General features: G+C 42.2%; 3 pseudogenes; all 3 read left to right on the top strand.

Moving 5' to 3' along the window:
• The first annotated feature begins 22415 nt into the window (after positions 1-22415).
• LOC125082263 (G2/mitotic-specific cyclin-B1-like) lies at positions 22416-24857 on the top strand (annotated as a pseudogene).
• A 16487-nt stretch (positions 24858-41344) lies between these two features.
• LOC125081733 (protein NipSnap homolog 3A-like) lies at positions 41345-57585 on the top strand (annotated as a pseudogene).
• A 3459-nt stretch (positions 57586-61044) lies between these two features.
• On the top strand, positions 61045-61485 carry LOC125081732 (60S ribosomal protein L30-like; annotated as a pseudogene).
• The last annotated feature ends 10604 nt before the right edge of the window (positions 61486-72089 follow it).

The raw sequence follows: 72089 nt of genomic DNA, 5'->3' as shown, positions 1-72089 counted from the left end.
AGGCAACAGTGTTCTGTGTTGTCATATACAAAATTTATTTCTTCTCTCAGTTTCCCCATCACCTAGACCTATTGTATCTTGGGCTTATAGGTTGCTTATATTTCTTAGTGAATATGAGATTGACCACTTTGGGGATGATAGAGACATAGTATCACTGCTGTGTCATGTGGTTGTGGAGCACATGTAGCTCTGTGTATGAATTATCCATTGCTGTGTAACAAATTACTCCAAAATTTCGCAGAGTCCAAGAATGAGCACTTATTATCTCCCAGGTACTGCAAGTGAGGAATCCAGGAGTAGCTCTGCTCAGTGGTCCTGGCTCAGGATCTCAAATGAGGTTGCAGTTAAGCTGTTGGACACAGCTACAGTTATCTGAAGGCTTAACTGGGCTGAAGGAGCCACTTCCAAGTTCACTCACATGGTTTTGGGCAGGTCTTGGTTCTTTGCAGGCTGTTGACTAGAGACTTTAGTTCCTTATCATGTGGGCCTCTCATAGGTTCCTTCAGTGTCTTTATGATATGACAGATGGCTTTCTTCAGATTGAGTTGTGTGTGTATGAGAGAGAGAGTCCCCAGGACTGAAGCTATGGCCTTTTCAACACTTCATCTTGAAAGTGGCATACCATTATTCCTGCTGATTACCCAATCCCAGTACAATGTGAGAGGCAGGCACAGTTTGGGGCCATTTTGGAGGCTGCCTATAACAGCCAACTTGGGTAAAGTTTTGGGTAAAACAGCTAACTTCTATGAGCTGCATCTTCCCCTCTATTAAATGGGAAGAAAAGTACTGCTCAGAAGTGCTGATTTCATGGGGTTTTACTGAGGATCTAGTGAAGTGATGGATGAAAAAGGCTTTTGTGAACTGTATTGATGAAGAATTTGATGTCACCAATGTGGAGGTGAGGCCTGAAAGTAAAAGAGGATGTAAAATTCCTTTCCAATGAAGGTAGACACATGAGCGATCTTGGACCCTAACATTCTTCCCTTTCCAACACTCTAAGCTCCCTCCAGGGCTTGACACTTTGAGACCATGTAGAGTTTGTGTTTAACATATTCTAAAAAAATTTTTTTTGGCATAATACATTTTATGTTTCTAAGGAAAATGATGAGAAACAATCCTCACTGCCATGTTTGAAAAGTTTGAGGACATCAACTTTTTCTCACCATATAATCTATTAATGAGTCAATTGTCCATGAATTAAAGACATATGGCTTCAATTCTACTGAAAGGACTCATAGCTTAGAAAAATGTATTTTGGGTTGCACTGAGTGTAAGAACATTGAATAATGTGACCTAATAAAAATGCCCTGTGTCCTGAGCTCACATACCCCTATTCAGGTCAGCATTAGGGCTATCCACAGGCAAAATGTTCTTCCCCACAAGCTGGCTGGCATCATTTCTCATTTGCCTGTGAGGTGCCCATCTCCTGAGATGATCAGAGGTGAGTTTAGGAAGATTGTTATATTTTTTAAAGATTTTATTTATTTATTTGACAGAGAGAGAGAGAGAAATAACGAGAGAGGGAATATAAGCAGGGGGAGAGGGAGAAGCAGGCTTCCTGCTGAGCAGGGAGCCCTAAACAGGGCTTGAACCAAGGACCCTGGGATCATGACCTCAGCTGAAGGCAGACACTTAATGACTGAGCCACCCAGGTGCCCCGGAAGATAGGAATGTGTAAGATGGATTCAAAAGTAGATGGGGTGGATAATGGTAAATGAGCTAATTTCACCAAAATAACCACTTTGTTTAAGCAACTAGAATAGCTGAAGAAAAATCCCCAAATCATTTCCTTTCAAGTGAGCTAAAAAGACAGTTATAGACAATGAGCTAAGATCTTGACAGAGATGGGAAACTAGAAGAAGGGGATTGTCATTCAAGACCACATTGTTCTCCAGAGCATTTGCTGAACTTGAAGAGGTAGGTTCTGTGGTTGATTTTCCTGTTGGCTCTCAAGTTCTTTTCAGGAGGCTGCTCTGTTATCTCAGAGGGCACAAAGCCTGAAAACTACATATCCTGACTTCCTTTCCAGCGGGTCTCCAACAGTTAGTCTCTGGCAATGGGAAATGTCAGTGGAAAGCTGCACAGAGAAGAAAGGAATAAGAACACAAAAATTAACTCAGACTGATGAAGGAGAAATCTGCCCTGCCATTCATCATGCTGACATTCCAGCCACAGACAAAGCCAATGACCAAGTTAATGAGGACGGATATTACTCCAAGGATAAGCTGTAGTTGTAAAGTGTCATCATGACTTTTTTCTTTAAGTGACTACTGCTTCCTTCCTTTACCAGTGAAAAATATTTGTCTCTAAATTCATTCGTTGTTTGAAATTATATCAGTTAAGAATGAACTGTCTCACTTTTGCCTGAAGGACCTTAGATGCTTTGATATAAAGAAGCCTCCCCGATTTTCAGTCCTTTTGCAGAGTTTCAGATAAGTGGTTTCTCATCACGACATTCCACATCTATCCTGGCTTTTTAGTTTCTAAGGAAAAAGGACCCTGAATCTACTTTGCAGTCTAGACCAGCTGTTGACTGTAGCTCTGCTCCTGGTGGTCCTGTGCTGAAGGACTAGGAGAGAAAGAAGACGTTTTCCCACCCTGACAACTTCGGTGGCGGTTTCTGCAGCATGACAGGGGTTAACCCCTGAGCTTCTGATGAGAAGCAGTGGGTTAGTTTCAGCTAAAGTGGCAAGAGCATTTCATGTGGGTTAATGGGCGCCAAACCGGGGCGTGAAACAACTTCCTGATCTCTGGGCAATTTGCCCTTTTCCTTTCATTCCTTCAGTCCTTATATTTTTACAACCAGTTCCCTGGTTATGAACTAAATTTCTCTCTGCTGGAAATAAATGGAGTGGTTCCTTTTTGCTTATTGGTCACTAGCTAATGGAATAGCTGTACTTTGGCAGCCTTCTGGGGCAAGAGAGAAAAACAGTAGAAATCTAAGATTTCTGTCCAAGATTTCACCTTGGGAGGGAGGGCTAATGGGAAAACAAACAAAACAAAACAGCTATCACAGGCACCAGGGCTGAACTTCTAGTCCCTGGGAACACCCAAAGCCTCAGGTCTTGAAATTGGATTAAGATGGTCCTGGACTACTTACCTGCCCTAGGCTTCTTAAATTAATCAGTTTTGGAAAGTTCCCAGTTTTATATTCTCAAATACTGCTTTTGCTTCTCTTTGAGGAATAGCAGTTAATGGTGTGTTACATATTCTCACTTCACGTTTTCTGTCTCTTACCTACTCCTCTGCATTTTCTATCCTTTTGTTTGTTCATGCTTAATCTTGATAGATTCTTTTAACCTGATTCTCAGTTCACTAATTCCTCAGCCATCTAATTTGGGATAAAGCCATCCATTGAGTTCTTAGTTTTTGTTATTGCTTTGTTTTTCAAGTCTAGAATTTTTAGACTGTTTCCCACACCCCCTCCAAATCTATTTTTGTTTTTTTTTGTCTCAATTTCCTTGGTGATTTTTTTTTTTTAAATTGGGCTTTACCTGCATGTAAAATTTGTGTGCTCTTAATAACATGCTCAAAATATGTAAATCAGAAATTGATAGCACTACAAAGAGAAATATACAAATCTGCAATCATAATGGATATGATAAATTATCTCTCAGTAATTGACAGAAACAGAAGACCCAGCATATTAATAAGAGAGATGATTTGAACAGCGCAACTAACAAAAATACTTCATGACCATATATAGAACACTGCACCCAACAACAACAGAATGTATATTATTTTTAAAACCCATATGGAATATTTACAGAAATTGACCACAAACCTATAGCTCTATATATTCTTTAGAGAAGATTTACATCAAAGACATCCGTTCTTTCTAATGGGCCTAGAGATTCAATGCAATATCTATCTAATTACCAGCCAGGTATTTTCTAGAACTTGACAAGCTTATTCTAAAATTTGTACTAAAATCAAAAGACAGAATAGTCAACACACACTTGGAGGGAAAAAACTTGAGAAAACTTGGCCTACTTATAATTGATACTTGGGAATTTATGATAATTAAGATAGTGTGGTAGTGGCAAAAGGATTGAGAAATAGACAAATGAAACAGAAGAGATGACCCAGATATTTAATGGCATATGTATGGACCCTTGATTTTTGATGGAGTTGACCATAGGTGACCAAAGGAAAAGAAAAATTTTTTCAATAAATAATGCACAGACACAAATGAAATAGGACCCTTTTTTCCCCACAGTATATATAGAAAACAATTCCAGGTACATATATGGTCCCTTAAGTGTGAGTGGCAAAGCATTAAAGCTTTTAGAAAATAATATAGGTGAATATCTTGAAGACCTCAGGGTCTGGAAAAAAAACTCAAAAAACTTTAACCATTAAATAAAGGTTTGGTATATTTGACTAAATTAAAATTAAGATGTGTTGCTCACCCAAAAAACAAATAATGAGAGACAAAAAACAAACCAGAGAGTGAGATTTTCAGAACACATTAAACAAAAGACTTGATTCTAGAATACATTTTAAAGCTCCTTCCAATTAATAATAAAATGTATGTTATTTGATAGAAAAATAGGAAAAAACTTAATGCTTTATTTTTGAACTTCTATCACTAGACTGTAATCTCAGTGAAGACAAGACTTTTTAATCTGTTTTGTCTGATATATCCTAATGCCTAGTACAGTACCTGGCACATAGTTATTGCCTGATAAATATTTGTTGACTGTTCTTATTTGACTCTCAGCAACCCCATAAGTGAGGGATTAACATTACTTCTAGGTTACAAAGAGAAAATAGAGGCTCAGGGAGTTCATAAATGACTAGCCCAGGTTCAGTAGACATAATATAGTCCAGACTCAAATCCATACCTCCATTTATTTATTTCCACTGTGTTACCTGTACCACTTTACAATTCTGCTAATGGCCAGTCATGGGTAGCCAGGTAAAGGTATTTCCAAGGGAAATAATGCAGGACCCAGGTAATTTATACTTCTCGTAGAGGGTTGCACCAAGCCCCTGTAAGTGGTTCAAAAACCTGGGGATGGCCATGATTACTTTCATGGATACTAATACATTTTGTCCATTGAACTTAACAGTTTTCACATGAGATGTTTCCCAGTGGGCAGGACTGGGTTGTCTCTACTCCACAGGTTAGAGGAAGAGGCTTTCTTCTTGGGCTTGGCCAATTTACTCCTTCTTGTTGAGATTAGCAGAATGAAAACCATAGCTTTCTTTAACTGCTAACATTTAAAACATCTCTTATTGTCATTATTTGGCACTGTCAGTACTCATTATCAGAGGCTTCTGGGCTTGATGCATAATAAATGCAGATGAGGTTATTGTGATTATAAGACCTTAAATTCATTTATAGATTTTTAGATTTAAACAATATGATTTGGATAAAATTTCATGAAGATGCCAACAATTTATTTTGGCTTCCACGTACACTGCTCTGTGCTTTGCAAAATCAGATACAAGAGCAAAATGCAGAATGTTGACTTATAAAGCACATTACCTAGCCCAGGGCTTGTCCAGTGCTCCTGAACAGAAGATGGAGAAAGACTACTATGAATTGTCAATTTAATAAAACAATCATTGAATGAAGCTCAGAGCACAGTTTTATTTTTTCAGGATTTTTTCAGTGCCTAAGGGAAATCAGTACCCAGAAGTTTTGAGAGTCATACAAGAAAGATGTTCCTTTTGCTTTCACAGATATTTAAAAAAGATGTGACTGCAGGAAAGGAAACCGTCAACAAAACCAAAAGACAACCAACAGAATGGGAGAAGATATTTGCAAATGACATATCAGATAATGGGCTAGTATCCAAAATCTATAAAGAACTTATCAAACTCAACAACCAAGGAACAAATAATCCAATTAAGAAATGGACAGAAGACATGAACAGGCATTTCTGCAATGAAGACATCCAAATGGCCAACAGACACATGAGAAGGTGTTCAACGTCACTCAGCATCAGGGAAATACAAATCAAAACCACAATAAGATACCACCTTACACCAGTCAGAATGGCTGAAATTAACAAGTCAGGAAATGACAGGTGTTGGCGAGGATTTGGAGAAAGGGGACCCCTCCTACACTATTGGTGGGAATGCAAGTTGGTACAGCCATTCTGGCAAACAATATAGAGGTTCCTCAAAAAGTTGAAAGTAGAGCTACCCTAGGGCCCAGCAATCGCACTACTGGATATTTACCCCAAAGATACAAATATAGTAATGTGAAGGAGCAACTGTACCCCAAAGTTTATAGCAGCAATGTCCACAATAGCCAAACTATGGAAAGAGAGAGCCCAGATGTCCATCGACAGATTAATGGATAAAGAAGATGTTATATATATATATATGTATATATACATATATATATATATTATATGGCCATCAAAAAATGAAATCTTGCCATTTGTTTGACGTGGATGGAACTAGAGGGTATTACGCTAAGTGAAACAAGTCAATCAGAGAGGGACAATTCTCATATAATCTCACTGATATAAGAAATTTGAGAAACAAAAGTGACCTTTTTGGAAAAAAGTTCTTTACAGATGTAACTAAGTTAACGATCTTGAGGTGAGACCATTCTAGATTATCCAAGTATGCTCTAAATCTAATGCCCAGTGTCCTTCCAAGAGACCTACAGGGGAAAGGTGCAGAGAGGAGATGGCCGTGTGAAGACAGAGGCAGGAATTCAAGTGGTACAACCACAGGCCCCAAAACCTGCAGCTACCAGAAGCTGAAGACCCAAAGAATAGAATCTTTCCTAGAGCCTCGGACACTTTGATTTCAGAGTTCTGGCTTCTAGACCTGTGAGAGAATGAATTTATATTGTTTTAAGCCACTCAGTTTATGAGAGTTGGTTACAACAATGTTAGGAAAGTGATACACCAGGGCACAGGGCTTGGACTGAGGCCAGGTTATAGGCCAGCTAGGGACCAGGTAAAAACAGTAATCAGCACTGAAAGAAGCCCAGTTATAGGGCTGAGAGCTTCAAAAGGGGACCAAGTATAAAGGAGAGACTGATCAATGAATACTGCTTAGCCAGGAGCTCGTCTAACTGTAAGACTAGTTCCAAACATTCCACTGATGGGAATATGGTTAGAACATGTTAGAACAACAAGCTAAGTTATTTTTGATGAAAATAAATGTTTCCCAAACGATGGCTCACTACCCACTGGTTGTGAAATCAATTAAGGGAGAGACCATTGTTTGTTCAGATTTTTTTAAAGAATGGAATAAAGAACATCAGATTGTGTCCCATGTGGTCAGGGTAAGGATTTCTATCAGTGAGGTTCTGTCAGGAAACAGATGAGACTCAAATTGAATAATTTGAGGACTGTTTAATAAAACTGACTATTGGCAAGGGCAAAAGCAGTCAAAGATGGTATAGCATCTGGGCCTGAAAATAGCAGGGAGATTTTATTGTTCTTAGGCCTGAAGACCTAAACAGAAAGCGAGCTTCCAGAATACTATAAGGAGAAGGATGTCTGACAGGAGCTGTGACCTTCAGAAGAGGCAGGCCGACATCCCACAGTGAGCTGGCAGGTAGGAGCCAGTATGCGAAAATGCCCACCCCCACTCTCCTCCTGCCATCTGCATTGCTTGCTAGTGCTTCCCATTGGCCAAACCCACTTGTGGCTGGAGGGCAACAGAGCCTACAGATAGGATCCACGGGCAGCAGCTGGAGAAGGGTAGAGGGCAGATCTAGAAAAGCAAACAGAACGAGTTAAGAATAGTACTGTTTCTGGATGCTCTTGTGAGTACTGAGTTGCAATAGAAAGTATTTTTCTATTCTCAAAAAGTTGAGAAAAACTGCGATAATGGTTGGCACCATTTTGGATCTGCAAGTTGAATGTTTCCAGACATGGTAGCCAGGTGAGTGGGGGTGAGCAGGCTGGACTCCATGGAGAGTTCTCCCTGTAACTTCACGTAAAATTAGTCCTTCCTTAACATGGATGGCCTGTGGCCCCTACAGCACATTGTGACCTGTGATTATATTTTATTTAGCACTTTATTTTATGCTATCACTTGAAATTCTTTGTTTCAGATACATAAATCAGATCTCTCCATGGTATTCTAAACTCCTTGAGGGAAGAGGCCAGGGTCATGGTCTTCTCATGTAACCTCCACAGTGCTTAGGAGGTAGTAAGGCCAGTCACCCCAGATATTTAATTACTGATCATCTGTAAGAGACCAAACGGCCTCCTGGTTTTTCAGTGAAATCTAGTCCTCCAAACCTCATTTCACTCTGAGGAAACTAATGAGTTGAACTTAAGAATCTGATTCCTTGTAAGAAAAGTTTCATTTTAATGGGCAGGAAGACTAGAAGCTGAAGCCAAAACTCATTTCAAATTGCTAGATTCACTGTATCCTCACAGAGTCTATTTTGAATTTTCCCCCTAGACTTTGGTTTTCTTATCTAAACTCCAAACCCAGAAGCCAGCCAGGCTCTGCCTTTTAAATTACATGTCTGAAAATCTCAGTTCCCGATAGAGCTGAGATATGTCAAAGAACCTGAAAAATGGCTGTTCTACCTGCCCCAGTCCTGGTTGTTGCCAGTCAACTACCTGGGTCATTTTGAGCAGGGGAGGTGGTCCGAACCTTGACCACTTCATCAAAGCTACATGGAGTTATTGAGGTGCTACAAAGAAGTGGCCAAAGTGGTTGAGATTCAGGCGTACAGATACAAGGCTTGTCCCATCTTTCATGGTTGTTTGAAGAAGCCTCATTTACTTCTAACTTCAGATTCCTCTCCAGTCCTTCATGACTCTCTCTCTTTGACCTCACTGTCACTAAAAGATGGCAGCCCACCAGTCACTGGAGCATCAGTTGTGTTGGCCTAAAGCACAGTGAGTGAGAAATCAAACTTGGCCTAAGGAAAGGGGCTGCTTGTCATTACTAGTCATTACAAGCACACAGACTGGGTTTCTGAGGAAGCATCATGGAGTTTAGTCATCCTACACAGGGAGGGTGTGGAATGGGGCTGAAGGGAAATGTTTTCTACCCCCTTCCTTTTAAGGAAAATAGATAGCAAAGGACTTTGAAAAACATGCAATTTGTGTACAACATTCAAAAGTTTGTATACTATGTCGGAGTCCTAGCAACTGGTACCTATGAGTGTGGCAGTTTCTGGAAGGACAGTCTTTGTGGCTTTAATCAAGTTAAGATGACATCCTATTGGATCGGGGTGGTCCTTGACCAATATGATATGACTGAGGTCATTGTAAAAGAGGCGAAGAGACATGCACAGAGGAGATGACGTGAAGAGGAACAAGGAGGACGCCCTAGGACAACTGAGACAGATCAGAGTGATAAGGTCACAGGACAAGGAACACTGAGGAGTGACAGCTGTCCCCCAAATCTGGGAGAGGCACGGAACAGATTCTCCCTCAGAGTCCTCAGATGGAATGAACTCTGTTGACACCTTGACTTCTGACTTCTAGTCCCTAGAACTGTGAGAGATTACATTTCTATGGTCTTAAGCCATCAGTTTACAGGACTTTGTCACAGTGGCCCTTAGCAAATGAATACTTTCCCTTCTTTTAGAGCTCGGGAACTAAGGTGGTTTCAGCCACAGCCTGCTTCTACCTGACTTCGGTGATCTCTACTCTTAACGTTTCAACTTACTTTTTAAAATAATTTATTATATAGCATAATGTATGTGGCACCTGTTACATATTTAGCACTTTATTACAGTACCCTAGTTTTCCCTTCTGAGGACTGATGGGGATGGACCTGACACCCCTGAAGACCTCTTTTTCTACACTCTGATCATGACACCTCACTTAACAAAACCTCTGGGAATGAAACTTGTTAAAAATGAAGTCAGATAGGCAGAGAGCTGGAGTGACCTGTTTAAAACTCTGCAACTGAATTTCATTAACCACAAATGTCCTGGTGGTGCTGAGTGAGATTGGTGGGGGCTCCGGAGCAGAGGAAGACGGGCTGGCAACGGCGAGGGTCTGGTCCTCCGCGCAACTGGGAGACTGAACCCTGACAGTAGCCAGGGCAGAAGGAGGCACGACCTGTGTGTCCTCCACGGGGCCAACATGTGTGAATGTCACATGTCTCTGAGGAGCAAGTGACAGGTTGCCTTAGGGGCTCAAGGTATGGGCTCAGCCCAGCTCTTCCCTCTGAAAAGCTGCCCTTGGCCCCTGGGGGGTCCTTGTCCCATCACACTAATACAGTTGGTTGGCTTTTGTGAAGTTTTCCTCTCCCTCTCTCTCTTTCTTTTTTTCCTTTTGCTTTTTCCCCTTTTTCAGCAGCTTCTCACGGGAACAGTTTGGCAGGCAGCTCTGGGTCCTGCTGCAGTGCGGGTCTAACAAGCTTGTCGTGCTGATTGATTAAACATGACAGGCAGGCGTGAAAATCCCTCGCTCTGATTGTCCTGAGGGTCGGGCTTGCTAACGAATGGGGTCTGATTACCACGCAGCCTCTGGGGGACCTCCTGTTGCCCAAGTCTTGGGGCTCTTCCTCCTGGAGTACATCTTGGAAAGCAGTACAGGCTTCTCAGAAAGATCTGGGGCCAGGGGGCCAGGAAGAGGTGTTTTGTTTTGTTTTGTTTTGTTTTTTTAATGTATTTTAATCTTTTTATTTTATTTATTTAGCCTAGTCCTCGCTCTCAAACCTGTTCTGCACAGTTTGGGGGCAGAAGGTGCTTCTACCCAAACCCGGTGCTGCTCCCCAAGCTACCTGCTGGTAAGGGGAAGAGTCAGCTTCATAAATCCGAGAGTTAGACTTGGGCGTTCCAAACTGGAACCAGACTGGGAATGACTGAGAGTCCCCTGGGGAGCCTTATGTGTTACTGCTCCCTCCCATTCATATTCAGAGCCTGCTGCTTAAAGCTCTGGAAGCCCATGAGGGTGTTCTGTAGTTCTATCCATACCTGGTTCCTAGCTGGTGACCAGGCAGGAAAGTGACAGAGGCAGGAAGTGACACCCCGAGGCTATAACAGGTAAATGGAACTTGGTCCTTCATTTGTAAAGTAAGGGAGTCAACCACGACCTCCTGGCTTTAAAAAGTGTGGTGTTTCTATTATTTTTTAATTTTTTATTTATTTTTTAATAAATAATATTTAAAATATTTAAAATATTAAATAATATATATATTATTATTATATTATTTTATATTATATTTTATATATTATATAATATATATTATTAATATATATTAAATAATAAAATATTAAAATATTTAAAATAATAATATTTAAAAAAATATTTTATTTATTTATTTGACAGAAAGATCACAAGTAGGCAGGGAGGCAGGTAGGAAGCAGGCTCCCCGCTGAGCAGAGAGCCCAATGCAGGGCTGGATCCCAGGACCCTGAGATCATGACCCGAGCCAAGGCAGAGGCTTTAACCCACTGAGCCACCCAGGCACCCCTGGTGTTTCTATTTTAATTATCTTCATCCACATGTCCTCTCCTATGGGCCCAGGGGCTGCCCATCCCTTGGAATGTGTTTCTTCCCCAACAAGAAGGACATGAGAAATTGAGCAGGAAACTTGCCTCCTAGCAGATTTACCACAGAACCTGAGGAGACATGAACACCTAAAGCAACGTTCCACACTCCCCTTCGGGATTCGCAGCCTTCTTCCCTGTGTACAGGTGGCTGCATTCTCATCAGCTCACACTGGTTGTCCTGGGTTTTGGACCACGGCCCTGCTCTGGCCTCTAGAGGGTCATTGCATATCCTGCACTTGTGCCAGATTCTGGGGGTTTGTGACCGCCTGGGGAGCGCTACCCCCGCCCACATGTACCACCCACTCCGTAGACTCTTCAGTACCTGCGTGGCGGTTCCTGCCCTTCCACACAAGCTCTGCAGTCCCTGCCACGACCACCGCGCTCTTGGGGTTCTCCTCAAGGGGCTCTGCCTGCCCCGAACACGTTCCTGGGTCTGCTGTCACATTTATGCTCCCTGAATAAATGTAATAAACCCCTTTCCCCAGATCAAGGGTACATTTTCTGGGCCTGGGACTGATGGCCATCGAGATTAGTTGGCTGTGGGGAGAGTTTGTCAAACTGACAGAGACTGGACAGTCCGGTCCACTAGTCATGGCTGGGGTGGGTGAAGGAGGAGTCTGTTTCAGAGCGATACTGCAGAGAACAGCAGCCTGACTTCCAGAGACGTAAGGAGTCTGTATCAAGGAGACTAAGGGGCAGGCAGGAAGGGACACTCTGGCTGGACTTGCACAAGCAGGACTCCAGTTCCAGTAAGAGCACTAGAGAGAAAGCAGGGCTGGAACGTGTGCACAGGGGTTTGAGATTCGAACTTCCTTCCAAGGAGCCTTGTTCAACGAGGCTTAATTATAGATCAGATTATAGTAGGTCGGTTATAAAAACCTGGCTAGAAAATCAGAACTGCCTTTGTAGCTGCGATAGAGGAAATTGTGTTCCCCTGACAAATACGTGTTGAAGATTAACCCCTGGTAGCTGAGAATGTGACCTTATTTGGAAATAGCGTCTTTTTAGATGTAATCTACAAATTAAGGTACAGTCCCACTTGAAGAAGGTGGGCATTAAATCCAATATGACTGATGTCCTTACACAAAGAGAGAAATTTGGACACAGACTCAGGGAAGAAGTAGTGATTGGATTCATGTGCCTAGGGAATGCCAAGGATTGTCAGAAACCACCAGAAATTAGGAGAGAGTCATGGAACAAAATGTCTCTTACAGTCTTCAGAGAAAATCAACATACTTTAATTTCAGACTTCCCGCCTTTAGGGCTATTAGAGGATAAATTTATGTTGTTTCAAGCTACCCAGTTTGTGGTAATTTATTATGACATCTCTAGGAAATAAACATAGTAACTGAGTCCTGGTTCTTCTTTTATTTCTCTGCATTGGTTTCAAAGGATTGGTTTCAAAGATTGATGAAGGGTTGACTCAAAAGGTGTGATCATCTTCAAATGTTAGGGCAGTGTTTCTCAACTGATAATATGTGGTTGGGTGTTATGAAGCTGGATGCAATTTGTGTGTTGGTACATATCCTAATTACCAAGACTTTCTCAACAAATACTTACATGTGCATGAATTGCCAAGATGGGATGAGTTTGTGAATGGGCTGGAGCAACTGGACATACTCTTTCTCTATGCCCCTTCCCTGTTCTTTAAGGCCTGGAATAGCAAATCCCCAACTTCCCTCCCCAACTCCCTCACCTCTCCTCAATACACAGATTGAGAAACATTATGTCACTGGGATATATTAGGGATGAAGAGATAAGATCACTGTGTAGTTCATCTGGTACCCTGAGTTGCTAGGGAAATGCTAGATGATGTAGGAAACAAACTGTAAGTTGTTAGTGTCTCACATAATAGAAGTGCTTTCCTCACTAATGTCATAGTTTAATTTAAATGTTCCTGGACAGAAGGCTGATCTTTTTCACACACTGATTCAGGGACTCAGGCTATTTCCATATTATGGCTTCATCCTCCACAGCTTTGGAGTTCTCTGCTCTCGTCTGTTGGAGAAAGGGTATTTGTGAGAGTCTCATGTATTTCTCAAAAATGATGGTCTATAAATGAAAAATATCACTTCCTTCATATTTTGTTGGATAGACAGCCGCATGGCCCCCCCTGAAAGCAAGTGGGGTTGTACCTGGCTATATGTCTATTTTCTTATTCCTACAGATGGTCACAAATTTTTGGTGGTCAGCGATCTTCTTCTGTTATGGTCCCTCACATTGTTCTCAGAAATTTCACATCATAAATCTCAGAAATTCCCTTCTACTTTTTGCCAGTAAAATTGGCAGTTAGCCATAGGAAGAAAGAGGCACAAGTTTTTGAATAAGGTCTGTGAGTTCTGATTCCAACTTTTAATAGTTGGTAAATCTTGGGCAATTGACCTAAATTCTCTGAACCTTAATTTCTAGACTGGTAAAATAGGGATAATAATATATTTTTATAAGTTTAATGATTGGAGATGACATATATAAAGGACTTGGTATACAGGAAGTGTTGTTTAAATGGTGGCTTTTATTTTAATTGTGAAACACACTTTTTCTAAGTACAAGATTATTTTTCCTGTAACCTAAATTAGTTTCCACTTAGTCATGGAAGGTTAGAGTTCAAAAACCTTGTGAGATCATCATATTTGATTTCTGGGGACTTTCAATGGCTTATTCAAGGCCACAGAGGTAATTAGTGGCAGAGATAAGATGAAACTTTAATTCTTTTCACTTGTCCAGGGTGCTTTCCAAGACATCCTATTAAATTCGCTGAAAATTGAGCATACCAGAACTGTAGTTTCCAAGTGGGAGTTTTTGAATGACCCATTTGTCTGATTTGGTTGGGTAGGAGTTGGACTAACTGTCATTTTCCTGAGTTTCCTGTTATTTTTAGTATTATCATGCAAGAATTGTCTTCAAATAATGAATTTTGTTATTTCCAGAGAGGTTACCTCAATCTAGTCTTTAAATTGTGACTTCTAGTTCATTTTCTCCTGAAAAAAAAAAAAAAAAAGGATATAAAAGATAGATTCTAAAATGCCATATTTTAACCCTATTTTTTTCTTCTTACTCCTCCCTTTCCAAACCATTGGACCACTTTTCTTTTAGTGGTTTTCTGGTGATTAAGAACATACCATCCCTGTAGATTTCTGGGGGGTAGGGGGGAGGATGGGAGTGTTTCTAATTCAGTAAATATGTTATAATGTTCTACAGTGAAAGTACCAACTGACTCAGCAACACTGTTTTCAGAGAACTGAATTTCTGATGAACATAATTCATAAAGATATAGACTTCCAGCTCTGACCGTATGGTTGCGGGTTGAATATTAATAGGGAGAATGAATAGTCATTGCTGGACATTGTAACATAAGACCCCAATCCAGCACCATTCTGTCTTTGTTCTCTAAGGAGTGGTCCCTTCTGAGGACTGATGGGGATGGACCTGACACCCCTGAAGACCTCTTTTCCTACACTCTGATCATGACACCTCACTTAACAAAACCTCTGGGAATGAAGCTTGTTAAAAATGAAGTCAGATAGGCAGAGAGGACTTGTAAGTCCTCTAGTAAGAAGGACCTGCTAATCAGGAATGTGATCTTATTGCCTTGCATGTTTTGAGAAGTTCTTCTGCTATGCCTCTACAACGCAAGACAACTAGGTAGGGGTCCTTTCCCACCTCACCAGACTTCACCAGATCAAAATCTCTAGGCTGTGGAAAGACACAAAGGACTCTTAACAGTAGAGGTCTAGAGGGCTGGAATGTCAGAGATTCCAACTGTCTCCAGCAGGATTAACTCTTCTATACCACACTTCCAAAGGCTAGTTCAGGCTTAGGCCTTTGGGTGGTGGATATGCCATGACTATTCCCTCTCCTATCTTTGTTTCCTCTCCGTTTTCGTGCACTCTCTACTTTTAAATTTATTAATCTGGGTCTCTACCCTCAGCTTCATGAAAGGCCTTTTTCCTCCCATTTTACCCCCAGAAGCAAAAGTGGGATCCTTGTTCCCTCAATTTCTTATAAATTAAAATGATTTATTCTCTGGCCAGATATTAATAGTGTCTCCTTGGTTGAGCTGTAATAGTTTGGGAAGAGTGAGTTCTGGTCCCAGTAATTACTTCTCATTTCCTCATTGTTCACCTACAAAGGAAACACATTGGAAACACATTGGATCAAGGTGAGTGTTCTGAAAGACAACACAGTTTAATATCACACAAGGAAAGAAGAGTCCTAGAGCAAACCTGGAGTTAAGCTCACTTGCTTTGAAATATTAAAGTCTTGTGTTATTGTATTATGGAGACTTTGACCGCCTCCCAGGCCCAGGTGGCTTTCCAAGGGCCTCCCCCCATGGTATACTGCAAACGTCTGGCATGTTCTTGTTGCTCTCCAGGAAGCGAGGCACTTTTCTAACTCTTCTCTTCTTTTCAAATACACTAATGTCCTCAAACATAGGGCTCAGTGTCCAGGCTGTTTCCACCTCATTCTCCTGCAAAAGAATAAAAAGAATAAAAAGAAGTAAGATAAATAACATAATTTTATCATTACATTGGGAAGAGGTGCTATTATGACTCTTACTATTGCAAGGGACAGAAAGTCAACTGAGACTAACTGAGAAGAAACAAAGGGTTAATTCATGTAAATGTTAAGTTCAAGAGGAATATGTTTAGCTCTAGGTATGGCTGGATCCAGACGTATCAACAAATAGTCTCTCCCTCTTCCCATAATTTGGCTCTTTCCACCTCACTTCATGTGTTAGCATCGTGTGACATCATGTAACACCTTCATGTGTTAGCATCATGACTGCCAGTAGTCCCAGGGCTCCACTGTTGTTACAGTTTCTAAACTCTCTGGGACAGTGGCTCCAGAAATGACCCCGTCTTAGAGTACTTTTAATTCCAGAATGACTCACTGAGAAGTGGGATAATTTCACTGATGAGCCAAACCTGGGTCTGATGTCCAAGGTTGGGTGGTGGCAGCTGTGGGTTTAGACCCACCCCAACAAGAAAGATGGAGCAGAATCGCCTTAGAAGGGGAGAGAGGCTGTTTCTCCCAGCAAGGAGGAATGGTTTGTAGGTAACAAACCTCACACTTCCCCTCTAGGATGTATGACATTCTAGTGGGAAATAATTACACAATACAAAACAGTGAGTAATGAAACACCAAAATGCCAAATCCATTAGGACAGAGGAAGGAGCCTCCTAAAAAGAGGGAAATCAGAGAGTGTTTCACACAGAGGGGTTTTTTGACCTGGATTTCAGTGAAAACCTTCAAAGAGATAGTGGTTAATAAAGGAAATAGAGACACAGGTAGAAAAACAGAATGGGGAAGTCTGAGACAGCAAGAATTTCTATCAAGACAATAGCACAGCTCATCTAAAACAAAGAATGGTTTAAAACTTGCAACCCCTTACCTTCAGAGTTTATTTTTCAGCAAATTTACCTATGATGCTTTACTTCTTAGTGTTCCTTTGAACTTTGGCTTCCCCTAGGACTGAATCAAAGCGTTGTTTGCATCTAGGAAATCTGAGAACCACCCAACAGTGAAGGTTTTGGTGCCTGGAGATGAAGGCAGAGATCAGGGCTAGCCCTTTCTATGAGCAAAGCAGGGCCCCTTTCTCCCCAGACCTCTTCTTTACCTGATGGTGGTGCCTGAAATTGCAACAAGGAGATCATGAAATGGCTCAGTGACCATTCCTGGAGAGCAAGGCTTGTGACAAATTCTTTCTATGATGCTTCAAATGAGATCAGAACATCGGGAGGTCAGATTGATAAGTTGAGTAAAGGACTGGTATTAAATTAATGCTAGAAATGAAAGGTGGGGGTCTTGGGAAGTGGGAAAGGGAGTTCAGAAAAAGGAGGAAGGCTTAGTCAGGGACAAACTACTGACTTCACAGACCAGTGAGCTGGTGCTGGTGGTGTAGGGAGGAGTGTTGGTCACCTGATAAAGCCACATCCTTCCACTTGGTAAAATGGTAGAAAGTATCCCTCTAGGAACTCTTATTCTGGAAAGTGGTATAAATATTTATTTGGAAATACATCACATCTTCCATGCTGTGAGCGAGTGAGCAAGTGTGGGGGTGGGTGTTTGATGTGCGTTGTGTTATCTCAAGAATGGTATGACCTTTTGCTCTCAGTTCTGTCATGCTCGGGGAAGAGCGTCACAGCCTCAGGGTATGCTCTCACTCTTGTCCCCAGCATGTGGCTCAGCAAGTGAATGGAATAAGCAGACTGCTCCGTGTGAAAGGGCAGCCGTCAATCTCTGGCTTGCTTTCGGTAGATCATGAGAAAGGCTTTGCTCTTGGGGAGGCTGCAGCTTACTCTGGGTTGTACTCCCATGTTTATTTTGGGGGTCATGGAGACTCAGAACCAGCAAGGCACTTGCATGACAATTTATTTTTAAAGGAGTTATAAATATGTAATTCCTTCAGCAAGAAATCAAAGCTCTTTGGGTATATTTTATAATCAGTTACTAGCATCCCCCTTTCTGGAATAAGCTGGATTACATTTTAATGCAATTTGCATTGATGATTTCATTTTCATTTAATTATCAGCATTTTCTTTGCTGGCATGTAAGACATGCTCCCAACAGTTGTCTGTTTGAAAGCTGTGCTATGGGGTCTGTTACTGGTACCCAAGAGCACGTGCTTTCCATGGAGGCTGACTCAGAGTTCATACCCCATTCTCACTTCCTCAGACATTCATTTCCAGTTCCCCTTGTTATTAGTCTTCCTTTCTAATGTCATAAACAGAAACTCTGGTAGAGCAGAAGGGGTAAAAGGCAGAAGGGTGGAAATAGGTATATTTTGAATAGTTTCCTGTGGTGGAGAGTATGGATTTGAGAAACAGATATGGGTGGTGGGTTTGATTCCAAAGGCAATCACTTCCTGCTCAAATTGGCATATTACTTAAGTTTTTTGAGTCAGAGTCTCCTTATTTGTAAAATGAAAATAGTACTTTCTTTCTCATAGAGCTGTTAGAAAACTGAAAAGTCACTACGTAAAGCACCAGGCAGATAGTAGTCACTTAATAATTGTCAGTTCCCTTCTTTACTTAAAGCAAAGGCAGAAATCTTCCAGTTTATGAAAGAGATAAAGCATTTCTTTTATTTTGGGGAATAGCATATCAGTCAGGATAGGCTAGATTATGCTTCAGTAACAAACAATCTCAAAATCTCAGTCCCTTACCAAAAAAAAGCTTACTTTTTGTTTATGTGCAGTTTCCTTGAAGGGGACTTGGATCTCTATTCTTCTTTGCTGTGGGATCCAGGAGGATGGAGCGGCCTCTCTCTGGGACATACTAATCATGGCAGTAGAGGGGGAAAGCTAATGAACTATGAGCTACCTCTTTGACTCAGAGAGACACATAACACTTTGCCCACATTTTATCAGCCAAATCTAGTCAAATGGCAAAGCGTGATATTGATGCTGGTACAGAGAAGTAGAATTCTCTATCCATGTGTGGTTGGTGGAGCTGACTCGTTGAAAACATGAGCAAAAACCAAGGTCTGAACTAGGATATTGTATGAGAATCAGCCATACACGTGACAGAGCCCTGGTGAATCAAAACCTTGTAGGAAGCCCCTGAATACACATTTTTGCTACTTTCCACAGGTAGTGCTGCTGTGCACTATCTGGTTAATAGCCATTGCACTAGGAGATTAAGTTTGACCGAAAAGTCAAGAAAATTAGTAAGGTAATGAACTTTGGAGGAATGGGTTAACTTTGCCCTTTTTTGGCTAAGTCTTGTAAGTTTCTCCTTCTTCACTCTTTTTCCTGTTACCCTTTTAATGAATTGTTCCATGGCCTCCTTATTTATAATTGAGGAAGCAGGTAAATTCAATGCTTTATATTTCTCCCAGGGAAATAAAGAACTAGGTTGCTTTTTATTTGTTTGTGGCCCTCCATTGATTTTTTCAATGGGTCAGTGGTTCACAGTGGAAAACAACATCACCTCCTTTGACTTAAATCTTTCAGCGATGTATGAAGATGGATATTGAGGAAGAATCAGTCCTTGATTAGCAATTTGCTTTGGATACTATCTACAATCTGCTGTACGGTAGCCTTCAGTTAAATTTTTATTGTTTCTGTCAGTCAATCAGGAATATTGGGTTTACCTTCCCAGAAGACTCATTTTTTCTTTGGTGCAAAATAGGGCGATGAAAGAAAACCACCGGGGATGGGTGTGTAAGGGAGGAAGGCACCGGAAAGCCAAAGGGCAAGGGGTCATGTCTAGATTGAGCACTCTCACTCCAGATTGCCTTTCGGATGGTGATGTGTCATCAGCCTTTATTAATGATATCCTCTAGTTCCAGTTGTTCCTTGAATCATAAAGAGGAGCCTGAGTCAGCACCTCCCTACATACCCCTGGGAAAGAGACCCCAACCCATAAGCCAGGCCTTGCAGGTGTTTGGCGAGGGCGTCTTACTAAGGGGGAGGAGCTGGCAACCTCTGTATTCTTGGTGAAAACACACCAAAGTGAAAACACAATGAAGCACAAGACCACGAACTCTCGGTGGGATTATTGGAGTCAGTGTGGCTTCCTCCCAATCTGGTACTTACTCTGGGGTTTGGGTTGTCCTTCCCATTTCAGAAAATGAGAAGCTAAATTCCATAAAGTTCATGCAAGTGTTCAAATACCTTTAGAAGTCAGGGCACACCACGTTGCAGGACATGGGGTAGCATTATTTTGTTCTTTGTTCTTGTTATTCACAATGGTCCCTCTTTGTGTGTTCAAATGCCTAGGGAGTCCCTGACAGGGCTGACCTGTGTCTTGGCAGAAGCTGCCTGAGCTGAGTTGTCAGAGCAGCAAAGAAGTCCCTCCCTCCCCATGCATGCCACCCAGTGAACGGCCCACAGCTGGAATTCACTGGCTCAAATATGGTTTGGCCTAAGGTTCCAGATTTTGTTGAAGCGCCTCTAGGGGGAGTCAAATCTCATTTTATGTGGTGTGTGTGCTTTTTGTGAAAATAGAATGTAGTGCTGTGCAAATTGTAATAACGCTCTGCAAATGTTTGCTGATTTTTCACCTGGGAGTGTGACCTAAGTGGCTAGATCCTCTTCTATAATACAGATTCATCACTGGGAAATAGCTGCTCAAGGTCTACCCTCTTACATACTCTCTTTTATCTAAGTGTGGTCATGTGACAGAGTCCTGGCCATTAAAATGTAATTGGAAATCGCACTGGGTCCCCGTGCCAGGGGAGGACTCCAGGTACATGGAGACTAGCAAATATCATCACAAAACCAGCCACCAGGTAAAGAAGCCCAGACATTTCTGACCATTGCATCTTCGGGTCAGAATTGCAAGGAGCACGTGGTGTATTAGCTGCTGGGAAAGACTCTGTGACTATGGGGACTGATGCCCACTACTGAACCTGATCTTGCCCTAATCTTTTCTATGTGATTAAAGCACCCCATCTAGTGCTTGCCTGGAGGTAAGTGGATGGCAGCAGGAAAAACAGAAACTGGCTCTATAGCTGATGCCATATGCATCAAAGGAGTTGAAGCTTTTGAAAGAAGGAGGCAAATAATCTGCAAGCCGCAGTGCTGAGCAAGGAGGCATCTCCCTGATGCTCAAGTCGGTGGGACACAAGACAGAGGAGGGAGGATAGCCACAGCTTGAGGGGGGTGGCGGAGAAGGAAGACTTAGATCAGGGCAATAATGAAAAGGAAATTAAGATCTGAGAAGGGATGTCCATGCAGGGTCCATCTGGTTTCCTATATTTTTGTCAAGAGAGTAATTTGAATTTGGGGAGTTCTATCCTGGGTGATTTCCATATTAGGAGGTACATCCTCCCCCTCCAAAACACAGAAGGACATTTGGAGGTTAGGGGAGCTGGTGGGCCCCTAAGGAGCACAGACCTACTCGATCTGATTTATGCTTCTCTGGTTAGGTTTCTGTAGAAAAGTTTTGATATTTGCAAAGAAAATTGGAGTGTGCACAATAATTTTCTCCATTAAAAACTGAAAAAAAATATATAGGTTTCATCTACTTCTGTAGGCTGGTTTGGGAATCCAGATATACAATGAAAACAAGGGTGTGTGTGTGTGTGTGTGTGTGTGTGTGTGTTTAGTACACGGTGGGTAGCCAGGGGGTTGGAGTTGCTCTTAAAGGAGGCCAGAGTTTGCTTCTAGGCGCCAATATTTGGTAGCAGTGTAATTTTGTACAAAAAACTAACCTCTTTGAGCTTGTTGTTCTTATCTATAAAATAACATTGATAATCCAACGTACTTTATAAGGTTGTGACGATTCAGTGAAATAATCCATACACAGCATATGACATGGTGTCTGGCATATGGTGAACATATTATTGTTGCTATTTTGCTATTACTTTGAAAGGAATTCTGCATTACACATTATGCCAAATAGACCTTGGGCCATAGCTTTTGCGTTAGCAAGTATGTTTGCATTTAAGAAAAACAGACCGGCAGTGTCTTTGTAGTCAGGGGACTGCTGCACCTAATGGGGCCTATCAATTAGAGGGTAGCCCAGGACTCTGAGAAGCCTCAGCAACCCTATTTATAAATGGACAGTGAGGCACGGAGTCATAAAATGTTTTATGGGAAAACCCATGAAAACTTCAAGTCTTCTATAATACTGATTAAGAATAATTTAAATCATTCATATTTTAGTGGGAAACATCAGTGGCTATGAGTTAATCAATTTCAAATTGATTTTATTTGTGTAAAATCGGCATTTTAGAAGGTGAATTGATTGCTCACAGTTACGTTTTCCAATGTGGAATTATTGCAATATTAGTAGTAAATGCACTCTGATTGAATCTCTACCATTAATCAAATATTCCCAAATTGAACTCCTCATAATGTCTTATAAGATTAAATAAAAAGACCCAGAGGATACTGGCTGCTTTTCAAGGCCTCAACCAAGGATGAGGAAATGGTGATTCTAGAGGACATTTGCTACTTTTTTTTTTTTTTTTTTTGGCTGCCTGGAGTCTGAAACCCCATTTATGTTGGAGTAATCCCCCACCTGATGAGTGGGGGAGGAGGTAGAATCCTTTCACTAGAGAAGGTGCAGGGCAACAAGCTGAAAGGCCACATGTGTCCCTAGTCTCCCCTGGAGCTAGAGTGGGTGTGTGGCTGAGGTTCAGTCAATCAGACACCCCACCCCAGACTTTGAATTGTTGCTAGTGAAGCACAGAAGGAGGCAGTGGAGAATCCATTCTGGCCGCAGAGATCAAAATGGTGGGAGCAGCTCCAGGTGTAAGGCTGGTAGAGAGGCAGGGCAAGGAGGCTTCAGGGTTCTTTAGCTGTAGCAAAGTCAGTTGCTCTAAGTAGGATGACCATACATCTCATGTTGCCTAGGACAGCCCCAGTTTATGCCTGGGAACCTCCTCATGCTCCCACCAGCAAATATACTAGCCTACTCACAGTTTACCCATTTACTTAACCCTCTTTCCATTTATAGTGGACTGTCTATGTGCTTAGTCCAGACCCTTCACATGTGCACTGGATCCCACCCCCTTACCCCAACTCGAAGCTATTGCTTCTTTGATTACGCCCACTTGCTCCAGTAGCATCAAACATTTTCCCTCTGGTGGATCACTCCTGCCCTTTTTGGCTTGTGCTTTCTGCTTTAACATGGAAGGGCCAAAATGATGGCGTGTGTGTGTATGTGTAGGCGAGAGCTATCTATGAATCTTAGTATTAATTCTCCAAGGCCTTAACTGTAAAATCAATTGAAATCAACAGATATTTATTTATAATCTATCAAATGCATATATATTTAGTAAGGAGTAATGAGGCTTTAAATCAATCTAGGTGCTTATCCTAGTCCTAGATTATCAAAAGAAGTTGAGATATAAAAGACTTTTACTCGCTATCTGCATAACTATGTCTGTCCCTGCCAGGCTAAGTAACCAATTTTGGATTAAAAAATAGTTAAGTGCCGGCGTGCTGCGGAGGAACGGCTGTTGATCTGTGCGCGGTTCAGGTCCCCGGCTGGATGGTGACTCCCGTGCTCTGCTTCTCCCCACTGAGCTGCTGCCTGGTGAAGAAGAAGCCATGGCACTCCGGGTCACCAGGAACGCAAAAGTTAATGTGGAAAATAAGGCGAAGATCAGCATGGCAGGCACAAAGCACGTGCCTCTGGCCACGACTGCGGCCTCCAAGCCCGGGCTGAGGCCGAGAACAGCCCTCGGAGACATTGGTAACAAAGTCAGCGAACAACCACAGGCCAAATTGCCTCTGAAAAAGTAAGCAAAAACTTTGGTGCCTGGAAAAGTTATTGCTAAAAAACTACCTAAACCTCTGGAGAAGGCACCCGAGCCTGTGCCAGAACCTGAGCCAGAACCTGAGTCCGTTAAAGAAGAAAAACTTTTGCCTGAGCCTATTTTGGTTGATACTCCCTCTCCAAGCCCAATGGAAACATCTGGATGTGCCCCTGCAGAAGAATATCTGGGTCAGGCATTCTCTGATGTAATTCTTGCAGTGAATGATGTGGATGCCAAAGATGGAGCTGATCCAAACCATTATAGTGAATATGTGAAAGATATTTATGCTTATCTGAGACAACTTGAGGAAGAGCAAGCCATCAGACCAAAATACCTACTGGGTCGTGAAGTCACTGGAAACATGAGAGCTATCCTTATTAACTGGCTAGTACAGGTTCAGATGAAGTTCAGGTTACTTCAGGAGACCATGTACATGACTGTTTCCATTATTGATCGGTTCATGCAGAATAATTGTGTGCCTAAGAAGATGCTGCAGCTGGTTGGTGTCACTGCCATGTTTATTGCAAGCAAATATGAAGAAATGTACCCTCCAGAAATTGGTGACTTTGCCTTTGTGACTGACAACACTTACACTAAGCACAAAATCAGACAGATGGAAATGAAGATTCTAAGATCTTTAAATTTTGGTCTGGGGTGCCCTCTACCCCCACATTTCCTTCGGAGAGCATCTAAGATCTGAGAGGTTGATGTTGAGCAACATACTTTGGCTAAATACCTGATGGAACTAACTATGTTGGACTATGATATGGTGCACTTTCCTCCTTCTCAGATTGCAGCAGGAGCCTTTTGCTTAGCACTGAAAATTCTTCATAACGGTGAATTGACACCAACTCTACAGCATTATCTATCATACACTGAAGAATCCCTTCTAAGTGTTATGCAACACCTGGCTAAGAATATAGTCATGGTGAATCGTGGACTTACAAAGCACATGACCGTCAAGAACAAGTATGCCACATCTAAGCACACAAAGATCAGCACGCTGGCACAGCTAAATTCTGCACTAGTTCAAGATTTAGCCAAGGCTGTGGCAAAGGTGTAACTTGTAAACATGAGTTGGAGTACTATAATAACTGCAAATAAAATTGGCACCATGTGCCATCTGTACATACTATATGTTACCTTTACTGACTTGTAATAAAGTTTGTGGTCCTTTTTACTTATACCTTAACTCATTTGAATGTCACTACTTTCCTACTTGAGGATAACCTAAAAGTTGTGTTAAAGGTATGGTGGGGAGTATAAAAAGTGCTTTCAGTTTATTGAGACCCAACTTACATATATAATTGTCATTCGTGTGGTTCTTGTTTTATGTATTTGGCTTTCACTTTCTTAATATGGATTACTTTGGTCATGAAGGCATTTAAAGCCCTTCTGTAGGGCATACATACAGCCCTGTAAGCTCTGTCGTCTTGGAGAATATGCAGCCTCTTTCGGCTTAAAAGCCTGCCACCTCACCTTTAGACACTCCCCTCCCTGTTTTCTGTTTCTTCTGGTGGCTGCTGCCATAATTCCAAGAAGTTTTTATTTCTACCACTATTTCTTAAATTATCAACTTTAGTATCATTTTTTTCACCTGCAGAAATAAGAACTTTGTATTTTAAACATACTTTTTCATTGTTGATCAAATAAAAGTAGATCCTCAAAACATAAAAAAAAAATAGTTAAGTTCCATAAGAACTATCTCTGTCTTTGAATTCGTTTGCGGGTATCCTGCGTGAAATGCTAAAAATAAAGGACACAACCTGGGGAGATAGCCCTACCTGAATGGCTAGGACTTGGGGTTAGAAAAGTCTGGTTCTCCTGGAGAAGTAGAGCTTCTCCTGGCCAGTCCTAAGTGGGGTCAGTGCTAAGCTGTGGGTGGTTTTGATCGAAGGGCTGTGGTCTGGTTAAAATTGTTCTGCACGCTAGGCAGACCTCAGCTTTGTTAGAAGCAGCCATTGGTCCTCCAAAGTGGCTGCACCATTTTACACTCCCACAAGCAAAGTAAGAGGGTTCCACTTACTCCCCCTCCTTGTCAGCACTTACATTGTCAGTCTAGGATTTTAGCCATTCTGATGGATATGGAGCAGTGTCTTATGTGGTTTTAATTTGCAATCCCCTGGTTAGTGGTAACACTGAGCACCTTTTCATAGGTTTAATGGTCATTTGTATCGCTTCTTCTGTGAAATGCCTGCTAAAATCTTTTGCCTACTTGGTATTGAGTTGTTTGTCTTATTATTATTGATTTGGAGGGTCCTTTATATATTCCGGATACAAGTCCTTCACCATGTGTAAGCCAGGAATACTTCTGAATGCAAATAACAGATCTTGGGGGTGCCTGGGTAGCTCAGTCATCCAGTTAAGTGTTTGACTCTTGATCTCAGCTCAGGGTCATGAGTTCAAACCCTGCATTGGGCTCCATGCTGGGCATAGAACCTACTTAAAAAATTAAAATAAATAAAGTAATCAAATAAACAGAATGTGACTAGTGGTGACTCCAGCAATAGCAACATTGATTACCTGGTAGAAGGTCTAGAGTCAGGCAATCTGTGGCTTACTAAGCAGATCTGCCATCCTTAGCAGGTTGGCTCTTCGTACCTGTGCTTGCAACATCATGGTTGCAAGAGGGCTCTCATTGCTTCAGGCACTATGCCTGCCCGGAAAGGTAAGGAGCAGAGGGGTCATCCAGGGAGGCGATAGGAAGTGGTCCTTGTATGATGCTCCTCCTTTCAATGGAGATAAAATTACTTCTCAGAAGTGCTCTCAAACACCCTTTTATTTCTATCGTTTTAATTCTTTTAGTTTCTTATTGGCCAGAGTTAGGTATCCTACGTACATACAACAGGGAGGCTGGGAAGATGAGCATTAGGCAATGGGTCACTACCCTACAGCCATGCCTGGATCAGTCAGTCATGGTTGGTGCACTGGGGCTGGGCACACTGCAGGAACACAGGCACTATAAGTCAGAAGAGAGGGATAGCTGCTGGGTAGGTACCTGACGTGTCAATATTAAAACACCCAAAGCTCTATGTTCCTCTCTGCTGTGGTGGGGAGGGTGTCTGGAAAATTCTGAGAGGCCGTGGTAAACTTATGGACAACATAAATTCAGGAAAAAAAAAATAGAAAACCAACTCCTTTTTTTAAATTTAAATGCATAAAACAACAAGAACACAAACTCTCATTAAATACCTGATCTCAGAAAAGCCCTACTGGCTTGAAGACCTGAATCGAGTTGTTAGTTGTGGTCACATTTTATTGCTGCAACAGGAAGACCGAATTCATGACTACATTGTTCAGGGAACAAGGCCTGAGTCTACTGAGTGCTGAGGGCAAGTGGGTATTAAGGGGCCCTGCCTCTGAGGGGTCTCCTCTGAAAGTTGAGCCTGAGGCAAGGATGTTTTAGGAAGTATATTTGGGAAGTGATCCCAGGAAGGAGTGAGGTGCTGGGGAGAGTGCACTGGAGGGGGGAAGGCAATGCAAACGCAACAATAAACAAACATGGGTCGTTTCTGTGGGCACCTGGGCTTGATTCACTGGGAGCCTCTGAGGAACTGCATAGAACACATGCAGAATTATTCTGTATGTGCGGCCCTTGAGCTGATTACTTTAAGTGTCCCCATGACTGTGTTATTTATGCAAATTTATCCCCCCCCCCAGTTTCTGAATCAGAATGTCTAGAGGGGAGGGGCCCAGGATATTATATTAACGAGCTCTTCAGGTGACTGTGCACATTCACATTTGAGAACCAGAGGTCTGCTCTCCGGACAGCGCATTTATCCGTCGTCTCACATCCCTAGTGATAAACCCTGAGGAGAAGGGAGCTGGGGGAGATTGGAGGGGAGACAAACCTTGAGAGACTGTGGACTCTGAAAATCAATTTGCGGGTTTTGGAGGGGAGGGGGTGGAGGATGGATGAGCCTGGTGGTGGGTATTAAGGAGGGCACGTATTGCATGGAGCACTGGGTGTGGTGCATAAACAAGGAATATTCTGGAACACTGAAAAAAAATTAAACAAATAAAAATTGGAAAAAAAAAAAAAGCAACCTAAGGGGTTAACTCCCTTCTACCTTAAGATTGCTCCTGCACCCAGGCTTCCCTCACCACGGGTCAGACAAGCCCATGGTAGAAAGCAAAAGGTTTTCAGTATAGTGGAGGCAGGGTCTGTCCAGGGACATTGACAGCGTGCTAGTTTCCAGCAACGGCTGGAGAAAAGGGGGCCAAAAGATTGTGGCCCAAGAGACATCCGATCCAAGAGAGAATAAGAACAGGCCAGTTTAGATTAGGCTCTTTCACGACCTGAACTTTATGGAGGAGGCCAGAAAATCACTTTCTAAGGCATTAAGCTCTTTATAAAGGGCCTTAAGCTCCTAGAAGGAAATATACCGCATAATTGCATAGGACTTTAGTGTACAGAAAACATTAACAGGACACATGAGAAACAGTAGCTATTTGTGCTGTAGAATATCCTCGAGGCAGGTAGAGTATTTCTATCTGTTGAAAGTGGCCTCAGCGGTGTCTCCCTATTGGGATCAAGTTAAAGAAAATGGATTTTTCAATTTATTGGGGAAGAGATTCATCTAAACAGAAGGTATTCATCAGCCTTCCTTCGATTTCTTTGGGAATTTAATTCTGTGTAGATTTCTAATTTCTTTGATCTCAGGAGAACGACTTCTATACCAGCCACTGGTTCCCCTCCAGTTTTCTCCTTTCTCCCTGGACCCTACAAATGTCACTGGTGGTCATGATCTGATTTAGATTATTTGAAGACAGGAGAAAAATAGCTTGTCGAGACTAGAATTAATGTGGGCTTGGTGGGGCAGGGATGATTAACTGGAGCTTGGAGTCCTTTGTAAGTGATGCTTGATTCAATACAAGACACCTCAGATTTTGATTCAGAAATACCAATAAGCTGGAGAGGCTGTAAGGTGAGCTGGAAAGATATATAGAGAGAACATATCTGTAGGCTTTTTCTGCTATGGGTGGGAGGTACTTTAAAACTCAATTTAAAAAATGATAGCCATTGCAATTTGGAATTTCAGAGTTCATGTATGTAGAGATTTCCCTGGGGGAAAATGGTCAACTTTTCCCTTATTTTCACTGCTGTAGGGCTTCCATTCCAGTGCACCTCTCCTAAACACCAGGTGTCTCTGGTGATGACACTTGGTGCATTTCTATTGGTGGCTCCTGAAAGAGTCCCCTGCACAGCTCATGGCAGGAGCTGACTTAGGGTCTAATAAGAGTGATAGTGATTTTCCAGCTTCCTTTGAAAGAACAGATGGAACAAGTAATTCTCCATTGAAGGAAAACTCTTACAGTCATCATCCTAAAATGTACCTTTTCTCATGTTCCCACTCAGTTCTAGAATCTACATCTCTCATAGAATGGCCCAGATGCCAGCCTAGGCCTCTGCCCCCAGGATATAGCCAAAATGAAATCCAAACTTTGCACATTATAGGGGCCCAATAATGCCCATGTTCTTTGAGCTGACACAGAGGATGGGACTGTCACATCAGATTCACACCAATCAGAAAGTCTCACCCAGTATTCAGCTGTGTTAATTTGTTTCTAGGATACAGGCAATTAAGAGGTAAGAGAGCTCTGGGGCATCAAGAATGGTTCCCCAGGTCCTTCCTGGGGAAGGCTGGAGAAGTCTCTCTGGCCCAAAATAGATAAGGTCTCCAAGGGCGATCTCCATTTTTCTCTGTAGAGAATGGTACAGATCAAGTGCCAATCTCTAGGAGCCAGACTTCACACCCAGGTTCTGCCTAGTATTGGTGATCCTTAGCCAAGACGTCCTGCTAAGGACATTTCAGAGATGAAATCTCTTTCCCAGCTGTTTGTCCTGAGTTTTGAACTTCTCTTTAGGAGGCCCTTAGATCTGCTACTGTGTCCCTTCTCTGGCTGGCCTCCTTGAAGTGGTCGACATGACTTAGAACTATAGTCAGAGATGAGTATCATCCTTTTTGTTCTGCTTATCACAATGGAGGCAAGTCAATTTTCAGATGGACCATTCATTCTCAAATGAAACAAACAGGGACATACAGGGGAAACATTCGAAACAAGAAGACAGGTTTGCAAAATGCAGTTTTCTGGAATTGCCTCTTGCTTCTCACTTTCAGGCTCCCGGGCTCTTTTACCTCTCCAGTGCTCACCTAAGAAACAGAGTTCACCACCTCTAAACTCCAAGGCTGTCTTCCTCCATAGCGCCATCTTGCCTCCATATTCATGGATCCATCAAATGGCCTGCAGGTCTAATAGTGTGGGTTCTGCTCCCTGGGCCCCTCAATGCCTTAGAGTCAAGGGAGCAGAGTCTCCCACCCTGCTGTCATTTGTCTAGGGCTATGTGGCCACTAGGAGGTTGTATTTCTAAGGAGCAATCCTCTTTCTCTATCCTTGGGAAATCTGTTGAGATTGAAACAATGAATGACCTCAACATTCCAATGCCACACTCCCTGTATACAGGGAATCCCTTAGAACCTAAAGAGGCCCAACAGTTTTATGCTAAAATAAAAATCAAACACCCAGAGCTACTGTGGGAAAGACTTTATCTGGAGATCCAAACATTATATTCTCCGAGTAATAAAATTATTCTAAAAGAATTAGAAATTATTTTCTCTGTTTTAAATCATACCATTGCCATAACTCATGATTCATTTTATAGTCTAGTCCCCCAGGCTGTGATTGATCACTCTATGATTCTACAGTTGTTCAATCTGACAGATATTTTGGTGGGCAAATGCTCTTTTTGAATATAATCATGAAAATATAATTTATCCTTCTCATTCCTTAGTTTTGCACAAAAGTCAATTACAAAACTGGACTGGATCTCAGCTCTGCTTGGTTCCAAGTTTGGCTTGAAGTTTAGTTAAAATGTTACCCACAGAGACCCATACTAGCAGTAATAATTAACAACTATCCCAGATACTTTGGAGAGGGTTAATAAGTCTTACCAATCACTTACTCCCCAGTGTGAATTAATGTATTTTATCCTTTCTTTATGGTGGGTTTGAAGGAAGAAAGGACAGTGACTGAAGACCATTAACCTATCGCCTTCTTGATGTTGTCATCACTACTTATCATGATGCCTTTCATTTACAATCACATTCCAAAAATAAAACTTCATGAGCCCCTCAAAATATTATTGATGTAGCTTAAAGACTTCTCTCTTTCCCTTAGTAGGTTAAGAAAGCAGCTTTTCCCCTTTTGAATTCATGACAGAGGGTGATGAAGATATGAATTCTGATTTCTTCCCAGCATCTCAACCTGGGAATAGGATTTCTAGAAATGTGTTGTTTTTATATAGATCCCAGCAGATCAAAATATTTTTCAGATCTCATAGATTACAGTAGAACATGATTTTTATGTTGAGAATTTCCTGTAACTACTTGAGGCTAGGTCTGTTCTGGGAGACCCACAGCTTGGCCTCCCAGGGGGACATGCAGGGGAAAACACCAATAGTGAGAATCCCAGACACTCCTGAGCACAGGCCCCAAGATGCCCAGCCCATAAAAGTATCAGGAACCCTAAATCCTATTGGCAAAATTTCATCATTGTCTATTCAATTCCTGGTGGGACAGAAGGGAGGACCTCGGTCATCAGGAAATAAGGAGAATTCTGTCTTGAAAAACACTGATGGGGTAAGACATTTCTGCAGAGACCCCAGATGATAAATTGTGCTGAATTTGCAGCCAGGATCCGGTCCCATTCATTTCCTGGTCAACCACAACCAGGAATCAATCCATTAGGGGAGATTCCATAGATTATAGGCTGGGTGGGTGGGACTGCACATGAGCAAGGAACAGAGCTATACTTCTGTTGGCTGATGTCTGTGATGAATGCATGAGGTCTAAAGGCAGACTAGAGAAAAGAAGGTGATAATGGAAGGGATATTTGCACCTTTCTGGGCCTGCTCCAGGAAGCTTCTCTCTTCCGGTTCCCAAGGAGAAACCACCAGCACCTCAGTTAATACTTATATTCTACAATAACTTGAATATAAACAGAAAAGTTGCTTGTATGCCACTTTTTGTTTAACCTCTTGGCAAACACAACATTCTGTTTTTAAACATCATTTGTAACAATTAGGTGAGTCTCCAGAAGTTTTGTTTCCAAACTCAGGGATTCTCTCAAAAATATTCACTAATTTTGAACTTCTGAAAGTTTAGTTCCAAGAAAAAAGTGAACATACTAGGGATCAGGGGGGGGGGGGGGTGGGAATGGAAAAAAGAGGGACAAAAAATAGGTGAAAGGGATTAAGAGGTGCAAACTTCCAATTATAAGTAAGTCCTGGAGATGAAAATTATAGCATAGGGGATATAGTCAATAATATTGGGGTAACTTTATAATGTGGTGGATGGAAACTATATGTCTGATGAGATTTTTGTGATGTATGTAATTTTTGAGTCATGATGTATACCTGAAACTCATATAATAATATTGTATATCAACTATAACAAAAAAGTTAAAATTTTTTTAGAAGGACAGTAACATTAAATGCAAGATTACTAACATGGATCCTATTATAAGGGTGTATTTTTACTCTCAATGACTCTTAGGAGGCAGTATTTACAGGGAAAAAGAATTCTGGGCTCTAAGTCCATTGGTTGTGTCATACCTTCCTAACCAGCTGTGTGATCATCTTACCTGAGTCTTAACTTCTTTATTTGTGAAAGATGGAACTGGACTGTAGGGTCACAGGAACCCCCTTCTTTTCTCACATAGTAAAAATCCAGATAATTCATTTCACTTTGGATTTTTAAATAACAACATACATTTTGAAAAGGTATTATGTTTAATTTAGTTTAACCTTAAGAAAAATTCCTGGTTGTATTTAGTCCATTAATTTAATTTCAGTTGAGCAAAACTTCTTAGCTAGGGTATGTCCTTTTGGTTTCACATAACCCTTGACTTGGATAGTATCTGATTAGGCATGATACTTCACCATGCGAATTAGGGTGGACCTGTTGGAGTCATTAGGCACTTAGGGTTCCCTTCAAACAAGCCAGAAGTCTAGTCTGTTCTCTCATCCAAACCTTTATATACCTGGATTGGCTCTGGTGTTATGTATCAACTTCTAGAGTTCACCTCCCGTGACACTGAAGGCAAGGACAACAAGACATCTGTCATTCTTTCCCATTTACTGACTTAACCTGTGATGACACTGGAACAGAACCAGGGCATATCTTTCCAGAGGACATGTACCATATTGGAAGATAAATCAGCAGATTAGCTTTGTGGCATGTACGCCTCCTAGAGGAGAAAACATTGCCCTCTTTTCTTCCATGATACCATTTACCAATGACAAAAAGCCAGGCAGGCTTTGTGAATGAGGGGGCTCCTCGGGATCCATTAGAGGAGAGAGAACTTGGCTGGAAGTTAGATCAGATCCGTTGCCCTAATTGATGGGGCAACTTGAAAAACTCCCTTCTTATGCCTGAGCCCAAGGTGGTGTGTTTGTTTCCCCATCAAATAGATGAGTAAGTTAAGAGAATTTCAACATTTTCCTAACTAGAATTTTCCTAAGAGTGTTACACTTGAAGAGTTGCGGGAAATGGTGTATGAAACAATGTTTAACAAAGCTTTTTTTTTTTTTCCTGTTTACTGCTAGTCTCTACTATGAAGATGTGCTTTTGATCCTCTAATAAGGGAATTAAAATGAAGGTTTCCTCAAATTTATTTGAAAATGACTTTTTTTTGTTTTTTTTTTTTTTGAGAAGCATCTTATGACATTAGTGTTCACCAAACTTCTTTCAGCTTTATGAATGTCATCATGAAACAGTGAACTAATTATTTTAGAAGAAGGGTAGGAACGCCCATTAAACCCAATACCCTTAAGGCCTCAATGAAGATCTACATTTTGGGGGGAAGCTATTCTGCAGTTCACTGTTTTCCAACAGGAAACTTCTACTCCTCTCAATGGAGAGAATATTGTCTATGACCCACTAAAAAGAGAATTATCAAAGTGCTTCCAAATAATTTGATGCAAGTTTCCTTGACTTTTATTGGTTCTCTCACTTCCATATGATGATTCCCCCCCCCATTTTCTGAACTACTACCTAATGTTAAAGTCAAAACATGAAAATCTGAACATATGAAAATTAAAAATGAGAGAAAAGATATTCATACAATGGAATATTCTTCATTTTAAAAAAATGGTCCTTCCCAGAGTTTATTTTAAAGAGAAAGAAAGTTGCAGACCCTGAAGGACATTCAACAATCTCATACTTCTCTCTAAGATCTATAATATTTATTAGTTTTTTTGTAACCTTAACATTTAAAAGTACTTTTTTGATGCCTCTGTTTACACTTCAATTGAGATCTTGATTCCCTTCCCTAACCCCACTGGACACCAGTGGGCTGATCTAGCATCTCTAACCTTAGAAATGACACACCTCCTCTTTCACTCTGCTAGTGGCCCCCTCCTGAGACACCCTGCTGGTCAGAGAGGATTTACCCACCAGCAGGGGACCACTGGTTAATGATAGACAAGTTCCCAGTTAAAATCTCATTGTCCATTTCTCTAGTCTTGCTTGTAGCTTGGAGACTTATTTATTTACTTTTGGAGATTATCATCCTTCATCAAAAATTAATCTTTAGATATCATTTTTTTTTATCATGCATCTGAAACATATATTCTATTCTGTCAGCTGTTCAAATGGCTGAGACTTTTCCTCCCTGGGTTGGGAAAAAGGTTTCTATTTCAGACAGTTACAATGAATCAAGATGTACACAAACTTGATTTTAAAGGTGTTTCCTGCCTTGTTAATCCAATCATTATGAAGACAAAGGAACAGTTGGATTGTTGCCATGTTGGCAAAAAGCAGTAGCTTTCTTGTAAGGGTGATTTGCCCGTTCAGGCATATTTAGGCCACTTAAATGCTTATCTTTGTTAGTCAATGGACTGGGAAGTCTTTATCCTTATCATGAATGATGTAGTTGAAAGAAAGTCTCAGCTCTAAATGGAGATGTTCTTTTCAGGGCAAGATAGTTTCTTTATTTTTCTCTTCTCTCTTCTCTTCTCTTCTCTTCTCTTCTCTTCATTTCCATCCTTTCTTTTTCTTTTCTTTTCTTTTCTTTCTTTCTTTCTTTCTTTCTTTCTTTCTTTCTTTCTTTCTTTCTCTCTTTCTTTCGATTTTATGTATTTGAGAGAGAGAGAGTGGGTGGGAGGCAGGGGGAGAGAAAATCTGAAACAGACTCCTTGCTGAGCCGGGAGCCCAACATGGGGCTCAATCCCATGACCAGGAGATCATGACCTGAGCCAAAACCAATTCTGATGCCTAACCAACCCTGCCACTCAGGTGCCCCTGCAAGGTAGTTTCTACTGGGTTGCTGGATATTTTAACTTCTAGACCTAACCAACAGCCTGGTATGTTCCCCTAGAAGATTCACTCTAAAATATTTCTTCAGTCCCTCATTAGGTAGAATTTCATATCCTTGATGATTCTTTTTTGGATGATGGATGGGTAAACAATGCCCTTTTCTAAATTTGTAAATTCAGGGGAGGAGTAGCCGATTAAAAAAATACAAACACCCGACAGTGAATATTCTTTTCCAGAATATCTTATGCTAGCTATATGTAGTATAGTGTGAGGAGGAGACCAAGGCATCCATGCATCCCACCAGTGCCCACTCTGTCTGTAGCTCAGGATTGACGGGAGACACAGCTGATGAAAGATGGGTATGTTCGGGTGATTTCTCCCATGACAGTGAAGCATAATGACCTATTCTTAGGGGAGCAGGGGATTCCAACTCTGGCCCAGGCTCTGTTTCTCAAACCAAGTCTGTGATCATGTGGATCAGTCAACCTTTCCATTTTGTCACAGCAAAGTGGGGGATTTATCTCTCCCTTGCTTGGATACACAGAGTATTGGAGGGTATTCTACTGAGGTAATAAGTTTGAAAATTACAGATTCTGATGATTAATATGAGCAAGGGGCATGATTTTTTCTTTTTTTCTTTTATATTCTGCTTGACTTATGTGGGAAGAACACAGCTATTAGAATTGGACGCACCTGAATTTGAACTCTAGTTTTGCTAATTACTCAGCTTCCTCATCTATAAAATAGAGATAGTGATTTTTCTCATGGGGTTATCTTAAAGACTTGACTAATTCTACTACTTGTAATTGAATGATCTTATGATAAGGAATCTTTTCCTAATTTCTTTTCTCTTTTTGTGTGTTTCAGTGGCCAGTGCAGCTCTGCCAACTCTTTCATAGGTCATTTATGGGACTTAGTTGTTGGGTTGTTGCTTTATTAAAAAATGTTGAATCGTGACAGTTCCACATTCCCTGCTGATCCATGTCTTCGCTTTCTAACGTGTAATTACTTCATCATATAATCTTTTTGAAGACATTTTAAGCAATAATTAATAATCCAAGCTTAAGTTAAAATTTATGACTGGTTAAAACCATAATGAGATACTAACAAAATGTAAAACAAACAAACAAAAAAACAGAAGGAAAAAAAAACAAAAAACAAGAAACACCCCCAGCCACACATACACACACATTGAAAACCAACCAACCAACCAAACAAAACCAAAAACAAATCTGGCAATATCAAGTTCTGGCAAGTACAGAGGACAACTGGAATTCTTTTACACTGCTGGTGGGAATGGAAATTTGCACAGCCATTTTGGCAATACCTAGGAAAGCTGCCCATGTGCCTACCTCATGACCCATACGTAGATGCGCTTTTGCACCAAAAATGTACAAGGATGTATTTGGCAGCCTTATTTATAATACCCAGAAATTGGTAATAGAATCAACTGTGGTGTATTCATACAGGGGAGTACTATACAACAATAAGGGGGCAGTAGGAAACTTCCCTGGTGTTGGCGATGTTTTACATTTTGATCTTGGAAGTAGTTATATGGAGATATTTATTTTATAAATACCCGAGACCCTGAGATCATGACCTGAGCTGAAATTAAGAGTTGACACTTAACCAACTGAGCCACCCAGGTGCCCCAATATCAAAGTCAATTTAAAGAATTCAATGCCAGATGGCTGGAAAAATTTTATAGTCCATACTTAAATGACCCATCACAATTTCAGAAATCCTAAATATAGGAAAAATAAAAATGCAATTTACAATTCAGTACTCATGTATTCAAGCATACATATTGTTTTTATTGAGGAATAATTTATAAACAAAAATACATAGCTATTAAGCATATAATCCAATAAATTCAGATACATGTAGACATTAAAATAATCATAATCCTTTTAAATAGAACATTTCCAGCACTACTTCAAGTTTCTTGTGCTTCTTCCCAGTCAATAACCCATGTCTTATTCCCAGAGGAAGCCAACTATTCTTAATTATAGCCCATTAGGTTAGTTGTGCTTGTCTTTGAACATGTTATAAATAGAATAATGTAGCATGTATATACTCTTGTATCTGGTTTCCTCATTTAATATTATGTTTTTGATATTTGTCCAAATCATTGAAGGTGCCAGTAGTTAATTTTTTATTTTATTAATACACCACTGTTTGTTTTTCCATTTCCCTGTTTTTAGTAGTAGTTGTTTTTTTTTCCTAGTTTGGAGTTATTTATGAGTAAAATTATAGTGAACATTTTTGCACAAAATTTTCTTGAAATATGTATACTAAGAAATGTTTGCTTATCCCCAGGCCATAAAGATAGTTTCTTTTAAAAGCTTGTGTTTTTCTTTTATGTTTGTGTGTTTGATCTACCTCAAATTAATTTTATGTATAGTACAAGTTGGGGATCATGGTTCTTCTTTTTCCCCTATGGTTTATCAGTTCCAGCTCAATTTGTTGAAAACAAAACAAAAGAAAACAAAAACTTTTGTTTCTCTATTTGATTACTATGCCATCATCTGTTGAAAATCAACCAAGTCATATGTGTAGTGTACATCTATTTAAGGAATTTTTATTCAGTTCAATTGATCGCTTTACTTACACTTATGTTCACAAATTATTGCTTTAGTTACTATAACTGTGAAATAAGTTAAGTATTGAAATTATATAGTGAGCATTTATTTATTTGTTGTTATCTTTAGATAATACCAATGCATTTTGGACCTCTGTACTGTGGAGATAAACATCTAGTGTCCTAGATGGTAACTTGATACTGTGTTACATGGGAAAAAAAAAATCACTCAGATTTCAGAAACCTTTGGTTGTATACCCTTAATTACAGAAGTGTTTATGCTACACAATAAAAATTTTACCACTATCTTTTAAACAGTAGTATATGAGTTTCTCATAGCTCTGTTGACATTTCTGCCCTTACCATGAAGGTGGCTCTGAGTGGTAAATCTGACCATGTAAATAGTGGCTTTGAGGATACAGTAACTGATGAAGGTGCTTTATTTACATTTTGGTCTCCAGTATACCTTTAGCACACTTGACTGCCCCCAATATCCCCCTTTCTCTCTTCTTCTTTGCTTTTTTTTTAATGCTTCACATTTGTCTGGGAGGTTTTTATGTGTGTTTGTTTTTGGAAAGGAAGGGTATGTTACAATCTCAGCACAGAGCGAATAAAGATTGGCTGGAAAGTAACTACATGGTCTCATTTCCTTTTCATGAATGATTGGTTGAGATGTGAGAATGTGGCACAATTATGGAATGAAAGGTGACTGCAGGTTACTTTGGAGTTACGTGAAAATTTTTCTGGCTGATAAAAATAAACTAGAGATTGGGGCAAGGTAACAGTTTCTCTACTGTTGTTATATTGGTCTGTGATACTTGGAACTGTTGCAGTCCTCTTGTGACCATGAGGAAAATTATAAGCTGACTTGTTGAACTAAGCAGAGTGAAGAGAAGAAAGAAATATGAGTCCTCAAAGAAATGAAGGAGCTAAAAACAATGTCCTAATAGATCCCCAGTCTTCTAGTTATGAGATTAAGAAAATTTTGCTCATTGTTCAAACCATTTGAGTTAAGTTTTCCTTATTTGCTTCCTAAAGCGTGCTACCTGTTAAAAGTATTTTGCATTTTAGCACCTCTTTGATGTGCTAAGAACTCATAATAAGAAATTTAAATAAATAAGGCATTATATTGAGAACCATAAGATTAAGGCACAATTTATTGGAGTTTTAGTCATCAAAATGTATTATTCTAAAAGGGAGGGCACTTACTTTTATAATGAAAAGATTGGATCGAGTTGATATTGCTGTGTCTTGGGATACAGTTAATCATGAATCAGGTAACTGCAGATGGATAGAATAGAATGTTGAGAGCAGGAGAAGCAAAACCAACTGTAGATTTTGGGAGAAAGTCCATAATCATACATTTCCCCAGCTTGAAGAACCACTGGCCTTTAGAGACTTAAGTAAGCCCTAAGCTTTTAAGAGAGGTCGAGTAACTCAAAGAAGGTTGAAAGCAAGGCAAGACCAGACAGTAGAGCTCTTGCATGGGGTGAGGGGCAGGGAGCAGCTTAAGGGCTACAGACAAGTTGAGATGCGAAGCTGCCATTGCCAAGAACGTCTCCTATCAGTTGTCTATATCAAAGAGTGGGGTGGGACAGTGGCTGTGGTGTTGGTTAACTTCTTTGGTACGGTGATTAAGGCCAGACTAGTTTTCCTGACTTAGGTGAGAAATCCCAAAGGCCTTTGAAGCAAGCGAACCTCAAACTCTGTAGCTCCTTTATTTTTAAATGAAGTCATATTTCCAGTCAAAAGTACATAAAGAATTTCTAAAGAATTCAAAAGCAGAGAATTCCAGTTCTGGTTGGTCAGAAATCACAGGCAGTCTTTGGGCTTCGATGTCATCAGACATCATGCTCCGTAATTTGAGCTTCTGACACTGGAGATCGAACTGATAACGAGATTCTTATGTTTTTCAACCGCTGCCGCCTTACTGGTGTGATCCTTATTAGCAGGTCATCTCGTCCATATTGAAGGAGGAGGAGAGACTCAGTCCTTGCCTTCGAGGTATACGATCATAATACCAGAAAATACCTTTTTCAAAATAGCCTGTGCATGGTAGGGAATGGGGCCTTCCACTGGCTTGAGTCATGGTCCTTTCCATTCCAAGCGAAGTGTCCTTTTTGCTGAATTTCTACATTTTAAAAATTCTTCCAGTGGGAGGGGGTCAATATGCCTATCATAGAGGGAACGGCTGCATGGAGTTCATAGACTGAATTGCTTGGGTTCTTCCTAACGATTGTACACAGGCGGGGTTAGGAATTTATTGGGACACATGTCTTTCTTGCTAACAGGTTAACATGACACTTCTCTCTTCATTAATCCATTTATGTGTTTGTAGGGGTCTCTGGAAAAGTAACATGAAAAACTGTTTTCTCACAACTTGTGTTTACCTTACCATGGGATGGATTGAGGTTTTTTGTTTTGTTTAAAGTAATGCACTGTTGGCTCATTTAAAAACCATAAGCTAAGAAAAAAGGCCACACCAAATGCTTCCCATTTTCCAGCTAACACTAGAGATTTTTGTGTTGTAGCTTCATTTTGGTGTGTGTTGTGCCGTGTTTAGGGAGTGTGCCCTCAGAATAAAGCTTTTCCTACCGTCATTGAGCATATGTTTTAACTTGAAAAAATGCTGTTGGTTTTACAAAAAATTCAGGCCTTCATCTAACTAATGATGGAAAATTATACAAAAGAGTTCTGCCCTAAAATATATTTGGATCATTCTGAATAGATGCTCAGAACCTGTTCATGTCATGTTGGAGTCATTAGTGAAATAACAAGTTAACTTGCACTGCATATTTGTAATGTTGAATGATAAGTAACTTTGTTGCCCTTATTATAAATTTGAGGCACTTCTGATTCTATTATATATGAGAGAAAATGAGAATTGTTGTTCAATATTATTATATGACAGAGGTAAAAATATTGAAGCATACACAATGAGATATCACCTCACACTAGTCAGAATGGCTAAAATTAACAAGTCAGGAAATGACAGATGCTGGCGAGGATGCGGAGAAAGGGGAACCCTCCTACACTGTTGGTGGGAATGCAAGCTGGTGCAACCACTCTGGAAAACAGCATGGAGGTTCCTCAAAATGTTGAAAATAGAACTACCCTATGACCCAGCATTGCACTGCTGGGTATTTACCCTAAAGATACAAACGTAGTGATCCGAAGGGGCACGTGCACTCGAATGTTTATAGCAGCAATGTCTACAATAGCCAAACTATGGAAAGAACCTAGATGTCCATCTACAGACGAATGGATAAAGAAGATGTGGTATATATACACAATGGAATACTATGCAGCCATCAAAAGAAATGAAATCTTGCCATTTGCGACGACGTGGATGGAACTAGAGGGTATCATGCTTAGCGAAATAAGTCAATCGGAGAAAGACAACTATCATATGATCTCCCTGATATGAGGGAGAGGAGATGCAACATGGGGGGTTGAGGGTGTAGGAGAAGAATAAATGAAACAAGATGTGATTGGAGGGAGAGAAACCATAAGTGACTCTTAATCTCACAAAACAAACTGAGGGTTGATGGGGGGAGGGGGTTGGAAGAGGGGGGGTGGGGTTATGGATATTGGGGAGGGTATGTGCTATGGTGAGTGCTGTGAAGTGTGTAAACCTGGCGATTCGCAGACCTGTACCCCTGGGGATAAAATATATGTTTATAAAAAAAATTTAAAAAAAAATGCAAAAAAAAATATATTGAAGCATAGATAAAAGGTAGCCTTTTCCCTTCTTCATTTTAGGAAAGTAAGTTTGTCTGCATGACTGTGCTCATCACCGTGGTAGGAGGAGGAGCAAATGGAGACGTCAAAAGGTTGGACTGGTGGTCACAGGGAGTAGGATGAGGAAAGATGGCGGAGAGAAGTCACAAGTTCTTCAAGAGGGTTAATGGGAGAGAAGAGAGATTCTGGGGAGAAGAGTCCACAGTGAATAGAACATAATAAATAGGAAAATGCAATATTTCACATGTTTTTCTTTGTCAATTTACTTCCACTTTCTGAAATCTTCAGAATGGATCTGATAAAAATTGCCTTTTGCCACTGGGAACAACCTGAGATGGTTCAGTTTTACATACGTATGATTATTTATTTCACTTTATGCAAAATATTTCTGCCACTTGTCTTTCAAGTTTCCAGATTGGTTATTGAAAGGTCTCTTGAAATTATTCCCTGATCTTGTTTAGCGATTAGGCAGGAAGTCCCATAGCTTAGTGACAATCTCAGACTGAGCTCGTGGCCCAGATTTGGCCAACTGGACAGGAGTGAACTCTGCTGGTGACATCTAGAAAAGATGTTTCCCTGACATAGGGAAAGGGTCACAAGGAGAAGGTCTCCTTCTGTCCTGACCACCCTTTGCTCCAGTTTTTTGGTGACTTTTTGATGGCTCATGACTATGAAGTAGCCTTCTAAGGGTGAAAGGTCAGCCCAGGGATGGCAGAATGAAAGGATGGAAAGATCTGGGTCCTTATGACACTGTAAAACCGTTGAACTCATTCTGTATTGCCTACCTTTGGGGTGTTTGTCCATATCTTGTAAGCCACTATATCTAACTGGCACCCTTCTCTATAATCCTAGCTTTTGTTCATCAATAATAAATATTCTCATGGGTAAGCCTCTGGCATTTAACTCTTTCCTTACAAGCAGCCAAAGGCATTACTAACTGGCACACAACACATTGAAAATTTGTCGGTTGTAAGCACCTCTTCATAGGGTCCAACCAAACGAAACAAAAATAAATCGGAAGTTAGAGCATATAAAGACTTGCAGTTGTCATCTGTAATCTCTGATTTCAAATGTCTGTATTTAACAGAACCATTTGGCCTCCTCAATTGAATTTTTTCATAAGTAAATGTCATAACTGAACTTAAATTGTAAATGTCCATTAAGAAAACTGTGCAATTTATCTGTTTTAGAGATTGGTATTCCAATCAAGATTTTATCTGGAAAAAGCTAAAATAATTGAAAAACTACAGCTAAAATAATTGAAAAACTACAGGGAAGTAGGGTAGTTGAATGTTGGCTTTCGTGCATCTGTGCATGTGTTAATCACCACATTCAACGGGTCATTTAAATTTATTAAGCCCTTTTCATATGGGATCCACTGTTCTGGGGGCTAGAGATACAAGGTTAAATTTGACATAGATTCTGACATATATGAGATGTGGTCAGTAGTATCGTGATTTGAGATGAAAACTCGGGATGAAAACTGGCATTTATCCTTGAATCACATCTTTCTCATATGCTCCCTATGCAATGCATCAGCAGATCACTTTCTTTCCACCCTGGCAACACTTCCTGGACCCCACTCCTCCCCACACTTCTCATTCCTGCCCCCCTCGCTCATGCCATCCGTACCTCCCACCGGCCCTGCTCTCCAGGTTGCAGGTTCTTCTCGACGTAGTAGCAAGAGTGAGGTGTTGTGTCCTGCCATCCCTCATCTACTCACATTCAGATATTCTGGTCCCCATTGCTCTTTGTTGCACACACCGAGTATGTCCCTTTTCCCTTTAGCACCCTCGTATGGACCTCTTGCTTCATTCACGTTTCTGAATCCCAGGGAGGCCTGTTCCCAACTCCTTTGTATTCTCTGTCTCTTTACACTGTATTGAGTATTTATTCATTTATGATCTACCTTCTTCGTAAATTTTTTTTTGTTTAAATTCAATTTAGTTAACATATAGTGTATTATTAGTTTCAGGGTTAGAATTTAGTGATTCATTAGTTGCATATGACACCCAGTGCTCATTACATCAAATGCCCTCCTTAATGCCCATTGCCTAGTTACTTCATTCCCCACATCCACTCCCCTCTAGCAACCCTCCGTTTATTTCCTAGATTTAAGTTTTGATTTGCCTCCCTCTCTGTTTTTATCTTAATCTTTACTTCCCTTCCCCTGTGTTCATCTTCTTGTTTCTTAAATTCCACATATGAGTGAAATCATATGGTATTTGTCTTTCTCTGACTAACTTGATTTCACTCAGCATAATACCCTCTAGTTCTATCCATGTCATTGCAACTGGCAAGATTCATTCTTTTTGATGCCTGAGTAATATTCTTCTGTGTGTGTGTGTGTGTGTGTGTGTGTGTGTGTGTATGTATGTGTACCACCTCTTTTTTATCCAGGCATCTGTCTGTGGACATCTGGTCTACCTTCTTCACTGTAACATCAATTCCATGAGAGCAAGGAATTTGATGTTGTAATGGCTCTGAATGGATGAATGAAGGAACACACAAACTTGGGTAAGCTGCTCATCTCATTCCATCCTGATTCTGCCTGATTGGTGATGACTTCTTGGCCAGTTTTGTCCACTCTATGTTTGTATTTGTGAAATACAAATTTGTGAAATGAGGGAAAATAGGCCTGGGAGTGGGGAGATTTTCAAAGGAAGGCCTCTTGGCTCCCTTCCTTCCGCCCTGCTTGGGTAGTTTGCTACTTTGTTTATGTATCAGAGGAGCTGTTGCCAGCAGGATAGGAAACGGGACTACAGGAAGGTGATGACTAATGCAGGAGTCTCTCCCTTTGCCCATGAGAAGAAAAGCCAGCTCAGGCTGCATGGGCGAACAAACATGAAGTCAGCGATGTTCTCTTCTGTTTTTTTTTTTTTTTTTTTTTTTTTTTTCCTTTTCTATACCTTACCCTCCTGTTTCTTCTCCTCCTACTAGGAACTTAATGGAATTCTGATGCTCTGTTTTTTTCATTCTAAGAAGGTGTGTTAGAAAATTTAATATATCTACAAGTATTCATCATATAATCATTCCTCTTCCAAGTGTCTTTGCACAGAGTTGTAAGAGGAACAGTGTCCTTAGACTCTGGAACTATGTACATTTCTGTTCAGCCCTGGCTCTTTTCTAGCTGGGTGAGCCTGGGCAGGTGTCTCTGCCTTTCTGAGCCTCAGAAAGGGAACATCTGCAACATGAGCACAGTAGACGCATCTCACGTTTTTGAGACAGCAGTTACATGAAGTGATGTGCAGAAGGCACTTAAAACAATGACATCACAGTAGAAAAATATGGGAGCAAGCTGTCCCTGGACAAACTCAGTGATACCTTGGCTCACTTTATCTTTCTAGCATCCTTGAAATCCACTCTTTCTATATTTCTGTTCAAATGAATGGCCCATCTTGCCTCTAAGCTTGGGACTTCGAACTGCTAGAAATGAGACTGAGACACATGGAAAACAAGAGTGAAAACGTTAATACATCCATGTACCTGGGCCCATTTCAGCAGGGACTGCAGGCTTGTTGGCAGCACCCATATTCTCAGGCTAGAGGAGATTTGAACTCATGGCCAGGTTTCTTTATTTCCCTACCCATTGTGATTTCACTCCAGGAACAGGGTCTGATCTGGACTGCTTGACCCTAACTATAATCTCATCCTAGCTCAGGCTACATGGTGGTCTCCTCTTCCTTCTCAATGCTGACTCCCCTCCCTCCCTGGAGGGTCTTGGTGGAGGTGGGGAATCCAGCCCACTCGTGATGATGACAGGTGTCAGGCCTGTGAGAAACGGGGCAGATCGAGCGCACTGTCCGCCTGCCCTTCACGCAGCTCAGCGTTGCCTTACCTTGCATGTTTTGAGCTCCATTGTGAGAATGTGGGGTTGGGGTGGGAGGTGGGATTGCCCAGGAACAGGTGGAGTCTTGCCAATCCCTCTATTTGATTATGGAGTTTGTCAGCAACAGAAAACCTGTGTGGAAAGGCCAAGAATCTGCAGCTTCCTGTCTGTGGGTGGACAAAGGGGTTTTGTTTACCTGGGAGAACTAGTTTTAGAGCTCTGGCAACAGGAGTTTTGGGGCAGAGTTACTCTGAGATGTCTAATTCAAGCTAAGGGCTGGGAGGGCCCTAGATCTACCAGAGAAGGGGAGGCTGGCCTCTGGGCCAGGATGAGGAGTTGGGATTCTATCCAAGGCAAGAAAGGAGAAAGGCCAAAAACAGTCATCCTTGTCCTTACATGTCAAACTCATTTCTGCCTAAGAGACTTTGCATGTTCTTTCCTTGGAATGTTCTCTCTCCCTCCAAAATCTGCATGGCCTCATCCTTACTCCCTTCAGTGCTTGTCCAAAGGACACATTATCTGGGAGGCCTTCCTGAGGACCCCCCCTCTCTCAATATGCTGAAATATTATCTCCAAGTGTTTTACTTGGAATATTCAACATGCCTATGAGGTTCTAAGTTAATATTTGACAAATAAAAGAATGACTATTTTACCAGGAGTTCCCCCCAACTGCTGGATGTATCTTGCTGGTGGTCAATTTCCAGGATATAAGATGGCTGTCTGAATTCAGAATAAACCATAATAGGGACTCCTCAGTCCACTGAGATCTGACTCGATTTCAGCTCAGGTCATGATCTCAGGCTTGTGAGATCGAGCCCCACGTCAGGCTCTGCAGTGGGTGTGGAGTCTGCTTGAGATTCTCTTTCTCCTCCTTATGCCACTCCCCCACCTTTCTTTCTGTTTAAAAAAAAAAAAAAAGAATAAACTGTAATAACCAAGCAATTCATTGCCTGAAGCTTTCATTTGGCCAAAAGGGATAATACCCAGATGAGGCCTGACAAGTGTGTCCTCCTCTTGTTGTGAACTGATATTACTTATTTTCAGGTGTTTGAAGATTTCCTCTCACATCCTGTATATCTGTAGAATTAAACACAGGCTGCTCTTTTTGTAAAGTCATTATTAATCTAGTGTAAAAGGCATCACAGTTATGATTTCCCTTCTACTTGAAACCTCTTTATCCAAACAAAACGATGAAGACCATTATTAGCAGGACAAGATTCACTTTTTAAAAATTACAGACACATGGCAAACTTAGGTAGAGTGGAAATGTTTTGCTTTAACCATCCATGTGCATTTTTAATTAAAGAATTTTAAAAAATGCTGTAGAAATGTTAATTATTGTATGTGCATGTCTTATCAGGCTTGGGCAATTACTAACTAATTGAATTGATCACCGAGAGATTGTTTCACTTTGGTGGAGAGAAAAAGCAGGCAAACTGGCCACATTTCTAGCTCTTTCATGGACCCTATTTATTAAGCTGTGATTGGCTTTACCGCAGAGCCAAGCACATCACAGTCTCATACATTCGCTCCCCAAATAGTTACTGATCACTTATCACGTGCCAAGCTTTTCTAGGGGATTTAGCAGTGACAAAAAAGCCCAGCATGTCTGCCTTCATGGAGCGTTCCTACTAGTGGGGGAGAAAGGCAATATCAAAATGAATGAAATATAGACTATGTCAGAAAGCAACACATATCATGGAAAATGGGCAGAACAGGGAGATGGAGGTGCAGTGGAAGATGGGGTTGTTGGGGTAGTTCTCAGGTGACATTTCAGCAGAGATTAAAGGAGGTCAGCGGGCTAGCTGATGGACGGACACGCTAAACAGAGGGAATGCCCAGTGGGAGGACAGCAAGGAAATTGCTGTGTCTGGACCACAGTGAGCAACCGGGTGGAATAGGAGGTAGGCAGAGAGGAAAGAGGGCTCCTATCTCTTAGGGCCTGTGCCCACTAGGAGGACTCTTGTGCTTTATTCTGAGTGAAAGCTGAAGCCCATCCAGGGTTTCACGGAGAGGTGACGTGACGTGCCCACAGTGTAAAAGGATTCCTGAACTGAATTCTTTGACAGCCCATGTTATTTTGGTCACAACATCCAAAGCCAAAAAAAAAAAAAAAAAAAAAAAAAAAAGGGCTTGCAGACAAAGTGACCCCTAGGTACAGTGAGGAGCCTGATGCAAATTTCTCTGCATCCTGCTAATAACCTCTGTGTTCTACCTCAGGAATGCTAAAGCCCCAAACCAGGAGCACTAGAGTTATGAGCCCTGGAACAGTTTTGGCTCCACAAGGCCAAGATTCTTCATCCCCCACTTTTGCATCCCTGACTGAAGAAAGAGGGTGATCCTAGGAAGTGGGACAGGGAAACTCAGCCTGGTACACTCATGCCAGTGTCCTGCTGGAAAATCCCCAGTTATAGCAAACCTCATCTAGAGAATCTTCAGGTAAGATCTCCGGAATCATTTTTCTCTCTTAAACTTTTGGTATGGATGCAATTGTTCATTTCATGGTTCATGATCTGCTATTTTTGTAAAACCAGGGGCACTTCGTTTAATAGGATTTTTTAAAAAACTATTTTAAGGTTTGAGAAGCAGTCTGGGAGATGTTTGGAAGCAAAATGTTGATGTTGGAATCACTGGGGTTTTGATTTGTCATGAAGATCAAAAGCTAATGAGTCCTGGCCAGACCTTTCTGACAGGTGGGAGGGGGCAGGATGACCTATTTTGGATGTCCTCAGTGAGACAGAGGAAGAAGGGATCTGAAGGCTTCTGGAGATGGGAATGCTAGAGCAGATTTATCATATGACACCGGCTCACCCATTTCCTGACTGGGTTCTTCCCAGAGGGTCCCAGGGGTACTCCCTTCCCCAAGCTTGGGCAAGCTGTTTTTGAGGGGGGAGGCCCAACATCCTTGGAAAAGCTCCATGGTGGCTCTTCTCTGTGGGTCAGGAGGGGCACCGGGGACTGCTCTCATCAGACTGGGCTCCCTGACTTAGGTAGGAATGATGGGACCTGGCAGCAAGAGTTTTAATTGCCAAAGACAAGTGGGTATGGTTACTAAAAGGGTTAGCAGAGCCAAAGTAGTAATCAGAATAGTATGACCTTCAGAACATTGCGTTGGCCAGTAGATCCTGATATTCCTTGAAAACTGAAACAGATGGATGGGCTGCTACTTGATTGGCATGAATAGAAAAGCTCTAGATGTAGCAAAGGTCACTTGAAGGTCATGGATCCTAAACCAATTCCCAGACTCAAGCTAGTTCTGAGGCCCAGAGGCCCTCGAATGATAGGGAGGAAAGTCCCACTGAGGAAATCCTGCTGCACAGCCAACCGTGTACCTTGTCAGACTCCCTCCTAACCTCCCCTGAAGAGCCTGTGTCTGCCCAGCAGGGTGATCGTGCATGGAGAAAGAGATGGAGCCAGACTTCGGGAAACTAGCGAACACTGGAGACCCAAAGTGCCATGATCGTCCACCAATCAGATATCAATGGAGTTGGGTTCTGTCCACCTCAAAGTGGATCCTGGGGGTCCCCTAATTCATTCTGCTATTATTTCTGCAGTTCCAGAAGCCATCATTGGAAAATATATCTCCCCAAGTGGCAGCATCCCCATATTGGTTAGCGTTGGTGAGATGGTAAAAGCATCTCTTCTTTCAGATTCCTGAAAGCTGAGTTTGCCCAGTGCTCAGAACACTTCCAATGCATAGACGGCCACTCACAGATGGCTGCCTCCTGGGGCAGTGTCTGTAGGGGGTGACCACTCTGGCTATCTAGCGGGTGGCTCACAAGGCCTAGTGTGCTGCACAGCCGAGCATGACGGAGCGCGCTGTAGCAGACCGTGAAGGACGGGCTAGAGAACACTGGTCCTGGTTCTGCTGTGACTTTCCTGTGCATTGCTGGGCAAGTTACTTTGTCTTTCTGAGCCTTGGTTTTCTCCTCTTTAAGAAGAAAGTTTGGGCTAGAAGCCAGTGCTTCTCAACCTTGGCTGCATATTGGAATCACCCAGGGAACTGAAACGTCACTAATACCCAGGCTCTACACTGGAGATTTTTTTTTTTTTAAGATTTTATTTATTTATTTGACAGAGAGAGAACACAAGTAGATGGAGAGGCAGGCAGAGAGAGAGAGAGAGGGAAGCAGGCTCCCTGCTGAGCAGAGAGCCTGACGCGGGACTCAATCCCAGGACCCCGAGATCATGACCTGAGCCGAAGGCAGTGGCCTAACCCACTGAGCCACCCAGGCGCCCCCACACTGGAGATTTTATTGTAACTGGTTTGGGGTGGGGACCCACCACTGTTGTTAACATCTCCTCTGGCAATTCAAATGTGCCTGCTGGACGAGCTCATTCCTCAGGCCCCTACCAGCTCTGACTGGCTGAACCTCCACAACGCCAACCTCACCAAGGGACAGAAAAAAAAAAAAAATCCAACACATTTGAAGTCAAAGCTCCAAAAGGCCTTTTGAGGAGAAAAACCTGAAAACACCTATCCCCCAAATTAGAATCTGTAGTAGTTCTCCCTCAAGAGGGACATAGGATTGGCCAGACTACAGAGAGGTTGGGTTGGGAGGAGCCCAGCTCTTGGTTCCAGCCATTTCAATGACATTTTGGAGGGCTGATCAAAGATATGTCTACCGTGTCTGCCTGTGTCCGAGACACAGGCCCACATCTGCCCTTGTGTTTAATGCGTGCCTTGCCATACCACTGGTATTATGTAGATTCAGAAAGAGACACACATCTTCGCCTCCTGAGAAGGCTCTCACTTCTGTGTCTCCTTCTTATCCTCATCTCCGGCTAGCCTTTGAAAAAGGGTTGCTCTGTTCTATGAATAGGAGTATTGGTTCTGTTTTGTGAGCCTGATTCAACCATAAACAGCTGAGTAACCTTGAAGATGTCTTTTTCTTCCAGGGCCTTTCTGTTTCCTTATCTTTTAAATGCTTAGCTCCAAAGTGTCTTGTGGATGAAATGCTCTATACTTTTGTGTCTCACAGTTAGGTTTTTAGTCTACTTTGACTTTATTTTTGTGTTGTGTATGGTGTAAGAAAGTGGTCCAGCTTCATGATTTTGCATGTAGCTGTCCAGTCTCCGCAGCACCATTTATTGAAGAAACTGCCTTTTCCCCATGGTATGTTCTGAAATGCTCTATTCTAACATAGTTTTATTGAAACCTGGCTTATCCACCCAGAATATTAAGCTGAGCTACTTTTCCAAAGCCAAATGGACTCCAAGCTGTTGAAAACCGATTGTGCGCATTGATAGCCTAGGTGGATTTGTGGAGAGCATCTTTCCAACTTGGTCAACCTTAAAAGGACTGTGGCCTTTTCTACCAGGCCTCCTCAGGGACGGAAAAACCCAGCTTTGAGGCAGTTACAGCAAGGACTGCTAGATGGCGCTATTTCCCCAGATTTCCAGGGAGTCTATCTCTCAGCCGATGGCTGTTGGAGGAGAATTAATAATTAATGTCCACCGTATCAGCCGGAACTGGCAGAAAATATGTTATACTCCAGAAACTACAGAGAACTGAGATTGCTCAAAGACATGCTGCTGCCATCCTGGTCCTCTGCTGGCCAAAAACGTTATCAGACGCATAGCTCATCCCATCCACAATTTGGTCCCACAAATAAGGGACATTAATGACAAGAGTAAGTAAGAAATACCAACATCATTGATTCTTATACTTATTTTTTCAGCTAATTATTTTATTTTGCAAGTTTTCCCTGCATATAACAGAAAACAATCTCTGCCTGGCTGGAGAGTGATTATAAGGTAAAACCAAGTCTGATGTGAGTTTACTTTTTCTCATAGCTTAAAAAAAGGAAACCCACCAGATGAGACAGGCGGGTGTCGGCTCCAAATTCTTATGGTTACTTGTAGAGTATGACAAGCAGGGACCCAAGGGTTGTGGTGGCAGGTAGAAAAGGTTTCTTGGCTTTCCTGTTCTCCACTTGTCTGTAATAGGCCGTTTGAGTCAAGGATGCACTGCAGATATCCTTCTCTTCGTCAAAAGGCAAAGATGTTCTTTGTCACATAAGCAGTTAGGAAAGTCCAGAAGAGGGAAGGGCAAAGAGGTGATTTAGCCCCTACTTAGCTCTGCTTCTTGCATTTTCCCCCCATAATTGTTTGCAAGCTTCATCACCAGTTTCCACTGATGCCCAGCTGGGGTATGGAGAGGCAAACTCCTCTTTGAGAAACAGAACTTTGGGGGAGGAGGTACCACATTTTCTGCTCCCCTTATGACTTTTCTGGTGGAGGTGGCCATATCAAGGGGCAGGGGGTGGGGCCAGAGCCCAGTGACTTAGGAGAAAGGCAGGGTAGTTAGTTGTCCCTGGCCTGTGGTGGCCTCGTTTGGCATTACGCAACCCCCACCTCGCGCAGCCGTTCCCCTCCTGTTTCTGTCTGGCCCCGAAGTCTCCTCTGCCCAGAAACAGCAATTCTGTCAAAATTAAATCGTTTACTGCTCTATTCTCCCTCTGCCACGGCGTTTGCAGCTCACTTTTGCAGGCTGGGGAGACGGAAAGAATGAAACCCACGCATTTTCTTCATGTTTCCCTTTTCGTTTAATTCTGCCTTTTGTGAATTCATGGTGTGCATTGTTTAGATTTAGAAAAATGTTCCCAGTGCCAACTCCTCTGGCGTGCATTTAAAAAAAACATTTTCAATCAACAACGTCAACAACTCAGACTCCAGGCTGGCGGGGATGGGGGGGGTATGTGGGGGGGGTTGCACCACTGGAAAGCAGAACATCTCCCCTCCTGGCAGGGAAAAGTGAGACCCCTTGACCAGAGGCGCCAATTACTATTTTAACCGTCCTCCCCCATAGCCCCAGAGGCAGCTGGAAAGGAAACCACACACTGGGAGTTCCCACTGAGTCTTGCTGGCTCCCTAAGGCTTCCAGGCATTTGCCCATCTGGTGAGGCTTCCAGAGCAGGGGGCCTAATTAGGTGTCATCTGGCCACCTGAGAAGGCTCCATGGGCCTTCCCCCTGCTTCCCCCTCCTCCAGGCAGGACTCCATTCTCCCAGCTGCGGATCTCTGGAGCTTGTTTGGTTGAGCAGCTGCTCAGGCTAATTATTGGATAGCAAGGTCCCCAGGTGGCTGCCTCAGACTGGAAGAGGGAGGGCAGGGAGAGGGCTGAGGGACATAAAGGGACAAGGAAGGGAACAATATTGGGGGTGGGCAGAGAGGGGTCATAGGGAAAAGAAACAGAGAGCAGAGTTGGGTGAGCGTTGTGATTCAAATCTCCTGAGCCGGAAGATGAGGAGGGTCCTGACCTGCAGGGAGAGAGTGGATCCCGTGGGTGGGCCCTTCCATGGGAGACCCTGCTGTGCCCTCTGCCCTCCCCACCTCCCACCACATCACAATATTCTCTATTCCTGCCTTTTGCTTCCCTAGGAGCACTGTCCTCTGCCCGGCCTCACTCCTTCAGTCCAGGCACTAACCAACAATTTTTCCTTAGAACATGGCCTTAGAACCCTCATTTGGAGAGCAGGCTTTAAGGAAAGGGTGGTGTTTAGCTCGAAATTATTCTTTCCTCTTGTCGGACTTTCCATCTTGCAGGACTGTCTGTGCTGTAAGGTGTCTCGTGCCCCAGTGTCCCTAAACCATGGCAGGTGGCCAGCGCCTTTGCTAATAAGTGAGCCAGGCTCTGCCCACCGCTTCGTGGGCATTTTCCCTTTGTCTTCTGGGCAATCACCCTGTGACATGAGACAAATGGGAAGAATATTGGGAAGAATTAAGGGGAAGCAGAAAGGAAAATAAAATCCCCCACAAAGAGTTGTGTTGGCAAAAGATGCAACTTCCAGGCCACTGTACCACTGTTGGTTTGAATCCTGGCTTCCTAGAAAACTGAGCTGAGCCACTGAGACACTTAATTCCGCGGATTTCTTCTCTTGTAAAGTAGGATTGTTTGAAGCAATAATATGGCAGGGAGTCAGGGAAGCTTCCCTGTACAAGGTCAAAATGACCTCTAGTTTAATTTCTGGTCCTATTATATGTGGGCTATGTGATCATGGGGCAATCATTGCATTTCTTCTTTCCTCTAATATTCCCATTGGAAAATGGAAGAGAATGTTCTGTTAGCATGCTGGAAGTTTTCTGAGCATACTAGGATTTAAAATTTTTTGTTTCTGGGGGTGCCTGTGTGGTTCAGTCATTAAGCGTCTGCCTTCAGCTCAGGTCATGATCCCAGGGTCCTGGAATTGAGCCCGCATCAGGCTCCCTGCTCTGTAGGGAACCTGCTTCTCCCTCTCCCACTTGCGCTGCTTGTGTTCCCTCTCTTGCTGTCTCTCTCTGTCCAATAAATAAATAAAATCTTAAAAATTTTTTTTTGTTTTTGTATTTAACAGTGCTCAAGAGAGAATGGCTTTCTTCTGTCCTTTCCCCAAACAGATAGTGTGATTGAAGGTGGTTTTGCTCCCAGAAGGGAATACTCGTGTACAGAGAACGGCCATTTCAGACTCATGTGACATGCCCCAAACTTCAGAAGCTGGCGGGGAGGCTGTCCAGATGTGCTCAAAGCAAGAATTGGAAGGGTGGGTGGATTTTCAAGGTGGCAGGAAGATGATCTCAGGATTCTGAAGTCTTGTCTGTTTCCCTCACCACTGCCGACCCATCCTTTGTGAATCCAGGACAGAGATGGGAAGCCCCAGTCCACCATGGAAGGATCCTGAGATTGGAGTCATCAAACAAGATACAGGAACATGAGCAACTCTCTTCAGAACACTGGAATCCTCTGATTCCATTAGATACAGGCTGTGGTCAGCTTTGCCCCTGCCAAAGGGCCTCTGGGTGTAAACCAAGGTACACAGAGCAGCTCCAGAGAGGTGAGCAAAGGAGAAGGACCTTCTTACTGAAGGGTGTTAGCTTTGGCTGGGTATAAAATTTCTTCAGGGTGGAGGAAGAGTCCTTGCTGTAAATGACACGCTAAATCCTAGAGGATAATTGTTACTATTTTTTGCAGGCCATGAAGCGTGCTAGTTTTGTCCTCAAGCTCCAAGAGAAGATGATCAAATCCTTAATTCAAGCCTATAGATTCTGCAGGGCCATTTGGGGGCCTGGAGAGTTGATCTGGCCCTGCATGCCACTCTGCTGGGCACATCTCCAATGTCTTGGAGAGATGGAAACTAATCCTCCCCTTGACTCTCAACCACCCCCGCACACACACACACACCCAACAAGCTGCCCAGTGCATTTCACTGTGAGCAGTTCAAGGGCTTAGAGGACCGCTCCTTGCTTTGAACTAGAAGCAGCTTCCCAGAAACTCCTGCTCATTCACTGTTGCTCTGCCCTCTGGAACTACACGGGATAAACATAATCCCCCCTTTCAGATGAGAGCTCTCCAGATAGGGGAGGCTGGTTATCACATTCCCTAAGTCTTCCTTTATACAAGACACACATTCCAAGTATGACATGGTGGGAAACTGCCTCACCATCCCCCCGTGGGCCTCAGCACGTGCGTCCGTCAGGATCCAGGAAACACTCACAAGGCTTCCAGGACACACAAACTTGTACAGGAGCTGTTCACAGCTCTGGAAAGACTGAGGGAACAGGTAAATGGGAGATGAGGGAGACGTTAGTAGCTGCAGGAATCAGCTGCCCCCCTGCCAGCTGGGCAGGGGGGTGAATGAGGGGAGCATCCCAGCGGCGCCCAAAACCGCGGGAGGGCCACCCACAGCAGAGCGGGGATGGTGCCAGGGCCAGGACAGTGGACTGCTCAGAGGGGCGCTGTGTCCCTGATGCTGGGACCGCCAACCCTGAGTTGGCCCCCCTGTGGGGCTTGTGGTCAGCTAAGCCCCTCCTTACAAGAAGCAGATGAGGCCAAACCTGTATTTCTACAAAATGAGTGTTTGGCTGAAGTTCAGGTCCCCAGTGGATCTATTTCTTTCTTTCTCAGCAGACTGCCTCTTTCCTCTGGTGATTGTGCCCTTCTTTTTTTGGGGGGGGGGAAATGGCCCTGCTGCATGCCTGTGGCTGAGCTGTCAGTCACATGACCCAACATGAAGCAGGGAGGGGAGGCGAGGGGAAGGGGCTGCACATGAGATGAACTTTACGACTTGGGCGACTTGGGCGGAGATGCTGAGGGACACATGGTCCATGGAACTGACCTGGGAGAGGGCTTTTCTCACAGAAGCAGGTATTTGGGTTCTCTACGGACATCCCTGGTTTTTTCCAAGACCCTGTTGCTCGTCTCTCTTTTTACCATTATTGCAAGCACTCCCCAGTATGCCTCCCATAAAGTCCTTTCTTGCCCAGGTTACCTGGGGGTCTATTTCAATTGCTTACAACCAAAGAACCTGGAACGATATGCAGTCTTTATCTCTATTCCTTATAGGCAAGAAGAAACTGTCTGACTCAGTGGAGATCTATCAAATATTGACTCGAAAGCTGGCACACCAGCTATCCCTCTATCTTTTTGTCTTTGCAATATTAGATGCTCAGTGAATTACTGCCAACCCGGAGAGTAAACTCCTCTTGGTGTGCTGAAGGGAGCTCGGCTTATTGTGACGGAGTTTCAAAATCTGTGATGCAGATGAATGTATGGGAATCAGGTCTGGGAAAAACATTTTTATGGGATGACTTTGATTTGGTCATATCAAAATGGGTACATCAAAATATAAAAATATCTTTTCCATTTCCTAGAAATGTGAATGATGAACATCTCAAAGTGTCATCCCATTCCTGGGTTTGACCTTACCGCACCTCTAAAATTCACTCAGAATCGGGAGGAAGATCAGAAAGTCAGTGTGGATATAATTATATTAATTGGCACTTAGAAAAATTTCTTAAAATTAAATTGCTTTATACGGCTCTCAAAATACCTTCAAAGCAGTTGCATCAAAATAGCATGTATATGATTTCTATATATCCATATAAGTCACAAAGAATGTGTCAAATACATGTGTTTTTTTGCAAGAAGGGGACCCCATCTGTCATCACACACTACTTTTCAGATGAGCAGAACTGAGTTTATCAATAGCATATATACTCGGTTATTCAACTAGCTAAGAAAACTCTTCTTCATGTAACTGTCATTCAGTCTACATTTATCCACCCTGTCCATAGAGATAGTTTGACAATGACTTCTTAAAATCTCAACCCAGGAAAACATTGGCTTCCCTCATGACTTCTCAGCCTAGAAATAAGGTTAGTTTGGTAAAGTGTGTTTGATAAAAACCATGGTGGCACAAGTAATTACATTCAATCAATTTAAATATTAAAAGATATTTACTCTTTTAAAAATTGGCCAGGCCCTGGTTTCTAGTAAGGAAGCCATAAGAGGAGAGGCCCTTGAAAGACCACCAACTGGCTACCTTTCTCAATGTTTGAAGCTGCCACCGTGCTTGTCTCCTGAGGGGTCTGACCACAAAGCCATTTGCCCTCAGATGTCTTTGCCTTTCCTATGGGAGGCCCCAGCAATATGATGGAAAAGCTCTATGAGTTTCATACTTATTGCTTTAAACCTTTAAAAATAAATGAGTTTCCAGAAAATATGAAAACTGTTCATCCTTGGACAACTGACTCTGATTTGGTTGGATTCTGGAGTGGAAAATTTGGAGAGAGAGTGAATCAAGTGTTTCATCTTTGGATGTTTTGCTCATGGAACTGAAGTTCAGAAAGGCTTGACCAAAAATAAAGAAGACTAGGAACAATTTCTCATTTCAAATTTGGCTGTCATTGATGAACAAGAGTTTGAGATTACTTATGTAATTACTTATGTAATTAATTACCACATTACTTATGTGGTAGCATGGTCCAAAATAGAAAAACCGCCAAAGGAGTTCATGAACTGGATGTTTTCCAGATGAAACTTGATGGGCCCGCTCTGGGGGGTGATCTATCTAAGAAGGCAGTTGATGCCCCTGTAGGTTTAAGCTACATAAAACCAACTGGTGTTCTCCACCCAGAATGAGGAGCAACCACCAGAGTTTGAGTTCTTTGGTGAAATGAGTGTGGATAGTCATGTAGCTGGAAGACAACAGTCTCATGAGAATCTCAGACTTGTGGTGGCTGTTTGGAAAAATGTCAACTACCAAGTGTCACAGCAGAATATGCTTCCGATTCCTATGTCATTTCACTGTTGAAATAGTTTGCTACTGAAACATGCAGCATTTCATTAACTGCTCTAAAATGTGTCTGTTAAGGGACTTAGATTCTCCCAAGAGATTCTCACTTTTATTTGAAGGAGGTGGTAAGTCAATTACCTATGTCCCTTGCCCCGTCTGTCTTTTGTCACCACTGCTTCCGGAGCTAGTTCTTTTGATTTCCCCCATGATATTTAAGTATGTTATGCGTTAGAAATTGTTACCACTACTGCATGATCTTGATTTTTCATTTGTTTCAGGATATCTCTTCTTCTGTATTTTGACAACTCTTTGCTTTATAACATTTTATTTTATTCCAATGATGATGTCACATTTCCATACCTGTGACAATATTTTAACATTATTTGTACACCATGTCTATCTTTTCATCATGTTTGTTTTTCTGTGATTTTAAACAATGTCTTTGCTCAATAAAGTTTATTTTGTGATATCAAATGTGAGTCATAAAAATTTAGGTCAGATATATTACTTTACTTTGGAAAAGTACAGTATCATCTGTGTCATCTGTGTTAATTATGGTTTCACATTAATTATTAGTCATTCTAACTTGGAAAATAATGTAATTAGGTCTTAGTAAAAAACTTCAGAAGAATTGTTAGTTTATATGCTGAAGCATGTTCATTTAAAATTAATTTTATTGAGGTTCCTCAAGATGTTGAAAATAGAGCTACCTTACGACCCAGCAATTGCACTACTAGGTATTCACCCCAAAGATACAGATGTAGTGAAAAGAAGGGGCACATGTACCTCAGTGTTCATAGCAGCAATGGCCACAATAGCCAGACTGTGGAAGGAGCTGAGATGTCCTTCAGCAGATGATTGGATAAAGATGTGGTCCATATATACAATGGAATATTACTCAGCCGTCAGAAAGGATGAATACCTACCATTTGCATTGGCAGGGATGGAATTGGAGAGTATCATGCTAAGGGAAGTTAGTCAAATAGAGAAAGATAATTATCATATGATTTCACTCATATGTGGAATATAAAGATGTGTTATACACAATCACTGAACACTACATCAAAACTAATGATGTACTATATGCTGGCTGATTGAATGTAATAATAATGAATAAAATAAAATAATTTTAAAAATAAAATTAATTTTATTAACTTTACTTCATTTTATTTTTATTTTCATTTATTTTTTAAAGTTTGTATATTTTAGAGAGGGGAGTGGGGGAGGGAAGAGGGAGAGAGAATCACAAGCAGACTCCCCGCCGAGCACAGAACCCCGTGCGGGGGCTGGATCCCACAACCCTGAGACCATGACCTGAGCCGAAATCAAGAGTCAGACGCTCAACCGACTGAGCCACCTAGGCATCTCAACTTCATTTTAAATCACTACTTAACAAAGATACTTGGAACACCTCTTTGTTTTAAGGAGATATTTATGGTTACAGAAATACTTGCTGTAATAAAAGTCTATATATCTGTAAAGAAATATTACCAGGTCTGGAAACTTACTTTGACCTTTCTGTAATCTACCCATTTCTTTCCTTCTTTCCTTCCTTCCTTCCTTCTTCCTTCCTTCCTTCCTTCCTTCCTTCCTTCCTTCCTTCTTCCTCCCTTTCCCTTTCTTTCTTTCTTTCTTTCTCTCTCTCTCTCTTTCTTTCAACTGGAGCATGTTCCTGTTTTCCAAAATGCAGCTGCTTATACCCCACACCTTCCTCTGTGGGGTGGGATGTCATTTGCCTCAATGCATCTAAGCGGCCAGATGTTTTCCTATCTCCTTGCTTCTCCCAAGTTTCAATTTCCTACTAACCATATTTGTTCTAGCCTTCCCAATTTGAAGATCACTTTCCTCGATAAAGAAAGCAATATAGGAGTTGAATTGCCCTGCTTTTCTCTGTGAGCTTTCAACATGACATCATTTGCCCCCAACAGGCCCTTCATTCCTCGTTCTTCCTGCTCAGATCGTAGCCCGAAACTTCCTTGCAAAACCCATACACTGATTTTTAAGCTTCAGGGAAATGGGGACTCTGTTTTTCCTATGATCATTAGGAACGACTAATATTCCTTGGTTATAAGTACTTCTTTCCAGATTTTAGGCATTTCTTTTTAAAATCTGGGATTATTGGGGCACCTGGGTGGCTCAGTGGGTTAAAACCTCTGCCTTCGGCTCAGGTCATGGTCCCAGTGTCCTGGGATCGAGCCCCACATGGGGCTCTGTGCTCTGCAGGGAGCCTGCTTCCCCCCCTCTCTCTATCTGTCTGCCTCTCTGCCTACTTGTGATCTCTGTCAAATAAATAAATAAAATCTTTAAAAAAAATCTGGGATTATTAGAGATCTCTCTGCATGTTTTGTTGTTGTTGTTTGTTTTTGCTTTGTTTTTTTTAGACACTTCCCCTTTTTCTTCTTGATCAATGTCATTTGTGGTTATGGACTGAATGTTTGTGTCCCACTAAAATCATATGCTGAAATCTAATCCCCAGAGCAGTGGTATTTGGAGATGGAGCCTGGGGGAGGTGATGTGGTCCCAGGGCAGAGCCCTCATGAAGGGGATTAGTACCCTGATAAGAAGAGGCCAAGGGGCTGGCTCACTCTCTCTGTGTCACGGGAGGACACAAGGAGAAGCTTGCAGTCTGCCACTCAGAAGGGGGTTTTCCTGAGGACCTGACTGTGCTGGTACCTTGACCTCTGACTTCCAGCCTTCAGAACTGTGAGAAATAGATTTCTGTTGTTCATAAACCACCCAGGTTCTGACACTTTGTGACAGTAGTCCAAATGGATGAAGACATTTGTGATTGTTCAGGTAGAATTCTTTCCTGGGAAACGTCTTTCTTCTTTCAGCCATTTTAACTTTTAGAATGTTGCCAAGGAGTCATACCTACCTTTTCTCTGGACAAGCTATTTTTTTTCCCCCTAAAATCTAGAATTTATCTCTAATTATGACCAATGCTCCTGTTATGGAGCAAGAATGTCCTATCACTTTCAAGATCCTTCTAGCCAGATTGAGAATCAAATTGACATGAGACAGATTAACAGGAGAAAATCAAATTTAGTAGTGTTCATACAGGGAATCCAGACAGATGTGGAAATCCCAGAAGTAGGCAAAATAAAGTATATATATCATTCTGGACTAAGGGTCTGAGACTTCTTTTGAAAGGAGGAATGCAATTCACACGAAGATAAGAAAGAATAAATGTTTGGTAAGCAAATATTTTCTGTGCCACCTGGAAACAATGGGACATAGAGGACTTTAATGAAACAGGTCCTGTTAGGTTCCTCCCCTCTACCGTACCCAGTTTATATAATAGTATAGTTATTTATGGTGCTAGATCTCTTCCTGTAAATTCTTGTGAGGCAAATGAGGGAGAGGTAAAGAGCTTTTCCTCAATCTGCTGGGTTTTGATTTCTTTTTAACTCAAAATAATCTTCATGCTACAGTGTCCCATCTTGGGGTGGCCTGCCCTTGGACCCCAACACTTCCTTCATTCTTTGGCTGTTAATAGTTCCACAATGATGATAGTCACTTTATCTGATTATTTATTTGACTACACTAGGCTGGTTGTGCCTAAGGGTTAGTAAGAAGCCTTCAAGTAGTGGCTGAAAGATCAGAGGGGGCCTCTGAATTTGGCAGATTTGGGTTCAAATCTCCACAGACCTGCTGAGGGTCTTAAACCATCCACTTGACCTATCTGACTCATAGGGTTAAAAGATTAAGTCAATCATACAACTTTGCAGGGATGTTTTTAAAATCATTAAGAATGTAAAATTAGCTCAGTAAACGGTATCCAATATTATTACTGCCTGTATAATGTTTTTGATCTTTAAGGATACTTTCCTACTCCAACTTATGTGCTAATATATGTACATGAGCTTTCTTTCCTCATCCCCCGCCATCTTGGTGGCTGTTCTCGGTTGGCGCTCTCCCACACCTAAGGCAGGAAGATGGGGGCTACAAAGAAGACAAAAATCTCCAGAGTCAATCAACTCTAGGCTCCAGCTTGTTATGAAAAGTATGGAAAGTATGAAAAGTGATGGGAAGTATGCTCTGGGGTACAAGCAGACTCTGAAAGTGATCAGGCACAACAAAGGGAAATTGGTCATCCTGGTCAACAAGCGCCCCACCTTGAGGAAATCTGACAAAATACTGCATCATGTTGGCCCAAATTAGTGTCCATCACTACAGCGGCAATGACATGGACTGGGCATAGCACGTGGGAAATGCTAGAGAGGATGCACACCGGCTCTCATTGCCTCAGGTGACTACGATATCATGGGGAGCCTGCCAGAACAGAGTGGTGAAAAGTAAATCATGCAAAATTTTTCTTTAATAAAACAGGCCAGGGCTTGTTAAAAAAAAAAAAATGTGTGTGTGTGAGTTGGTGGTGTGAAAAAGTAAAGCTGTAATAGGTAACATGAGGGTTGAATGGAATGTGCTGTGTTCCCATGTCCTTATCTACAAAACAATCCTAACTCATTGATTTGTTATAAAGATTTGAGTAAATACATGTAATGGCTCAGAATATCACCTGGCACATAGCACTTAATAACGTCAGCCCTTCTTATTATCACGCTGAGGATATCATGGTATGAAGACAGAGCTGAGCATGCTGAAAGCTCCAGCTTTCCCATGTCAACCAGAGCATCTGAAACGACACTGAGAAACTCTCCAAGATAAACAGCGCTAAGGAAATGGACAAAAGAAAGTCACTGACAAATGTTCAGGAGAACACTTAGATTAAGAAGTCCTTCCATTGGGAAACATCTAGACTCATCTGGAGGGCGCAGTTTCAGAGTCAGGATGCTGTAAGAGATTAGGTCATGAGGGCAACTGAACATTCACCATCAAGGTTGGGGTACGTCCTGTTGAATCACTACCATCCCCATCTGAGTGGGCTATCCAGGTGCCCCCTGCCCTTCTAGAGGCCTGGAGGTGTACAACGATCTCCAAGATGGATTGTCAGTGGTTTCGGGGGTAGGCAGTTATACATCTTAATAAATGCTTCTCCTCCCCTCTGTTTTTTGGCAGTCAGTCAATCCAGCTTTTACAAGATGGGCGCTCAGAGGCTACATTGTGGTATTAAAGTCAGGGATAGTTGCGAAAAGGAGAAAGTGCTTGAGGCAAGGTCTGTGCCCTTCAGGACTATTTCTTAGACTTAGCACTGAGATTTAAACACTGCTCAGCGCTGAAATAAACATGTTTCCCAATGGGCGAGACTCTCCTTGGGGAATGAGGTTGTTTGCCAGACAGAAAGAGACAGATAAACCTATATCCCTCCTCCTTCAATCTTGTAGTAGGCACGTGCTTACTCATAACCTGATAACATAATGTCCTTTCCTTTCAAAACAGAATCATTTATGCACCCTAGAGAATACCAAGTCCCTTGTCACATATGATCTTTCTAATATTTCTCTTTCAGTGTGGTGAATGGAAGCAGATTCCCCAAATCCCCAACCCTGCCAGCTTGTCCGTGTGGCCTGTGGTTTAAGGGAGCGCACCATCAGTCTGAATCTTGTCTCCACCATTTCCTACCTGTTACACCTCAGCCAAGTGTGAGTGTCTTTTTAAAACTGGGCATGGTAATAGTAACTCCAAATACGTTTATAAAGATTAAGTGAGTTAATACAGTGCCTGCACATGGTAAGCCTTCAACCCCCTTTCCTTTATCCTTTAAAAAGCTAATCAGGAACTGGTGGTTAAAAATGAGAAGCTTTTCTTTGTTCAGGAATTCCTCTCTCTGCCTTCCATAAATATTCTTGTTTATTGAAAGCAAAATTCGGGGTGGGTTTTTGAGAGATTCTAGTCTATTTAAATCCAAGCTCTATGTAAGGTTGAATTAATTCAAAATTTTACTGACTCCTCAGAGTTGACCAAAACACCATTTCCTCTAGGAAGGCTCTCCAGCTCTTCTGAATTGTATACTGAGTCCCACTCCCGGTTGCCCATTGCACATGTGGCCCAAACTTCATAGGTTGAGAAGTGGCTGACATCACATTTTGTGCTTCCTTCTCCTGTTCCATCTGAATAAATCTTTTGTCCCGAAATATATTCCCAGGTGATTGGAGACAGTATATGCTCAGCATTTTAAAAATAGAATGAATGGATTTATTTCTCTTTTGTAATCCAGGTCTGGTAGACAAAGGGCAAACTGGGTGGTGTTATTTTAAAATCATCATCAAGGGGCGCCTGGGTGGCTTAGTTGGTTCGGTGTTAGACTCTTGATTTCAGCTGAGGTCATGATCTCAGGGTCGTGAGATTGAGCCCCATGTCAGACTCTCTGCGGAGTGTGGACCCTGCTTAAGATTCTTTCTCACTCTCCCCCAAAACATCATCATCATAAAAAAAGAGTCAGGCTAGGTTGTTCACATTTAAGGTCTGATTCCCTTTATTTTGCTTTAAGACATTATTCAAGTTCTCTAAACTCTCTGAACCTTGATTTCATCATCTATAATAGAACCATTGGGCGGAATTAGATGGCGTAAACCACATGCTCAAGTGCCAGGACTCAAGTGGGTTCTGGACAAATGTTGGTTCATAACCAGTGTCAGGAGACCCCCTCCTCTTGGTCCATCAGACAACCTTAAGTTCCACCTACCCCCTCATGTCCTAATCAACTGATGGCCCAATTGTGTGATCAGTTTCCAAGAGCTTTTTGTATCAGTCTTAGATTTTGGTTGGTCTTTCAGTCCTCTTTTATGGCCCTTTTCAACTCTTAGTGTTTTTTAAGCTGTATAATGACCAATACTACCTGAGTGCTTAGTGAGAATGCAAATTCCAGGGCCCCAGCCTGGATGGTCCTGATTCCTTAATGCCAGTAGGGGCTCAGGAATCAGCATTTTCAGCATGTGCTGGATAATGGCACCAGGTAATTCCCATGCAAGTGTTGTAGGAAACACACTTTAAGGAATTGCTAGTGAGGTTTCTAGGTCCTAGAAATATATTCCCCATTGATGTTATCAAAGAAGCCTCCAAGCAGGGTGTGTACACAGACTTTACACCCCCTGTGAGCTCCCTGAAATTGAAGGCAAGTCACGTGTAAATATTTTTGTTTGGGGAGATGCTTAACTTCAGCTTTTATCTTATATACTTTCATAAATCTCCTGTCCCACAGATCCCTCTCACCAAACCAAAACAAAACACTCAAGAACTCTGTCTCCATGCAACAGGCCATTTCCCATCCAGTCCTTAGGGGCTATCTATCCGCAAAATAGCCAGCGAGACAGAGCTGGGCCAACAGTTGGCCTATCCTCTCCAAGGCGTGAACTCACACCAAAGTCTCATCGCTTTCTATGGCCGACAGGTGGCTCTTCCTTGCTAGGCACAGCTGCACGCCATGGGGGAGGAACAGAGCACACAGATGTGGCTTATCTGGTCCATCGTCAACAGTTCTCCAATTGGTTTACACCCTATGGAGCACAAGTCTTAGAGAAACCCTGTGATGGCTCCGGTGTGGGTCCTACTGGGCCTAAGGAAGGCAGTCCATCAGGCTTCTCTGGGTTGAAAATTGTCTGCGAGGTCCACTGTGCGGAGTTCTGGTTTTCACAGGTTGCTCGTGGAGTATCTCCGCGGGAGTCCAAGTTATTTACACTGCAGGAGGTCTGAGTCCCTGTGTCAACCTGGTTATTCTCTGTCTGGGGAAGCTAGCCATGCTGAAGCTCCCTCAGGCACTGAAGCTAGCCCAAGGTAGGATTGCCTTTTCTGTACCTGGGAACAGAGTCTGAACAAATCAGTTCTTTGGGGGATTGTGGAGAGCGTGCTCTCTGCTGGTACCCATTGTCCCTTTAATTCCATTTTCTCTACCCTAAGCTTGTGGGGCACAACCGGTCTGGACCAGTATCCATTTAAGTACCTTGTCTCCTAAGCGCTTCTCTTGTTAGGGAAACATCAAATATCATCTTTTCACTACCACCACTGCTACCAACACCTGATTCACCCTTTATGAGAGTCCTGTTTCCCCTCTAAAGGCTGTTGACCTTGTCTGGGGCTTTGGGACATCTATAAATGGCTCAGGTTATTTGCTGATGATGCATGTGTGAGTGCTCTCTTTCCCAAACTTTAGAGCTGATTACCTCTGGATTTCATGTTGCGTGGTACTGGAGAGGGAGGACAATGCAGAGGAGGACAGTGGGACGCTGGTGCTCTACCTGATATCCCTCTTGATCTCTGAACCGCCCAATCCATCACCTCTTTGGTCCCTTTTTGTCCTTTACTCTCATGACAAAAGCTTCCCTGGAGAAGTCCAACACTGATTCCTATGTGGCTGGTAAAAATGTCACTCTGGGTCTGGAGATGGTGGTGTCTTTTGTATTCACTCACATGGCTTCTGATCATTCTGTTCTACTGCCTAGTAGCGTATCCTGTATGAAGAGCTTAGCAGTGCTGGGCTCCGGAAGAGAGCAGGCAAATATGGTGATATCAAGCGCTAACAACAGCAGATGGCAGGAAAATTCCCTTTAAATTCAGATGGGCTGTTGCTTCTTCTGGTGGGTTTTTATTATTAAATTTATTTCCATCATTTGGCTAGATAGGTCTGTCCTCGTGCTCACTTATCATGTGCTGAAATCATCTTGATTTTAATATCTGAAACAAGGAGCTCTTCATTATACCAATTACAAATATATCCATATGGTCCCATGTGGAATTGTCAACTCAGTTAAACTGATGTAGCCTTTGTATTTGAAGGGAGCGAATGCTCACCTTGTCCTGGAGAAAATAGTAGGCTTCTGAGATTTTTAGGCTTCTACCAACCATTTTCTTTAGGATACACTGAGTCTTTCCAGGGGCCAAAAATTGTTGATCCTTTAATTGATTTCAAATACTTTATCCTTATCCTAGACCCTGAGGTCCTGACTCTAATCTCTATCTTACAACTATTGACACATAGCACTCTTACATTAAGCTATCTCTGCTCCCTCTGTAAATCTGTGATTTTTCATTTCCAGCATCTATTAGGAGGAACCAGAGTTCATCAAGTTCTTTGGAAATTGAGTGAGAACGATTCTTTTATCGTTTGGTCTCTCTGCCAAAGTAGAATTCCTCATTATCACCGTTCTCGGGAACATCCCACTGATTACCTAGGCCTTCCCACTCTATGGTTATTATCATCAGTATTGATTAATTTCACATGTAGCCAAAATGGTGTCAGATTATATATTTTTACTATTTCTAGGTCAGGAATCCTAGAATCCCAAGGACGCAAAGGGACCTCTGGAGGTCTTATAACCCAATCCTCCGCTTTTCCAAGGAAATGTTCAAATCATATGGAAAGAATTTATTTTCAAGCAACAGATTCTCTGCGATAAGATGGCTACAGAAAAGATAACAGATATTGACAGGGCATTGAAATGAATGCCTCCTCTTTTTTCACAGGATCTCTAGGCACTAGGAAGGGAACTTCAGTGCCAGGGGAAGACCATCCTAGGCAAATTTGTGACCCCAGTGATAATCCTGTTGAAGAGAGATGTGCAGTGAACCTGATTATATCTCAAAGGCCTGTCATTTTCCCAAGAGCTGGCATTTTCAGCCTCTTGAAGAATGCCAACCACTGTTATCACAGCTCTAACTGGAGCAATCAATCAGGGGTTTAAAACATTAAACTCGAATACATAATTCTGAAGGGGATAATTTTAGCAAAATTCACCCCAACTGAAGCCACTTCGGTCAGCCCTTCTCCAACAAGAGGGTCACAGCCTGCTTTTCTTGGCACTGACAATTCCCTTTCTACACTCTCTCCATCCTCCTTTCTAGCCAGAGGAAATGAGGCGTCAGGCCGTGGATTTAGGGGATCCCTGAGAAAAATACCCAGCAGCCTTGAAAAAGGGGCAAAAATAGTCTAGTCAGGAACTCCCAAGAGCAACCAGAAGTGACTCCCCCTTGTAGCACTGCTATGCGAGCTGTGATTTCCAGGGCAAGAATGTCAGAGGCAGGAGTGGTGGTCGGGACTTACTTCAGACCCTATCAGGTGTCATAAATGATAGAACTTCTGCTTTGGAAATGCAACAAACCAGTTTAAATTTAAATTCATTAGTTATTATTCTCATGGTGAATCACATAACCCTTATTTCTTCTTAGCTGGCCAAGGGGAAATTTTTGCTATAGCAAAACTTACTTTTTTTTTCTTTTTTTGTACCTAAATAGAACCCTATAATTAGTGTAGAAAAGAAAGCACCATTTGGATCTCAAGAAGAGACCATTTGGAATTTGGGACATGTTTTCATGGCCTGGATTTGATCATCTAGGTCCCTGTGTTCATGGTCTATTACAAGAACTAAAACCCATTTTTGTTCCTGTTTCTGGTAATTGCCTGTGTTGCTGTTGGCTGATGCATCCTGCCCAGAGTTATAAATGCCACCGTGTAGCCCTTGTCTTATCAGAAGTGAAGCTACTTGTTCTGCAGCAAAAGGAACAGTATCGCAAGCCCTATTGCCACTACGGACTAGTTCCTGGAGCCTCTTCCACCTCCTAATCAGCAAAAGTCCAGCCATGGCGACCATCTGAACATTGGAGATGAATGTCCTGCAGCCCAACTCTACATCTGTCCTTGGCCAAAAGGGGTAACCGAGGAAGAAAAGCAGCCCTGAGAGCCAGGAACTCGCCCGGCTTGCCAGTGGGGCAGTGGTGTTGCAAGGTGCTTCCTGTCATTTAGAGCTCGGCTTTGGTGTGCCCTCTTTGACCACAGGCAGTCTCAAGGACACTAACCCCAGGCAAGGCCACTCAGAAAAGACACAAACGAGATCATTCTGTAATCACGTCAGAACACAGACAAAAGCAGACACATTGTCTCTACTACAACATGACCTAACTTTACCTCCTCCTGGATCATAGAAGCCTGATTTTTCGTTACCAATCTCAGCCTCAATCTCACTGCATCCTTATGGCCTTCTGGGTAAGCATAACAGGTACCCCATCATAGAATTACCCCACGTCCTGACTGCTTCCAAAGTAGACCAAACCCCATTCCCTGTATAATCAGCAAATCATCAACAAGAAGCCCAAATTCCACCTGCCCCTTCTAACACCCTCTTACTGAGGTCCTCTACCCCTCCCCATTGTGTGCGTTTTTTTGTGGCAACAATCCCATGCCCTGCAGTGGATTCAGTTGTAGATGTGTCCCTGGTGGTGTTTGGCCAAAGGGCATTGGTACCCGCTTGTACTGTTTTGCATCTCGGTAATCATCCTCCTCCTCTCATCCATTCCTAGATGGTCAGGGACCATGAAGTTATGTTGCTGTCTTCCTCCCAACCCCATACTGCATCAATCACAGAACCCAATGCCTTTACCTCATAATAGCTTCTCATAACCCCTTCCTTCTCTAGATCTTCAAAGCAAACCCTGTCATCCAAGTCCCAGTCATCTCTCACCTTCCCTACTGCAACAGTCTCTAAACTAGTCTTCCTGCTCCCATGACTCTCTCCAGTCCACATCTCATACTGCAGCCAGACCATTCCTTTCTAATGAGAGAACTTACAGAGCCATCCTCATGTCGAAAGCACCATAATGTTCCCTAAAGCCTCAGTTACTTAACTTGGCCAAGAGCACTGTAAGAAGTCTGACCAGCTCTTGCCTCTTAAGCCTCATCTCCCGTCATTCCCCACACATCTGAGCCAGCCACATTGGCCTTCTCTTACTTCTTTGAACACCATATGCTTCCTGCTACCACAGGGTCTTTGCACATGCCATCTCTTCGGAAGTTCACTCCCTTCCTCCTGCACTGAGTGAACTCTTCTTCACCTTTCAGATCTCATTTCAGCTGTGTCTCGGGCGAGCCTCCTTTGACCACCCTATGTCAGCTCATCTTATTTGTGTCTCATAGCACATACATCTCTCTGTGGGAGCACTTTTCATAGTTGTAATTTTAGTTGTATTGGTGTGATTCTTAGATTACTACCTGCCTCCTCCATAAGACTCCTTATACTTAGTAAGTGCTTAATAAATATTTATGCAATGGGTGACAAGTCTCTGCTCTGCCACTGGTGAGCTGCCTCCTTTTGAACATGTCATTTAATTTTATTAACTATCTTAGTCTGGTTGAGCATTTCACAGACTGGGTGGCTTAGATAACAGAGGCTTATTTTCTCACAGTTGTGGAGACAGAGACTGTAAGATCAAGATGCTCTCAGAATTAGTTTCTGGTATGAGCTCTCTTCCTGGCTGGCAGACAGCCATCTTGCTGGGTTCCTACATGGTCTTTTCTCTGAGCACATGGCAAGAGAGAGGAGAGGGAGAGAGAGAGGGAGAGAGATCTGGCATCTCTTCCTCTTCTTATAAGGACACCAATCTGTTTGGATTACAATCCCACCCTTATGACTTTATTTAACTTAATTACCTCCCTAATGATATCTCCAAATACAGTCACACTGGGGGTTAGGTCTCCAATATATGCGTTTTGGGGGACATGCCATTCAGTTCATAACATTAATCCTTAGAACTCTCTCTCTCTCTCTCTTTTTCTGTATGGAGAGGAATCATTGTCTCTAGATGTTAGGAAGGTAAAATGGGACAGTGTCTGTCAAAGTCCCCGAAGTCATACGAAGTCCTAACCTGTGGAGGGTGGCAGGAGTCCACTCTTTGATCAAGAAAGATTGTGGCTAACGTCCTTTCAATGTAGAAGATGTTTATAGATAAGAAAGCCTCTGTTGGGGTGGGACTGGGGATTGTTTTATCTTACTGTCAGAAACATAATAGGTCAAGTTCTGGCGTTCATCAAAGGTCTGGGCTTCTTGGACACTGTGAGTGCTCACATCTGGAAGGCTTCGCTAGGACACTCAGTGGAGGGGGAGGCTGGACCAGGAGTCTCCCATGTTCTCTTCCAACTTCAAGCTTTGTGCCTTGTCCTGTGCTGCGTGTTGCTTTTATCTTGTTACGAACGGCACAGAATCATTTTCTCTGCCTATGCACATTAGAAGTCAGCAAGCTTTTGAAAAGGGCCACATAGGAAATAAATATTTTGGGCTTTGCAGACAATGTGGTCTCTTTTGCTATGACCCAGCTGTAGTCAGCTATATAAGGAAAGCAGCCTTAGACACAATATAAATGAAAGAGTATGGCTGGATAAATAAAACTTTATCTATGGATACTGAAATTCAAATTTTATATGATTTTCTTGTGTCATGAAATATTATTCTTCTTTTGATTTTTTTTTCCATCCACTAAAAAATGTAAAAACCATCCTTCTTTGGTGAGCCTACAAAAACAGGCAGCGGGCTGCCTTGTCGACCTGTGATCTATATCATTAACTCAGAATCTGAAATGCCATTAACTTCCTGGCTATCCTTAGACCACCTAGGCACACTGATTTTCAGGCCTGGTTGGAAAAATCTACTCTTCTCTAATTTGACTCACTGGCTGGACAGAACATTTACTTTATTGTTTCCATAAGTTTCATTTTACTGCTGGCTGTGAAAAAATTACTTATCCATTTGCCAGGTTATAACAGCTGAGCTAAGTCTCTTAAGCCAAACCTGGCCTCTCCCACACGCCCTCTGCTTCTGGCCAGCCTTAATCCGGCCATATTCTCCAAGCCCCTTAGCCACTGCCAATGCCAAGCCCCCAACCTGCAAACCAGCCTCTTCCAATAAGTATTTCCAATCTCTAGATTTTAAAAATACCCTGATGCCATATTTAGATTCAATTACAAAGCATAGACAGGCATAGAGAAGAAGAGAAGGGGGAAAGTGACTGATGTTCTACCAGCAGCTCTTAGGTTACTTGGCAAGAATGCTGCATCCGATTTAAGATCTGTGGGTAAATGGCACCATCACATTTTCCCAAATATCCTGAAAGTAGAATGTGCAAAGGCTTCTTCAAATGCCCAACTGGGCATAATTCTTCCATTTTTTTTTTAAGGTTTATAATTTTTTTTTTTAAAGATTTTATTTATTTAACAGACAGAGATCACAAGTAGGTGGAGAGGCAGACAGAGAGATTGGAGGAAGCAGGCTCCCAACGGAGCAGAGAGCCCGATGCGGGGCTCCATCCCAGGACCCTGGGATCATGACCTGAGCCGAAGGCAGAGGCTTTAACCCACTGAGCCACCCAGGCGCCCCTTCCATGAATGTTTTTCGTGCTGGCATATTATTGGGTGATCAAGAGATGTGTGGGAACTTACACTTTGAATTTCCTCTTGGCTACTAAATGCTTAGCTCTGCGCTCAAGCCTACCTCTCTTTAATAGATATGGGACTGCTAGGGGGATGTCATGGGTGCCCAGAGCAACCACCATGGCCCATGATGTATGTTTTGTCATGGGAAAAAGTACAGGATTGCTTCTGGCTGGCCCAGGGTAAATGGATTATCCTGACTATAGAGCTTGGCTTTGTAGCTTTGGTCTTGGGGCTATTCTGAGAAAAACTACCAAGCTCATTTATTGATCGATATTTGTGGATAATTTCCCATGTTCAGTGTTGTGCAAAAGGCCCAATTAGACGGCTGCCTGCCCACATCCTGATTTTAAAGGTGCCAATTTGTGTTGCAAATTTGTGTGTGTGCCCATCTCAAGTATGACTGTCACTGCAATCACTTGGGGGAACTTCTCAGACAATTCTTTCCCAGGCACATTTGCGTGACTCATTCATTAATTCATCCCATCCAGCGTTAATACACATTGTATGAATTCTTTCTACTGATATTCTGATCATGTACCAAGCACAGGGAAGTATCGGATATTGAGGATAAGAAAAAAGATGTACCGATGCAGGCCCTTTAAGAAAACACCATCTGCATTTAGCTGTGGGTGGGGAGAGGGTCAGGCCATTTTTTAACGGATGTCAGTTCAATGCGAGAAATGGCAGAGCAGAGCTATGGAAAGGGATTGAAGTTTGGAGGCAAGGCAGGTTATGGAACACCGGAGTGTGAAGGATGAGTGGTCCATCACGGAGAAAATGGGAAAGAACATTCTAGGCAGAGCAGACAGCA

Source organism: Lutra lutra, chromosome 12 (assembly GCF_902655055.1).
Source record: "Lutra lutra chromosome 12, mLutLut1.2, whole genome shotgun sequence".
Taxonomy (NCBI): domain Eukaryota; kingdom Metazoa; phylum Chordata; class Mammalia; order Carnivora; family Mustelidae; genus Lutra; species Lutra lutra.
The sequence above is the reverse complement of the archived record's forward strand: the minus strand, read 5'-3'. Positions and strand labels throughout refer to the sequence as shown.